The sequence below is a fragment of the Pinus tabuliformis genome, chromosome 9 (assembly GCF_031772625.1).
Source record: "Pinus tabuliformis cultivar Carrire ecotype Pingquan chromosome 9, CPIR1, whole genome shotgun sequence".
Classification (NCBI taxonomy): domain Eukaryota; kingdom Viridiplantae; phylum Streptophyta; class Pinopsida; order Pinales; family Pinaceae; genus Pinus; species Pinus tabuliformis.
In genome coordinates, this window is record NC_142307.1 from 81,824,118 (window position 1) to 81,896,206 (window position 72,089).

Sequence of the window (72,089 nt, forward strand, 5' to 3'; positions counted from 1 at the left end):
GGCCACCACTTCTACAACTGCCATTCCCATAGTAACAACTGCCTTCCCTCAACACTAGCAACATCTTTTCAACCAACAACTCCTCCTACCATAGCATTTCCAGTCACAATTGAGTCTACAACAGCAAGTGCTTCAACAGAAAAGACAACAGAGCTAGTGAAAGCCATGGAGGAAATGTCCATCTAGGTAACAGAACTTAAAAGACTTAAGGAGAAAGTGGAAAGCTTAGAAATTGACTGTAAGCTTGCCCAAATACAACAAAGAGAGGAAACACAGAAAGCCCTAAGGATGGGTGAGAAGATCAAGGTACTAGAGAAAGATTTAACTCTACAAAAGCCACTAGGACAGACCAAAGAGATGCTCTGGGCCAATATCATTGACTCTATCAATGATATTTGGCCATCAATTCAAGTAATATTTGAGCAAACAGAACTGGTGAAAGTGGCCACTGAGGCTATCAAGAAAGTAAGGGAAGATTTGGGAGATCAACCTGTGGATGCTAATCGACTCATCCACTTCTTGAACAACAAGAACAAGCATGAGCTTAATGATTTTTATGTAGAGGACAGAATTAAAGCCATCATAGAAGTAAAAAATTTTCTTTCCAAAAGAAAGCTAATGGTAAACCTAGAGGAAAAATGCCATAATATGCAGGTGGGCATTGACAGGTTCATGGCCAAGTTTCAAATTTTGAGGGATAAAGGCCTTCCCAGTCCAATGGTCATCCATGATAAACTTATGACCCAATTGGACTACACTGACAGATTAAGATAGTTGGCCAAAGAGCAAGCACGCATTTCAGGTATCAAGGCCTTGCCAATAGGGAAAGTATTGTATGATACTTTAGAGAATCTATTTTTTCTAGAGCATGAGGCGAAACATCTGTTTTTCACAAAGCCTAATTTTTCAAATACACAGAGGCAGACAAAATCTATAGAATAATGCTCAAAGTAAAGTTACCTAAGGATGAATGATGGGAAAAGATGACAGATTTACTATAAGTTATCGTAGTAAATCTGAAGGCAGCTAGATGAAACAAGTGAACAGGGTCAAAGAGTAACAAGTTAAAGAGTATCAATAAAAGATGAAAGATAAAGATGATTCCAGCGTACAAATATCATCCAGCTTAAAGGGCTCAAAATTCAACTACAACAACCAACACTACCACAACAAGAGGAACATCATGATGCAGTTTTCCATCTATCTCTATCTTCATGCTTGAAGATATTTTTATTTCCTTAATTAAATCTCAAACTATTATGAGATATTTTGTAATATTGTTTATATAAATACTTCACATTTCGAAGTATTTAGGGGTGGATTCAAAGACATTTCTGTAGCCTTTTCTTTCAAATCAAAGTCTTATTGTATCAAAAAGTTGGATTGGCTTGCTGGATCATGGAATAAAGCTCAGAAATTTTACAGGATTCTTGTGTAAAGCTAAAATCAAATAAGTATTCTCTCATGTGTATTATTTTTTTTCCTTATGTTTCCTAATAATAATGTGTTTATATGAAATCTGAATGTTAAACTAGGAATGATATCTCAGAATTAGCATTAATGCACTCTGTTTTGACTGTTTACATTCTTAATGTTTTCTGCTAAACTATCTTAGCTAGGGAATTCTTAGCTGCTCCATAGTTTCCGTAGTTTCCTTGTGGTCTATGTAGTAAAGGATTCTTAATTTCTGTTTGTTGATGATCACCTATTGTTCGTCATTCTGATCTTGGTCCAAGGATTCTTAAGTGCCCTTTTACCCTGGTTAGAATCATTCCATCCATCAGCCCTTTGAAGATTTTCTTTTTGCTTTGCTAGCCTACCCTGTAAACACTCCCTTTAATGATCTGATCCAGTTATGCTATCCTTTTATTGACTCCATAGCCCAATGGTTTGAAGAAACTAGATCTACCCATCTGTTCCTAGAATTCCACCACCCAACTTTCAATCAAAATCAAAATCCTCATGAACACTAAGAACTAACCTGAAATCTAATAAAAACAAAGTTAAATCATAAAGAGAGAAGCTCTCTTTGGACTTAGGTTGGCTAGAACCTGAGTCTAAAAGATTAGGTTTGTGGTTACCTCAGATTATTCCTTCTTTTGATAACTTCTAGGGAAGACTTCTAAGTGATAACATAGTGGCAACCATATTGGGGACCTCAAAGCCTGAGTCTTAATAAACCCTTGAGAAATTTCAAATATTTATTTCAAGCCTCTTGAAGGGTTTATTAGAAGCTATTTACAAAAATTTTACAAAAAGACAAAAATTAGAAAAGCTTGAAATCTGGCTTCAAGGAGAACTCACTACATTAGGGCCAATCCTGATCCAAATCCTCCCCTAGTAGTGGATAATGCCAACCTCATTTCAAGAAGATCTAGAAGACAAGAAAGTTCAGTAAGTCCAACACCTTCAATCAAAGCAGATTCATGCGCTGATGAGCGGTTGTTTTTAGAAGACCTCCCTTTTGATGATCCATTTGACCTTTCCTTATTTAGAACCAGGTCTGAAAGTGCACTTGGTGACATAGTTCTAAATCCAGAATTTGTTGCAGATCTTGGAATCTAAAAGGTAAACCTATCAATTGATAAGTATATTTTAAATTCCCCTCAGTCATCCCTTACTACTATTAAGATCCATGATTTTTGAAACAGTTACAACTCCCTTTAGTTCACCATTATTCCCTTCCACCTCTGAAGTCCATTCCTCACCTCCATTTATACCTTCACTTCCCCACAACCCTATCATTACATATCAGACACCCATTACTCCCAGTTCTTCATCATCTACTGTATTACCTCCTGGTACCCAAACCCCACTTCTTAGTCCTGCCCAACTTAGAGCCATGGAAAATATATGTGCTCCTCTTGTGTTACCTACTCCACTAGGTGCCATGCCACAAGACTATCAGAACAAAATTGTCCATTATGATGGCATAGGACCTTATACAACACAACAACTTGTAAACAAGATAAAAAATTACTTTGAATTACATGAAATTGATATTGGAGATGTTCAAATGAGACTGTTTGCTCAGACTCTAGCTGATGAGGTTAGGAAACAGTTTAGAGAATTGCCTGTTAATATCATAGATAGTTTAGAAGTATTTTGTCAGCAATTTTTAAATAGATGGGAAAAGAAAAAGAACCCTCTGTAGATTCTTTCAGAATATGATAACATCAGGAGAGGACCAAATGAAACAGTCTAGGATCACTGTACCAAATTTAACAATATATACAATGCAATACCAGTCAATCTTAGACCCCCACCTGATTTAGCTCTGATAAAGTTTCCTGATAGGTTTGATACTAATATGGCATTCCAACTTAGGGAGAGAAATCCTCCAACTTTAGAAGACATGCAGAGTGTAGCAGTTAGTGTAGAAGCTAACTTGCTATCAAAAAGAGATAGAGTTAGGAATGAAAGGAGAGGGCCTATGAAAGATGAAGCCTCACCCTTTGACCTTAAAATAGATGTCCTAACCAAAGGAATGGAAAAAATGATGGATAGGATAGAGAACATTGAAAGGAAGCCTCAATGGGATAATCAACAAGCACTTCCAGTGAGAAATCCAAACTTTAGAAAGAATCAAAATCAAAATACTGGAAAAAATGGACCTGATCAGAATATTAGGCCTCATTTTCAAGAAAACTATGTTGAAACATCTCATTCAGAAGACCCTAAACCAGACACACAAATAAAATTAATGGGATTAGATGAAGAGCAAATTGTCTTCTTGACTTAAGATGATCAGGAATTACATATGCCTCAGCAATTGCAGACCCAATCTGGGGAATCATTCAATTACAAGCAAGGTTATGATTCTGCTATCTTCGAAGTGCACAAACAATACAACTTGAGGAGTAAAAAGAACATTGATACTCCTAACCAAAACAAGAAAGCAGTACCAAATCAACCTAAGAAAATCAAAACAACTCCAATTACCAAAACTCCCCAAATCCTCTCTAGACCAAATCAGAACCCTCTTGGTCCCACCATTGTAGATGTAACTCATGACCAACCCCTTGATGATCAACCATCCACTTCGATCCCCTCCAAGGGGACAGTGGACAAATCTCCAAACACCATATTAGAAAATCCACTGAAAGATACTTCAAATGCAGAAAAAGAAGAACAATCTACTCAAACTCCTGCCATGAAAATTCCAAATCCTCAAACAGAGAAAGCCTCTTTGCCTTTCAATTTGGGAGCAAAGGTGGCTAAGCTAAAAATTTCAGTCCTCTTAACAAAGTTGATTAAAAATGAAACTTACAAGTCTCAAATAAGCAAATCCTTAAACTTCGTTGAGAATGACGACTCGATCAACATGTTTGATAATCAGCCTAAGCTTATATTCGGTCCTGATGTTAATTGAAAAACATTAGAAGGAGGGATACCACCCTTTTTTATTAGCCTTAACATTCATGATAAGATTTTACACAATGCAATGTTAGGTTCTGGGGCTTCACACAATTCAATGCCTAAATCTGTTATGGAAAAATTGAACTTAGACATCACTAGGTCTTACAAGGACTTGTTTTCATTTGATTCAAGTCAAGTAAAGTGCCTAGAGTTAATTAAAGACCTGTTTGTTTCCTTAGTACAATATCCAGTTAAAACAATTCTCATGGACATAGTTGTTGCTAATATATCACCTAAATATGGCATGTTGTTGTCTAGATCATGGGGAGCTAAACTCCAAGGATCTTTGCAACTTGACAGGTCATATGCCACAATTTCAGTCTTTGGACATCCTAAAAAATTGCACAGAGAGACCCTAATGAAATTTGTAGTGAGTAGCCAAGCTAGGCCTCAAAACTTTCCTATTTATTCGATGCATTTTGACATTGATTCTTTTATTCTGTACAATGTTGAAAAAACACCAGAAACTACTTTAAACAACATTGTTTGAAAACCAAAAGAAATTGCAGTTACAGTTCAAATAGAAATTGTCCAAAATCAAGAGATTTCATATAAAAGAAAAAGAACCCTCTGCAGATTGTTTCAGAATACGAGAGCATCAGGAGAGGACCAAATGAAACAATCTAGGATCACTGTACCAAATTTAACAATATATACAATGCAATACCAGTCAATCTTAGACCACCATCTGATTTAGCTCTGATAAAGTTTCTTGATGGGTTTGATACTAATATGGCATTCCAACTTAGGGAGAGAAATCATCCAACTTTAGAAGACATGCAGAGTGTAGCAGTTAGTGTAGAAGCTAACTTGCTATAAAAAAGAGCTAGAGTTAGGAATGAAAGGAGAGGACCTGTGAAAGATGAAGCCTCACCCTCTGACCTTAAAATAGATGTCCTAACCAAAGGAATGGAAAAAATGATGGATAGGATAGAGAACATTGAAAGAAAGCTGCAATGGGATAATCAACAAGCACCTCCAGTGAGAAATCCAAACTTTAGAAAGAATCAAAATCAAAATACTGGAAAAAATGGACCTGATCAGAATATTAGGCCTCCTTTTCAAGAAAAATATGTTGAAACATCTCATTTAGAAGACCCTAAACCAGACACACAAATAAACTTAATGGGATTAGATGAAGAGCAAATTGTCTTCTTGACGCAAGATGATCAGGAATTACATATGCTTCAGCAACTGTAGACCCAATTTGGGGAATCATTCGATTACAAGCAAGGTTATGATTATGCTATCTTTGAAGTGCACAAACAATACAACTTGAGGAGTAAAAAGAACACTGATACTCCTAACCAAAACAAGAAAGCAGTACCAAATCAACCTAAGAAAATCAAAACAACTATAGTTACCAAAACTCCCCAAATCCTCTCTAGACCAAATCAGAACCCTCCTCGTCCCACCATTGTAGATGTAACTCATGACCAACCCCTTGATGATCAACCATCCACTTCGATCCCCTCCAAGGAGACAGTGGACAAATCTCCAAACACCATATTAGAAAATCCACCGAAAGATACTTCAAATGCAGAGAAAGAAGAACAATCTACTCAAACTCCTACCATGAAAATTCCAAATCCTCAAACAGAGAAAGCCCCTTTGCCTTTCAATTTGGGAGCAGAGGTGGCTAAGCTAAAAATTTCAGTCCTCTTAACAGAGTTGATTAAAAATGAAACTTACAAGTCTCAAATAAGCAAATCCTTAAACTTCGTTGAGAATGAAGACCCTGTCAACATGTTTGATGATCAACCTAAGCTTATATTTGGTCCTGATGTTGATAGAAAAACATTAGAAGGAGGGATACCACCCTTTTATATTAGCCTTAACATTCATGATAAGATTTTACACAATGCAATGTTAGGTTCTGGGGCTTCACACAATTCAATGCCTAAATATGCTATGGAAAAATTGAACTTAGACATCACTAGTTCTTACAAGGACTTGTTTTCATTTGATTCAAGTCAAGTAAAGTGCCTAGAGTTAATCAAAGACCTGTGTGTTTTCTTAGTACAATATCCAGCTAAAACAATTCTCATGGACATAGTTGTTACTGATATACCACCTAAATATGGCATGTTGTTGTCTAGATCATGGGGAGCTAAACTCCAAGGATCCTTGCAACTTAACAGGTCATATGCCATAATTTCAGTCTTTGGACATCCTAAAAAATTGTACAGAGAGACCCTAATGAAATATGTAGTGAGTAGCCAAGCTAGGCCTCAAAACTTTCCTATTTATGCGATGCATTTTGACATTGATTCTTTTATTCTGTACAATGTTGAACAAACACTAGAAACTACTTTAAACAACATTATTTCAGAACCAAAAGAAATTGCAGTTACAGTTCAAACTGAAATTGTCCAAACTCAAGATATTTCATATAAAAAATATGATCAAGATACCTTAATCAATGAAACTTTTGTCCCCCAGACAGTAAGAATTATGAACATGAAATATTATGGCATCTTGAATTTGATGAATCGGTGAACAAGTTAGGAGCAGGAGCAGGAGTATGGATTTACAACTTAGAGAATGATTACTCAGAGGGCCATGCTTACAGACTGAATTTTAAATGCAGCAACAACATGGCTGAGTACGAAGCACTTCTTTTAGGTCTAAAATTGGTTAGAAAGTTAGGAGCTATAAGAGTGTCTATTATTGGAGATTCTGAGTTGGTTATAAAACAAATTAATGTTGTATATATGACCAAAGACCCTGGATTAAGTTTTTATAGAGGAACGATTGTAGAAATATTAAACACTTTTCTAGAAACTAAAATTGCAACCATCCCAAGGAAACATAATATGCAGGTTCATAGTTTAGCAATGCTTGCCAGAACTTGTAAGTTACTATTCCAACCTAACCATCAGTACAATGCTGAGGTTAGGCACAACCTACTATCCCAAATAACTTAAAAAACTGGCAAGTATTCACTAATGACCAACAAATAAACAAATTTTTGACTTTGGAAGATGAATTTGTAAATAGTAATATAGATACTGACATAACATTAGATCCCTGTTTTATAGATGAAATAGAAATTAACAAATTAGAAGATGAAGAGATAGATAGATTTCATCCCACAAAATTTACAAAATCAGATGTACAAAACCTAAATCAAGTTGAAATTGAAGAGATAATTAACGAAGATTCTGAAATCATCAATCTCAAAGACAACATTTTGCCCAAAGGATTAATCCCTTTGTAAGACTTGTTTGACTCAAATGATGACCCTAGAAAGCCAAAGATGGAACCCTTGAAATCTGATATAGAGGAGTGTAACATAGGTAATAAGGAAAATCCAAAATTGATAAAACTTTCTAAGTCCTTACCTCCTACTGAAAAAGTAAAATACATTGAATTACTAAAGGAATTCCAAGATGTCTTTGCTTGGAGTTATGAGGACCTCAAGTCCTATGACACTAGCATAATACAACACATCGTCCCCATAAAAGAAAACCAGAAACCTTTTAGACAGAAGCTTAGGAGGATTAACCCTATTCTATTGCCTTCTATTGAAAAGGAAATCAGAAGAATGCATGAAGCCAAGATAATAGCACCCATTAGGTTCTCTGATTGGGTTTCAAATTTGGTGCCCACAAGGAAAAAGACTGGTAAGATTGGACTGTGTGTTGATCTCAGGAATCTCAATAAAGTTTAACTCAAAGACAATTACCCTCTCCCTAAAATGGATCATATATTACAAAGGGTAGTAGGGTCAACCAGAATCTCATTATTGGATGGGTTTTCTAGTTACAATAAGATTTTAGTTCACCCAGATGACCAGGCAAAAACTGCATTCACTACTCCTTGGGGCACATTCATGTATGTGAAAATGCCTTTCAGATTAAAGAATGCAGGGGCCACCTTTCAAAGAGCTATGGACATAGCTTTTGCTAAGGAAATTCATGACTTCCTAGTGCAGATGACTATGGAGGACATCTTTACTGGAAAACCACTACTGACAAGATTCTTAGAGCCGGTTTCTATTGGCCCACTTTGTTTTCTAATGTAAAGAAATTTGTAATCTCATGTCATAAATGCCAAATTTTTGAAGGAAAGAAAAATCTTTTACCCCTCCCCCTAAAACCAATATCTGTTGAGGCACCTTTTCAACAATGGGGTCTTGACTTCATTGGTGAAATTCACCCACCTTCCTCTGCCCAACATAAATGGATTCTCACTTCTACAGGTTATTTTACGAAATGGATAGAAGCCATACCATCAAGACAAGCCACTGATACTGTTATAATAACCTTCCTTGAGTCCAATATCCTATCTAGATTTGGGTACCTAACCGAGATCATCATTGATAATGCAGCAGCCTTCAAATGTAATAGAATGATTGATTTCTATAATAAATACCATATAACTCTAGGCCATTCCACAACTTATTACCCCCAAGTAAATGGATTAGTAGAGTCCTCAAACAAAAGTCTGGTAAATATCAACAAAAAATTGTTAGAAGACAACAAGAAAACATGGAACAAAAAGCTAGTGTAATGCCTTATGGGCAGACAGGCTAACAACAGAGAAATCCATTGGTACTATTCCTTATTAATTAGTTTATGGAATGGAAATTGTTTTCCCATATTCCTTGGGAACACCAGCGATGAAGTTGTTCCAAGACTTGCAGGTTGAACCAAATGACATTCAAAGGAGAATCAACCAAACATCTCACTTATAGCAGACCAGGGAAGAAGTGTACATCAGATCTTAAGTTGTGTAGGAAAGGATCAAGAAGCTTTTTGATAAAAGGACTAAGGCATAATATTTTTACTTAGGGGACAAAGTTTTGCATTGGGATTCAAGAAGAGAGGATAAAGGTAAACATGGGAAATTTGATTTCCTATGGAATGGCCCATTTGTCTTCTATGCATTCAGAGGTAATAATGCTTTCTTCCTCAGAGAAATGGATGGCACAAAAGCAAAAGGAGGACCAGTTAATGGTTGAATGCTTAAACACTACATTGAACCTAGTTACTGATTTCACTAATCATTTGTACATATTCTGTTTTTCAAAATTCTAGAGTTGATTGGATAGCGATTCTTTGGAGTTGAAGCCTGAAGAGAAGGCCCTAAGCTTCAAAGGTTTTACTGTCATAAATAGCAATAAGGCAGAAAAGTGAAAGGGAAAAAGTTGTAGGAGAAAATCAAAGCAATTCAGAAGGCCATTTATCTACAAGTTCTTGACATTTCACTAGGAAATGCCATCCCCAAGTGGAGCCACTGTTAGGTTCCTATACCAATAGGAGTCATAATTTTTAAATGTTTGAGATTAAAATTGTAATATGTACATAACTTTGCTTTTTGCAAATGTTTTCCATATTCAAAAAATTAAAAAATGTAAAGAGGATATGTCCTAAAAGAAAAATCAAAGGACAAAAAGAATAAAAAGGTAAACAAATATGGAAAATATGAACCCCAAGAAAATAAAAGACCATGAAAGTGTGCAAATCAAAATGCCACTACTTTTTACTTTTTATGCAAAATAAATGATTGTGTGTAGTTCGTAATCTTTGCCACAATCCATGATAGTCAATATGTTTAAACTTGGCTATTTCATGTTTCAATTTCATGTTCATAGATAGAGGATAAAATCTAACCAAACTATTTAATCTTGACAGATAAGTAGATAGGTAGAGAAAATAAAGGAGCTCAACTATTTAATCTGAGCCCTTGGATGTAATAAAGTTAGATTTAGTTAGATTACCATTGTAAAGAAAATAAAAATGTTTATAAGGGTTTTCTAGCTTAAATGCACGCTAATAAAGAGAAGTAAAAATGGTAGGATGAGTATATGGGTAAGTAGAAGAAAGGTTGTAGAATTTTGATGATTGATTAGACAAAAGCATATTGATCACCCCCATCATGAAAGTTGTAAGTACGAATGAGAAATTGGACTAGCATAAAGTTCAGAAAGTCAAATTAATTAATTTCCCCTCACTCATTTCACTCTTTACTTAACTAATTTCCCACAATAAGCTTGAAATACCCAAAATCTTAAAGTCAAAGGGGCATAGCGAATTTCTTTTACTTCTGGAGGGACTGGACCCTCGGCCCAATGACTTATAGATCTTAAGTACTAAAATCCCCTCATAAACATTTACCCCCCTTCAACTCATACATTTTCCCTAATAAATCCCTTTTCCTAAGGTTAAAACTCCATTTTTCCTAAGGAAAAGCAATCACCCACATGAATACCCCTTTTTTATGAAAAACCCACAAAAATATACTTAGCTTAAGTTATAGTGTTTCAATGTAAAAAGCAAATGAATTACAAAATCACATTATGCTTAGTGCAATCCATTTTCCGCCTTTTTCATATTAACTTCTGATTTTAGTTACATTTACTAAATTCTCGAAAAAACCCCTTTTTCCCATATATTTGATTAAATCCCTTTAAATATTAATATCCCTACCCCAAAGTTTGAAACATAAACTTTACTTTATCCAACCTTGACTAATTGACATAATTAATCGATCCATGATTAATTAAAGTCAAACCATCCACCAATCATATCCCACCCGATACTTTAATCCCTACCTTAACCCCTTGTTAAGCTAAAACCGTCGCGCTTAATGGCCCGTCGGGCCACCCCATTACCTTCCATGCAACTCCCGAGCCTGACCATCACACGATCCCCCCCCCTCTCCATCTGATGGCCCATGTTGATTTCGAAAGGGCTCGAAATCCGAACGATACCCGCCCGAAATGGGTTGTTTTCCATTAGACTCCCGAAGCGATGTGGCGCTTGATGAATGGAATCTGGCAGCCTCTCCCCAATACCGCCAAGTGCCCAAAGGCTATGCAAAGTAAACCACTTACCGCTAGCCCGCTACCTGCCAAAACAGTCACTGTTCAGCCTTGCTACACGACAAACGGTCATTGTTCACTCATACCCGCCAAATTGACTTTTCGCGCATAAATCCAAAAAATCCCCAAATCATTGTTTTTATCATTTTTCTAACTATAAACTTCCATGCACACATCTGTGAATGTCCAAGTTGTCAACCCATGTACACTTGCATTTTGAAGACGCCAAAAGCTCTCAGATTGCCTCCCAACCTGATTGAAGACTTGTCAACCATTCAGAATTGCCATTAAATTGGTTCAAACCTAGTTTCTTCAAATTCTAGGTATTTAAGCCAGAATCCATTGAAAACCATGTCAATTTCTGAACCAGTCACTAAGTTTTCATAAGAGAAATTAAAGGGAAACTCTAGTAATTAAAAACCCACCTGGAAATTGAACCACCATTACCTTAAAGACTGGAAATTTACCTTCCCCATTCTTAAATCCACAAGAACTAATAATGGCAGCCCCAATTGCCATGGTTGTCAGACCAATTACCACTCCTCACCTGGACTTGGACCACCTTCCCCTTATTGATAAAGATTTCGAAATCAAGGACACCTATTTCCTTGAAACCCCTATCAAACTATGCGGCCAATACAGAGACCAATACCTAAACCATGCTAACAAAATAGGTCTTTAGGAGTCCAATTTACCTAAGTATCAATTTCCTGAGGTGCACATTTTTCCAGAGATTGTCCATTATTGCCATGCAAACTACATTCCTAGTCAAAGAGCAGTGATGTCCCCTGACCAAACCATACTTTTAACCATCACTTCCGAGTCAATCAATGAAATGCTGCAACTACAACCAGGGCAAAATTTAGCCCCTATTCAATTAGAGACCTACTAGACAGATTCCCCAAACTTACCACTTCCAAGCTTGCTGAAATGTTCCAAACCTTCATTAGGGAGGAAAAGCATATCCCAACAGATTCTCCTCCATTTGTGGCTACCATAGTTTCCCCATTTTGTCAGGACATAGTAGCATTGATTTCTTGTGTTTTAGGCTATACTACCAATGAGTACATAGATGAAATCATCTTAGCCTTCATTGCCATTTTCTCTCCAGGACAGACTCCTGCTATCATGTATGATTATGCCAAGTTCATAGCTGAAAAAATGCATGACCAATTCCTTAGAATGAGTACTGAGAGAGTATTTAACTATTCTTCAGTTTTGTACCACCTTTTCTTATATTACCAAGCTGACAAGTTCCCCTTCACTCTCCAAAAGCTTGATACCAAAGGTCATCCTAGGTCAGTGATTTTCTGGACTCCTTTGATCCACAAGTATGACTCACCATATCCATACACAAACTTCATAGATCTCTTTGTACATCCAGTAGTGACCATGTTGCTAGGAAGTCCTCCTCCAAGAATCAATTCAGATATCAGGAGGATCCTTCAGCTATCAAAACAACACAAAGTGGGAGATTGGTACTTGTACCAAAATCACATAGAAATTAGGATCTATGGCTGTGAGTTGGCCCCATATAAACTTCCCAGATACCTCCCAATGAGGTTATTTGATCTGGAGTACTACAGGTAGATAATCAACTCAGATGAGGTGCATTTTGTTAAAGCTGAAAAGAAGGCCCAACTCAGAATCAAATATCAACTAGGTCCCTTTGCGTGTAATAGAAGAGAAGCTGGAAAAGAAGCAGAACAAATCCTTCAGAGACTTAAACTAAAACAGAGCTTCATGTGGAGATACGATCCCTATGACTTCATCTACAACAGAAGAGAGAAAAATAAGATGGCTCCCTACATTCACCACCGAATCCCTCAGATAGAGAAATATGCAAATCAATTGAAAGGGGTGGAGAATAATTTAGTTGACAGGGATAGCACTGAAGTTGTAGTTGAAAATTCTCTAATTGATTTAGAGAAAATTCTTGATGAGGATTCTTTCCTACAGGTGCCAGGAGAATCTCATGCCCAAGGAGAATCTCAAGCCCAAGGAGAATCTCAAATCCAAGAAGAATCATAGGCATAGGGAGAATCACAAGTACAAAGTGAATCTTCTATAGAAGAAGAATCCCAGGTGCAAGAAGAGTCAGAACAACCAGGCCTATCAAAGGAATTAAATCAAACAGGAATACCAGAGCCCATCATGAGTACTCCCCCTACCTTACAAACTCTCTAAAAGAGGAGAAAAGTCTCAAAAGAAATAGGGAAGAGGCCACTACATCAGGCAGAGAAACCACACAGACATATGCAGAGACCAGCCTGGTCGAAAGGAAAAGGTTAAATCCTATCTCTGAACATGAATTCACAGAAGAGACAGTTGGGGCCACTAGCACAGAAAGGGAAGGAAGTAAGCATGCCACTCCCTCTGGGGGAACACTAGAACCTTCCACATCTCACACTCAGATGTTGGAAAGGCAGTAGAGTGTTGAAGTGTCCTCATTTACGATGCCAGTTGACAAGGACCAAGACATCAGAGAAAGGTACAAGGATATAAAGTCTAGGAATGAGAGGCTAAAAGCCCAGACTTATGCACAATACCTAAAGATGGCACCTACAAACTAGACAAGGCTTATGTCAAGCTATGATGTGAAAGAGGGTAAAATGCAAATGAAATTTATGAAGCCTACTACTTAGAAACCAAGAACATTAGTGGACTTAAAAAGGATAGATTTTGAAGTACTGGCAAAGGACATTCATCCTATTGACTAGATTGAGTTGCACAAGTAGATAGGGGAGATGATCTACTCCACCTTGACAGAGAAAGCCATTGCAGCTCATCAATTGAAAAATTCCCTAAATAACATATCAGCTCAGTTCCAACTGGAGAAGGCCTCTTCACAAGCAAAAGACACTAGAATCAAGTCCTTCGAGGACTTAATCATTGAGTTAGGAGATGATCCCAAAGATGTAAAGGCCACTGAAAGACTAATAAAGAAGAAAAATGATGACATAGCTGCTTTGAAGAAGCAACTCAAGGTTCCACCATTGCATCATCCACAAATAACAAAAGTCATAGAGACACAAAAAGGACAAGAAGAGCTTATGGACTTGGTCCTAAAGCTAAATGACTAGTTGAAAGAAATAGAGAAAGAATTGGACACATTGATTCAATCCAAACAAAGTGAACTGGCCACCACTTCTACAACTGCCATTCCCATAGTAACAACTGTAGTTCCCTCAAAACTGGTAGCATCTTTGGCACCAACAGCTCCTCCTGCCACAGCACTGCCAGTCACAACTGAGTCTACAACAGTAGGTGCTTCAACAAAAAAGACAATAGAGCTAGTGAAAGCCATGGAGGAAATATCCATCCAGGCAATAGAACTTAAAAGGATTAAGGAGAAAGTGGCAAGCTTAGAAACTGACTGTAAGATTGCCCAAATATAGTAGAGAGAGGAAACACAGAAAGCCCTAAGGATGGGTGAGAAGATCAAGGTACTAGAGAAAGATTTAACTCTACAAAAGCCACTAGCGCAGACCAAAGAGATGCTCTAGGCCAATATCATTGACTGTGTCAATGATATTTGGCCATCAATTCAAGTAAGATTTGAGCAAACAGAATTGGTGAAAGTAGCCATTGAGGCTATTAAGAAAGTAAGGGAAGATTTGGGAGATCAACTTAAGGATGCTAATCGACTCATCCACTTCTTGAACAACAAGAATAGACATGAGCTTAATGAGCTTGGTGTAGAGGACATAATTGAAGCCATCATAGAAGTAAAACAGGTTCTTTCCAAAAGAAACCTAATGGTAAACCTAGAGGAAAAATTCCATCATATGTATGTGGGCATTGACAGGTTCATGGCCAAGTTTCAAATTTTGAGGGATAAAGGCCTTTCCAGTCCAATGGTCATCTATGATAAACTTATGACCCGATTGGACTACACTAACAGATTAAGAAAGTTTTCCAAAGAGCAAGCAAGCACTTCAGGTATCAAGGCCTTGCCAACAGGGAAAGTATTGTATAATACTTTAGAGAATCTGTGTTTTCTGGAGCATGAGGTGAAACATCTGTTTGTCACCAAGCCTAATTTTTCCAAATACACAGAGGCAGATGAAATCTATAGAAGAATGCTCAAAGTAAAGTTACTTGAGGATGAATGGTGGGAAAAGATGACAGATTTACTATAAGTTACCACAATAAATATGAAGGTAGCTAGATGAAACAGGTGAACAGGGTCAAAGAGTAACAGGTTAAAGAGTATCTGTAAAAGATGAAAGATAAAGATGATTCCAGCGTACAAATATCAGCCAGCTTAAAGGGCTAAAAATTCAACTATAACAACCATCACTACCACAATAAGAGGGACATCATGATGCAGTTTTCCATCTGTCTCTATCTTCATGCTTGAAGATATTTTTATTTCCTTAATTAAATCTCAAACTGTTATGAGATATTTTGTAATATTTTTTGTATAAATACTTCACATTTTGAAGTATTTAGAGGTGGATTCAAAGACATTTCTGTAGACTTTTCTTTCAAATCAAAGTCTTATTGTATCAAAAAACTAGATTGGCTTGCTGGATCATGGAATAAAGCTCAAACATTTTATAGGATTCTTGTGTAAAGCGAAAATCAAATAAGTATTCTCTCATGTGTATTATTGTTTTTCCTTATGTTTCTTAATAATCATATGTCTTTCTATGAAATCTGAATGTTAAACTAGGAATGATATCTTAGAATTTGCATCAATGCACTCTGTCTTGACTATTTACATTCTTAATGTTTTTTGCTAAACTATCTTAGCTAGGGAATTCTTAGCTGCTTCTTAACTTCCGTAGTTTTCTTGTGGTCTATGTAGCAAAGGATTCTTAATTGCTCTTTGTTTATGATCACCTGTTGTTCCTCATTTTGATCCCGGTCCAAGGATTCTTAAGTGCCCTTTTACCCTGGTTAGAATCATTCCATCCATCAACCCTTTGAAGATTTGCCTTTTGCTTTGCTAGCCTGCCCTGCAAACACTCCCTTTAATGATCTAATCCAGTTATGATATCATTTTATTGACTCCATAACCCAATGGCTTAAGGAAACTAGATCTACCCATCTGTTCCTAGAATTCCACCACCCAAATTTCAATAAAAAAAAAGAAAATCTTCATGAACACCAAGAACTAGCCTGAAATCTAATAAAAACAAAGTTAAATCATAAAGAGAGAGCCCTCTTTGGACTTAGGTTGGCTAGAACCCGAGTCTAAAATATTAGGTTTGTGGTTACCTCAGATTATTCCTTCTTTTGATAACTTCTAGGGAAGACTTCTGAGTGATAACAAGAGGCATCATTCATCCATTGAGTTCAAAAGTAATAAGTAGAAGGTTTGTTTCCTAGAACTTAATGATCAACATGTTCAACAGATTTTAAATCAGCAAGGAAAACAAGAAATAGATAGTCAAATTCTTTATGCTTATTCTAAGGAACTAATGGATAAAAGGCAGATTTTAGATCCTTTTAATCATTCTTATTCGCAAGAATGTGAGAATATAGCCGAAGATAGTCAAATTGAAAGGGTATCTAATGTAGAGCTACATTTTACTATGCCTATTATGGAAGAATGTATTAACAATGATCTTGTTCAAATAGTTGTTGATTATACTACCACACAAACTTTCAATCCAATTTTACGTGAAGAAACACTCATGCATGAAATTTCATATTTGGAGGATGATAGACCAACCACTGTCATTCATTTGGAGAACAATCCTGAAAGAGAACAACCATTGATTACAAATGATGTTTACCTTTATCCTCTTACTGATCCACAAAAGGTAATGTTTCATGATTTTCAAGACCCCTTGGGTAGTCTTTTGCAAGCATCAGAAAAAGTGGAGTTTGTTTTGTTCACCAACACAGGTTTTGGACTCAGGTTTTTATTTTTAGTAACCATTTTCTAAATATTTCTTTATGCCTGGTGGAGATTAATACAAGCATGAGTCAAGTAGTCATTCACTTGATTGGTTACACTGGACCTTTGACTTCACTTGACTTCAGTGGCACTTGGTTCTCATCATTGCATTGTATATATTCATTGAATTTTCATTGCAAGTGTGGGTGGCAACCATTGGAATTTGAAGCCTGAAGAGGAGACCCTGAGCTTTCAATGATTTGCTACTATTTTCAAATTTCAATAAGGTTAGTAAGTTCAATAAGTGTAGTCTGATCAGTCAGCTCAGTCAGTCATATATCATATTTGCTATTTGTGACTCCATTGCCCAATAAACAAGGTGACCTGGTCTACAGTGTTCTTGACAGCTCAACACCTCTTAGGGAGCTGTCATCCCCATTTGAGCCAATGTTAGGGTCCTATGTTCCATAGTAATCAATATTTCTTAATATTCTAAGCTATTTAAAGTCAAAAGTCAAATTTTGGTCTATACTAGCAAAAATTTCCAAGTCACATGGCAAAAGGTCTTGAGTCAATATCTATATGTCATTGCTACTCCCTCCACTTCTTCACGGTCACAAATCATCCATCATGGCCACTGTCATAATTTCCTATCATGAGTCATCAAATGAGTTCATCCTATAAGTTTTATCATAAGTTTAAAACATTGTATGGACCATTCCATGTCATTCTAGTATCCTCAGCATGTCACATAATGGTTGGAGATAGTATAAACTTGGAATGTTGCTCTTTTGCACTGTGCTTTTACATATTCACCATGTTCACATCATATATCTTACAACCCACACCTGTTTTCCATGAAATTTTTACAAGATATGCATGGAGATGAAATGAAAACACCCACTTAATTTTAGCTCAAAATGATACAAGGTTTTCGAGAAATGAGCCATCATCATCTATAACCTTTTTAGGGTTTTCTTTACAGTTGTGACTCAGATTGGGCTACAATTTTCTGTAGAGGTGCCTTATGATGATATTAACTTTATATAAAAATTTCATCCCATTTGGGTTTACCTTTTGGGAGATATGCCCAAAATACAGTTTCTACAGGAGAGCCACTGCACTTTTGACTCTGTTTTTAGCATCATTTTCAAAAGTGATTTATGACCAAATGGAAATGAATGTTGGAAAGCCAAAAGAGGTTCTTGATAATAATGGAACCAATAAAAATAACCTCCTTCAGTGTTTTCACATCTATTATTGTTAAAGAGATATAATTTTGTCTTCCTTGTTGCCTTTTTCGCTGCGCTTCTCGGTACTCATGGTCAAAATCAGTTTTGCGAATAAAATTTGCTAGTAGTGAAAGGTATTAAGGTCCAGGGGTATCCTATATAGCTCAAATATCTCATTCATATCATCAAAAGTATTAAAGGCTTCATCAAAATCAATAAAAATCTCAACCTTTCCATTCGCTGTGCTTCTGGACAATTACTTTTGAAATCAATTTTGATGAGGTCAAACTATTGTTTTTGCATGGTTTAAAGGCTCAAAGGTGTAGTAGACATCTAAAGGATTCCTCACAAATCATCAGAATCATCTAAAACTTCATCGAAACCATCAAATTTTCAAGTTTTTCAGTCACTGCGATTCTGCGCGACATTTTTTCTAAAGAAGGCAAAAACGCAGCAAATCTTCTGCATTTAGTGACCAACATCAAAATTGGATTTTGAAAAATGGGAAATTATTTTTGAAAATAGGAGGATATTTTTGTTCATAACATACCCAAAAAAAACCTCACTAATTTTTTTAATATACTTTATGGTTTGGGATATATTCAATCATCTTAGAGGCCTATTTAAAAAAAAAAAAAAAAAAACGTTATGTTTTCCTTGTTTTAGCCATGTTTTCTTGGCGCATTTTCCTAACTGTTGGAAGTGAAGTTTTAAAAACAAAGAGAGGCTTTTATCAAGGACATATTCAAAAACAAAAACCTCTCTCATTTTGTACACATGAGTTACTATCTAGGAGTTACAGGTGGAACTTTGAGATCCGTTTTTTCATAATTTCGCCAGGTGAGAATTGCTGATAGGGTTCTAGAACATTTTGCAATTGGGCTTGGTGGACCTCCAACTTGGTACGGTTGACCAAAAATCTATTTGGATAATGAATTTTGAGGATTTTTATATCATATCCCATGATAAACGCTTCATTTATCATATTTTTAGTTAGTCATAAACCAAACCCTCGATACTAGAATATGAGCTAATTTTCCAAATATTTTATCCCTAAAGCATTCCAACTTCTTCCTATATTTGGAAAAGGAAGGATTTAGACCTCCTTAGGTTTAGATGATGTATTTTTTATATATTTGATGACTCGAAGGAAGGGTTAGAGTTGGATACTAGAGGTAGATACATTTTGGAACTGGTGTACTTGATTTTTGACAAAATTAATATATAGTTGCAGCTATTTTTCTGGGATTCATGTGCTGTGTGGTTAGTGACATCGACCATCGACATCTTACCATTATCTAAGTAGATAGATTCATGGGAAATTTAATGGGATGGGTGTAATTTATTGAACACAGTGGGTTGAATTGTTGGATAAACATGTAGTTATGGATTACATCCATCAACCTTATATGTGTGCAGGTATGAATGTGCCTTGGGATACTTAACTCCAATTTAGGTCAATGGGAGTTGAAGTGATAGGTACCTTGTACTATTTGTTTAGACTATTAATGATATTTTATATTTTTATTTGTTGTGTATGTCAAAGCGTACTTGTAGGTAGTTGAGACACATTTTTTGTACTCTTTTTATTAAAAAGACTATTTATGGATAATTGTTAGCCCAATCAACATATGGGCAGGTTTTGGACACAATTTAAAATATTTTAGCACTTAATATTATATATTTTTGTTCAAATATTGTGGTATATGTGTCATGTTTTGGTGGCTTAGTGGGACTAGTACTATGACAACTACTAGTCCTTGCACACCAATAGACATCTTTCCCCTAGTCATTGAAACATTAACATTGAATCATAAAGATCTTTACTTAAGTAACTCAATTTTGTGGACATAATTCATCCCTATGTTTATATAATTGATTTTATATTTTCATTTCTCTCACAAGATTTTAGTTTGCACAATGAAATTCTATGTTATATCAGAGAATAAATATTTTTGAAACATAAATTTATTTTATGTAAATTTATTTTCTACTTATTAAATATATAGAGATAACAGCATTGAATAGTTATTTCTTTTATAATATTTATGTTTATTTCCAAAAAAATTTAAACACAAATTTTCATATATTCAATTTTTATTATTATTTAACTTATATTTTTAAACATATAAATAGATTTAGTATTTTATTTTCTTTTTATATTTTAATTGTGTAAATGATATAATTTAAATCTGCAATTGCAACAAATCTCTATCAAATTTCTAATAAAATTGAATAAAGTTCCATAAAGTCATGTCTTGGTAGCTCTAGTGGTTAGAATCATAATTTTTTCTCCCATCTAGCCAAATTTCAATTCCAAGGGACAAATTTGACACCTTGTAAACTCAAGAAATAAATTCCCCACCAAATATAATCTAAACAAATACCAAAAAAAAAGAAACTAACAATTAATTGGACTAAGTTTTTTCTTACTCTTGGGAGGTCATGTGGAATGGTTAACTTCAAACTGTTCTGCGACATTGCTAGTCTAAAAATTCCAATAAATAGGTTCCCATCCAAAATTTATTTGGAACTTTTGATCATTCTGCGCATTATTTTGCAGATCCCTATTGTGACCCTAAGAAATGGGGGCCTGGGAGTCTTGGTATTAAGATTTTTGGTTGCTCACCTTATTTATATAATTAGTATTTGTATGTTATATGTACATGCTCTAGAAAATAATAAAACACCATGTCCCTCTCAAACTCTAAGTTCCACAAAATCGAGAGTTGGAGTGCCTTAGAAGAGATACTACGAAGAATTTATTTTAGTCAGAAAAAATGAAACAAACCCTGCTAGATTCTGCATGGAGGTATTTGGAAAGGAAATTGAATGACTACATTATAATGTGAAGTAAATCACATTCGTGAATGGAAATAGTGTGCCACCATGGTACAATGAACGTATTCAGCTAATTGTGGTTAAGTTATTGATATAGCATGTGTTTGTTCATATTGTTTTTTCACAACTAAATCATTATCATATATTTCATAATGTAGTAACCTATCTGTTCTACCTTTTGGAGTTTTTTTGCTTATATTTTTGGTAGAATTCGTCTGGAACATAGTAGGGACTTATTAGAATCACAAGTTAGAGCTATGAATTTTCCACAATCTAAGTGCTTTCAGATGTTTTTCATAATACTAATTCAATATATATAGTCAAAAAAACATTTTAAATAACAAAAGATCACGTCGTAACGAAAAATAGTTTAGGAAAATTCCAGTTGAAAAATCCAAAACTTAAGATAACAATTATTTAATTTCATGTTGCCTTTCTTTCCAAGAAATTGATGAGGTTGTAGGAGACATCACCATCACAATAAACCGATTCCAAAAAGTAGGGTTTACACCTAGGTTCAACATTACTTAGCCAAAAAAATCCCTACACTATTGAACCTAGGTTCAGCATTAATTAGCCAAACAAATCCCTACACTACTAAACCTTTCGGCATCAGCTCGCAGAGCGTGGACTGAAGTCTCACCTGAACCCATATGGGGGGATGCTGGAACCAAGTTTCTGCACCCTTGAGATGGAGGTGATGTTAGTTTATCCTAGATATACCTACCTTCACATAGGTTTCTTATCCCTTTTCTCTAAACTTTAGTACCTTCGCAAAATTTTACAATCAGTTTCATGCATCCCTAACCAGGGGCTGAAGTCCTTTCGCATTTCTAGGGCAACGAACTGCGATACTTCCCAAACTATGATAAGTATCTTACTTATCTTATTTAACAGATCTAGTTAGCTTTGTGTAAATAGATGTTCTTACTTGCGTGCACTTAACAAATACAGTTATACACATTCGCGCATCATATAAGCATTAGAAGTGAAATTCATATCCAATATAAGAGATACATAAACAAGAAATAAAGATGCAGAAATTATAGAATACTTCTCTTTATTGATAATTCCAGATGATTACAGACTCACCTCGCCCTGCGCACTCAACTGCAGGGGTTTGCGTACTCAGCTGCAAACTTCTAGGCCTCTACGCACTCAGCTGTAGAGCCTCTACCTACGTTACGACCCAAAAAGTAGACTTCTACTTCAGAACTATCTCTTATACATAATATCTTCATTCGTTATTAGTTCGTGTCTACTACTTAGAGCTTAGCTGTATTTATACAATCCATGGTCCATGGACCATGGGTAGATCTTCTACAGCCGACATTACATTATCAAAATAAGGGCGGACAACCATATGACTCTTTAACATCTACGCGCTCTGCGCCCACAAAATGCGGAGTCTTTACATTTGGATTACAAAATTAGACCAAAATATGGGCTCTTAGCCCCAAAACTGCCCTTAGGGGATCCCGCACCCAACAGGCCCCCAACACAAACATCATGACTCACCCTTGAGTCACTCTGCAGGTGCGGAGATCTTAACACAAAGACCTCCCAACTCTGTTTGGATCGCTGCAACTTCAACAGTGCACTGAGCCACTGCCTGCTGGACTTCCTCCACGCGTTGTTCACTGGCCATTGCTATTGAACTGCTGCCCTGAATCCTCTACTGAGTTGCTTGCAGTTGTGTGAGCTTTGCTTCAATGGAGGTTGTAATTGTATAAGCCTCATCGATCCATGGCTTTAGGTGCGCTTTTAAAACTGCTTCTTTGTGCCAAGCGACATCCACCTATTTCTTGAGCACCTTTGCATGCTGTATCCGTGTAAGCTGCTACGTAAGGGAAATCGTCTGCACGATCCCTTTGACCTCGTCATACCTCTGTTGTAGCTCACGCGCCTTTGTCTCTAGGCACTCTACATTCGGGTCCTCCTACAAGGTGGCTAGAACCTTGAATGACTATTCAAAGAGTTGCATACAGTCTGTCACTACACTGTCAACTGCCACTATTTCTATTGTGATCGCGGTGGTATGTTGTTCTCTGACCTCCACCGAAGTTGATTGTTGAGCCCTCAACTACAATTCTATGACCTGAAGGTTTAGCTCCAACTGAACCCTGGCCGTATCTGCTCTTACGTCGCACACCCCTGTGGCTAACTTACGGACACGTTCCTCCACTGGTTCTTCTGTCTGAATGTCCAACTCCGGGACCATCCAACAGGCTTCCTCCACAACCTGCATTATCTTTTTTTTTCTGATCCACTGCATCGTTGTGCTGTAGGCCCAAGTGCTCAATGTTGATGCGCTACTTGCTCATTACCTATAGAGCGTGACTCTCCCTAGCCCTGAGTTTGGAGGTGACTCCATCCTATAAGAAGTAGAGCATATCCAGAGGGAGTGTAGCCATGTTCAAACCTACCCCTTTCAAACTGCTCACCATGGGTCTGTCGACCTCCTTCTCTATAGTAAGTGCCCCATCTGGTAGCACTATCATGTTGGTCACCATTGTGCGCAAAATCTCCTTGGTAGCTAAACTGCCAATCATGAGGCTGGTGGATTGTGCTAGCCTATGGAGTGAAAATCTACAACTCTTGCAACTTTGTTTGAAGAGCCCCCATTACCAGCTGCTACTGTTCTTCAAATTGTTGGAGGGCCTCCGCAGTGACATCCCTCATCATCTCTCTGATATCATGCAAATCCCCCTCATTGAGGGTGATTGTGTTGAAAGATGTCTTCGATACCTTTGTTTTTTTTCGTGGCACTGTCTGCTCTTGTGGCCACGGATGCTTGAGTTGGGTGAACATTGTTTGCCAGTCCGTGCCACCTTGTTCTGTGTTTGTCTCTGGTTGGAGAATAGGTGACTTCTATCCTTCATGCTCTTCTCATGTTTTCTGTTGTTCCACCAACTTCGAAGTGTCACACGCTGCCTGGGCCTTAGCCATTGCTTCCGCTTTACTGCGCTTTTCTGCCAGTTGTGCCATTCGAAGCTTTGTCTCTTCCTTCCTGTGCGGTGCGGCAGAATTATCTGTTTCCACCACGAAGCTAGCTGGAGTGCGCCTCTCCAGCAGCCAAGACTCAAAGGACTGCAAATATCACATCATTAGTAGCTAGGTACGGTAAGTCATACCATGTCTTCATAGGTTCCTTTAATGCCCTAATAAAAACATGGTGGCAATCTGCTTTGAACTCTACAAAACTCTGTAGACTGGCATAGACTATGGGCGACAACCGCAACTTTTGATTGATCCCCATCTGGATATTCATCTCCATTAGGACCTAGAAGATCTTAATTTCTCTTATACATTGCGCGTCCTTGGTTGCCCCCAAAGAAGCATACTTCACTGCCTCTTGAAGGTCTGGCATGACTTAAGGTAATTGGCTATCATCGGGCAACTCACATGCCACCAGTACAATTGACAACAGGAGCCACGCATAGTGAAAATTTTTTCCTTGATCCTGTGCCTTGCAATAGTTCACAAGGAACTCACCACATAGATAGTTTTCCCAGCTAAACTAGACTCCTTCTGCGCATTGGGCCGCTAGTGCAACCACTAGCGCGAGAACCTCATCTGCGCAGCACTTCCGCATCACCTTCCCAACCAATATTTGTGTCACGACCTTGATTGCAAGGTTGTTAATGCTGGAGGTAGCATACCCTCGCTTTGTCTCTTCGAAGCTTTGTCTCTTCCTTCTTGCACTGTGCGGCAGAATTATCTGTTTCCACCACGGACCTAGCTGGAGCGTGCCACTCCGACGACCAAGACTCAAGGACTACAAATATCATCTCCAGCATTAACAACCCTGCAGTCAAGGTCGCGACACAAATATTGGCCAGGAAGGTGATGCGGAAGTGTTGCACAGATGAGGTGCCTGCGCTAGTGGTTGTACTAGTGGCCCAATGCGTAGAAGGAGTCTAGTTCAGCTGGGAAAACTATCTATGCGACGAGTTCCTTGCGAACTATCGCAAGCCGCAAGCTCAGGGAAAAATGTTTCACTATGCGTGGCTCCTGTTGTCAATCGTACTGGTGGCATGAGAGTTGCCCGAAGATAGCCAATTACCTTCGGTCATGGCGGACCTTCCAGAGATAGTGAAGTACACTTCTTTGGGGGTGACCAAGGACGCACAATGTATAAGAGAAAGTAAGATCTTCTAGGTCCTAATGGAGATGAATATCTGGATGGGGATCAATCACAAGCTGCGGTTATTGCCCACAGTCTATGCCAGTCTACAGAGCTTTATAGAGTTCAAAGTGGATTGCCACCATGTTTTTATCAGGGCATGGAAGGAACCTATGAAGACATGGCACAACTTACCATACCTAGCTACTGACAATGTGATATTTGCAGTCCTTGAGTCTTGGCCACCGAAGTGGCACGCTCCAGCTAGCTCCATGGTGCAAATGGATAATTTTGCTGCACAGCGCAAGAGGGAAGAGACAAAGCTTCGAATGGCACAACTGGTGGAAAAGCGCAGGAAAGAGGAAGCAACAGCTAAGGCCCAGGTAGCGCGTGACACTCCGAAGTTGGTGGAATAGAAAAAAACATGAGAAGAGCATGAAGGATAGAAGTCACCTTTGCCCGAACCAGAGACAAACACATAACAAGCTGGCACGGACGAGCAAATGATGTCCACCCAGCTCAAGCATCCATGGCCACAAGAGTAGACAGTGCCACGAAAGAAAAAAAAGGGATCGAAGACATGTTTCAACACAATCACCCTTAATGAGGGGGATTTACATGATATCGGAGAAATGATGAGGGATGTCACTATGGAGGCCCTCCAACAATTTGAAGAATAGCAGCAGCTGGTAATGGGGTCTCTTTAAATAGAGTTGCAGGAGTTCCAGATCTGCACTCCAGAGGCTGGCATAGTCCACCGGCCTCGCGATTGACACTTCAGCTGCCGAGGAGATTTTGCGCACAAGGGTGACCAACATGATAGTGCTACCAGATGGGGCACTTACTACAGAGAAGGAGGTCGACAGACCCATGGTGAGAAGTTTGAAAGGGGTAGGCTTGAACATTGCTGGACTCCCTCTGGATATGCTCTACTTCTTATAGGATGGAGTCACCTCCAAACTCAGGGCTAGGGAGAGTCGCTCTCTATATGTAATGAGCGAGCAGTGCATCAACATTGAGCACTTGGGTCTACATCGCAACAATGCAGTGGACCAGAACAAACAGATAATGCAGGTTGTGGAGGAAGCTTGCTGGATGGTCCCGGAGTTGGACATTCAGGCAGAAGAACTAGTGGAGGCACGTGTCCATAAGTTAGCCACAGGGGTGTGCGACGCAAGAGTAGAGATGGCCAGGGTTCAACTGGAGCTAAACCTTCAGGTCATAGAATTGTAGTTGAGGGCTCAGCCATCAACTTCAATGGAGGTCAGAGAACAGCATACCACCGCGATCACAACAGAAATAGTAGCGGTTGACAGTGTAGTGGAACACTGTATGCAGCTCTTTGAACAGTCATTCAAGGTTCTAGCCACCTTGTAGGAAGACCCAAATGTAGAGCACCTAGAGATAGAGGCACGTGAGCTACAATAGAGGTATGATGAGGTAAAAGGGATGCGCAGATGATTTCCCTTACACATCGGCTTACATGGATGTAGCATGCAAAGGCACTCAAGGAACAGGTGGATGTCACTCGGCACAAAGAAGCGGTCTTAAAAGTGCGGTTAAGGCCATTGATCGATGAGGCTTATACAATTACAACCTCCATTGAAGCAAAGCTCATACAATTGCAAGCAACTCAGCAAAGGATTTAGGGTAGCAATTCAGTAGCAACGACCATCGAACAACACGTGGAGGAAGTCCAGCAGGCAGCGGCTCAGTGCACTGCCGAAGTTGCAGCGATCCAAACAGAGCTGGGAGGTCTTTGCGCTAAGATCTCCGCACCTGTAGAGTGACTCGATGGCGAGTCACAATGTTTGTGTTGGGGGCCTGTTGGGTGCGGGATCCCCCAAGGACAGTTTTGGGGCTAAGAGCCCATATTTTGGTCCAATTTTGTAATCCAAATGTAAAGACTCTACATTTTGTGGGCGCAGAGCGCGTAGATGTTAAAGAGTCATAGGGTTGTCCTTCCTCATTTTGATAATGTAATGTCAACTATAGAAGATCTACCCATGGTCCGCAGACCATGGATTGTATAAATAGAGCTAAGCTCTAAGTAGTAGACACGAACTAATAACGAATGAAGATATTATGTATAAGAGATAGTTCTGAAGTAGAAGTCTACGTTTTGGGTCGTAACTTAGGTAGAGGCTCCGCAACTGAGTGCGTAGAGGACTAGAAGACTGCAGCTGAGTACGTGGACCCCTATAGTTGATTGCGCAGGGCGAGGCGAGTCTGTAATCATCTGGAATTATCAATAAAGAGAAGTATTCTATAATTTCTGCATCTTTATTTCTTGTTTATGTATCTCTTATATTGGGTATGAATTTCACTTCTAATGCTTATATGATGCACGAATGTGTATAATTGTATTTGTTAAGTGCACGCAAGTAAGAATATCTATTTACACGAAGCTAACTAGATCTGTTAAATAAGATAAGTAAGATACTTATCGTAGTTTGGGAGATATCGCAGTTCATTGCCCTAGCAGCACGAAAGGACTTCAACCCCTGATTAGGGATGCATGAAACCGATTGTAACATTTCACGAAGGTACTAAAGGATAGAGCATAGGGATAAGAAACATGCACAAAGGCAGGTATATCTGGGATAAACCGACATCACATCCATCTCAAGGGTGAAGAAACTTGGTTTCAGCATCCCCCCATATGGGTTCGGGTGAGACTTCAGTCCACACTCTGCGAGCTGATGCTGAAAGGTTCAGTAGTGTAGGGATTTGTTTGGCTAAGTAACGCTAAACCTAGGTTTAGTAGTGTAGGGATTTGTTTGGCTAAGTAACGTTGAACCTAGGTGTAAACCCTACTTTTTGGAATCAGTTTATTGTGATGGTGATGTCTCCTACAACCGCATCAATTTCCTGGAAAGAAAGGAAACATGAAATTAAATAGTTGTTATCTTAAGTTTTGGATTTTTCATCTGGAATTTTCCTAAACTATTTTTTGTTACAACGTGATATTTTGTTATTTAAAATGTTTTTTGACTATATATATTGAATTAGTATTATTAAAAACATCTGAAAGCACTTAGATTGTGGAAAATTCATAGCTCTAACTTGTGATTCTAATAAGTCCCTACTACGTTACAGACTAATTCTACCAAAAATATAAGCAAAAAAACTCCAAAAGGTAGAACAGATAGGCTACTACATTATGAAATATATGATAATGATTTAGTTGTGAAAAAACAATCTGAACAAACACATGCTATATCGATAACTTAACCACAATTAGCTGAATACGTTCATTGTACCATGGTGGCACACTATTTCCATTCACAAATGTGATTTACTTCACATTATAATGTAGTCATTCAATTTCCTTTCCAAATACCTCCACGCAGAATCTAGCAGGGTTTGTTTCATTTTTTCTGACTAAAATAAATTCTTTGTAGTATCTCTTCCAAGGCACTCCAACTCTCGATTTTCTGGAAATTAGATTTTGAGAGGAAGATTGTGTTTTATTATTTTCTAGAGTGTGTACATATAACATACAAGTGCTAATTATATAAATAAGGTGAGCAACCAAAAATCTTAATACCAAGACTCCCAGACCCCCATTTCTTAGGGTCACAATAGGGATCTGCAAAATAACGCGCAAAATGATCAAAAGTTTCAAATAAATTTTGGATGGGAACTTATTTATTGGAATTTTTAGACTAGCAATGTTGTAGAGCAGTTTGAAGTTAACCATTCCACATGACCTCCCAAGAGTAAGAAAAAACTTAGTCCAATTAATTGTTAGTTTTTTTTTTGGTATTTTTTAAGATTATATTTGGTGGGGAATTTATTTCTTGAGTTTACAAGGTGTCAAATTTGTCCCTTGGAATTGAAATTTTGCCAGATGGGAGAACAAATTGTGATTCTAACCACTAGAGCTACCAAGACATGACTTTATGGAATTTTATTCAATTTTATTAGAAATTTGATAGAGATTTGTTGCAATTGCAGATTTGAATTATATCATTTACACAATTAAAATATCAAAAAAAAAATCAAATACTAAATCTATTTATATGTTTAAAAATATAAGTTAAATAATAATAAAAATTGAATATATGAAAATTTGTGTTTAATTTTTTTTGGAAATAAACATAAATATTATAAAAGTGATAACTATTCAACGTTGTTATCTCTATATATTTAATAAGTAGAAAATAAATTTACATAAAATAAATTTATGTTTCAAAATATTTATTCTCTGATATAACATAGAATTTCATTATGAAAACTAAAATCTTGTGAGAGAAATGAAAATATAAAATCAATTATATAAACATAGGGATGAATTATGTCCACAAAATTGAGTTACTTAAGTAAAAATCTTTATGATTCAATGTTAATGTTTCAATGACTAGGGGAAAGATGTCTATTGTTGTGCAAGGACTAGTAGTTGTCATAGTACTAGTCCCACTAAGCCATCAAAACATGACACATATACCACAATATTTGAACAAAAACATATAATTTAAGTGCTGAAATATTTTAAATTGTGTCCAAAACCTGCCCATATGTTGATTGGGCTAACAATTATCCATAAATAGTCTTTTTAATGAAAAGAGTACAAAAAATTTGTCTCAACTACCTACAGGTACGCTTTGACATACACAACAAATAAAAATATAAAATAGCATTAATAGTCTAAACAACTAGTACAAGGTACCTATCACTTCAACTCCCGTTGAACTAAATTGGAGTTAAGTATCCCAAGGCACATTCATACCTGCACATATATGAGGTTGATGGATGTAATCCATAATTGCATGGTTATCCAACAATTCAACCCACTGTTATCCATATATGAGGTTGATGGATGTCTCTAGGTGCTCTACATTCGGGTCCTCCTATAGGGTGGCTAGAACCTCAAATGACTGTTCAAAGGGTTGCATACATTTTGCCACTACACTGTCAACCGCCGCTATTTCTATTGTGATCGTGGTGGTACGCTGTTCTCTGACCTCCACCGAAGTTGATGGCTGAGCCCTCAACTGTAATACTATGACCTTAAGGTTTAGCTCCAGCTGAACCCTGGCCATCTCTGCTCTTGCGTCGTGCACCCCTGTGGCTAACTTACGGACACGTGCCTCCACTGGTTCTTCTGCCTGAATGTCCAACTTCGGGACCATCCAGCAGGCTTCCTCCACAACCTGCATTATCTATTTGTTTTGGTCCACTGCATCATTGCACTGTAGGCCCAAGTGCTCAATATTGATGCACTGCTCGCTCATTACCTATAGAGCGTGACTCTCCCTAGCCCTGAGTTTGGAGGTGACTCCATCCTATAAGAAGTCGAGCATATCCAGAGGGAGTGCGGCCATGTTCAAGCCTACCCATTTCAAACTACTCTCCATGGGTCTGTCGACCTAGTTCTCTGTAGTAAGTGCCCCATCTGGTAGCACTATCATGTTGGTCACCCTTGTGCGCAAAATCTCCTCGGTAGCTGAAGTGCCAATCACAAGACTGGTGGACTGTGCTAGCTTGTGGAGTGCGAATCCGCAACTCTTGCAACTTTGTTTGAAGACCCCCCATTACCAGCTGTTGTTGTTCTTCAAATTGTTGGAGGGCCTCCGCAGTGACATCCCTCATCATTTCTCCGATATCATGTAAATCCCCCTCATTGAGGGTGATTGTGTTGAAAGATGTCTTCGATACCTTTGCTTTATTTCGTGGCACTGTCTGCTCTTGTGGCCGTGGACACTTGAGCTTGGTGGACATCGTTTGCTGGTCTGTTCCACCTTGTTTTGTGTTTGTCTCTAGTTCGGGCAAAGGTGACTTCTATCCTTTGTGCTCTTCTCATGTTCTCTGTTGTTCCACCAACTTTGGAGTGTCACGATCTGCCTGGGCCTTAGCCGTTGCTTCCTCTTTCCTACGCTTTTCTGCCAGTTGTGCCATTGGAAGCTTTGTCTCTTCCTTCTTGCGTTGTGCGGCAGAATTATCCATTTCCACCATGGAGATAGCTGGAGCACGCCACTCCGGCGGCCAAGACTCAAGGACTGCAAATATCACATCATTAGTAGCTAGGTACAGTAAGTTGTGCCATGTCTTCATAGGTTCCTTCCGTGCCCTGATAAAAACATGGTGGAAATCTGCTTTGAACTCTACAAAGCTCTGTAGACTGGCATAGATTGTGGGCGACAACCGCAGCTTGTGATTGATACCCATCCAGATATTCATCTCCATTAGGACCTAGAAGATCGTACTTTCTCTTATACATTACGCATCCTTGGTTGCCCCCAAAGAAGCGTACTTCACTGCCTCTGGAAGTTCCAGCACGACCGAAGGTAATTTGCTATCTTCGGGCAACTCTCATGCCACCAGTACGATTGACAACAGGAGCCACGCGTAGTGAAACATTTTTCCCTGATCCTGTGCCTTGCGATAGTTCGCAAGGAACTCACCAAATAGATAGTTTGCATAACTAAACTGGACTCCTTCTGCGCATTGGGCTGCTAGTGCAACCACTGGTGCGGGCACCTCATCTGCGCAGCACTTCCGCATCACCTTCCTAGCTAATATCTGTGTCACGACCCTAACTATAGGGTTGTTAATGCTGGAGATGGCATACCCTCGCTTCTTCTTCTCCAGCTTGAACTTCTTCTTCATCGCTTCCGTGAGGGCCAACTTGCCACCTTTTCCCTCTAAAATGTTGGCTAGATCCTCTCCTGAGTAGGGCAGCCATGTAATCCAGTGAATCAAATGGTCTGTGATGGGGATGGGCTCCTCCAGCCATAAACACCCATCATGCACCAAGCAGATCAGCTACCTGATGACAAAAACAATCACTGGGGCACAATGGTAATGCGACACCCAGAGCAGATTAAGTAATCCAACTTCTCTACACCTCTGAGCTATGTCTGTGGCTCTAATTGAATTTTTCCAGCAGTCACGTCGATCCTCTGCTGCATCAGCATCTCAGTTGCCAAATATGGGAACTTCTCGTGGTCTACGAGCTCCCAATATTCAAACTTCAACATAGGAACCCGCCCCAAGTGTGGTCCCTCAAAAACAATATCATCAGGGAGCAACAGAGTTTGGAGAGAGCTCTTGCTTTCATCTATGTCCTTTGGCACTTTAGATTTGCCCTTTCATGAAGGAACATATTTAGGTAACTGGTTAATAGGGTCCACCACTTGGGTTTCAACTTCCATCTCTACATCCTCCTCATCCACCAGGATTTCTTCAAATTCTTCCTCCACAGCCTCTAGATAAATGGCCTTCCCCTTTTCCTGCAAGGTGAGTTTAGTCCTCTGTGGGTTTTTGGGAGAGACGCGCAACGGGATCATAGCCTGCCTGTCCTTCTTATTCCTTGGTGTTCTAGGTGATTTAGGGACCTCAACTATCGCTCCGGCGCTCTCTGGGGCTTCTACTTCCACAATTTCCAGTGTGGCTTCCTTTGCTGTCACTATTCCTGTGTCCATGACTTCTGCCAGTTCTGACATAGTGCTATTCCACAACTCTTTCAGTGTTTTTGTTAGTTTCTCAAACAATGAACTCACTTTCAAAGTCTCGAATAAGTCTCGGTTCATGTATACTTGAGCACACAACAACTCAGTTCTCAAATTGCCAAGTGTTTTTCATTGGACAACTACTTGTAATTTATAGGGCCTTTTGAATTTGAATTCGACCATTTCCTCCACATTCAGCCCATTAATGCTAGATTGGCGACATGTTTTCAAGAATATAACCCATAAAATTTGCCTTAAATTCTTGTCGCTTGCTCCATTTTGCCTCAACCCAACCATCAAATCGTGAATAGTGACTTTAACGGTCACTTTCTGGCAGACCTATGCACCAGTGCCACTGTCTTCACGCTATCGTAGACCCTGTGACACTTCATTGCTTTGCGCAGTCTTGACATCGCGCAACTCGCAGGAAGTGTACTTTATAGTCCTGTGCCTCCTTTTAGCTGCCAGGAGCACTAAGACAATGCTACTTGCATATAGTCAAATCGCTGGATCGCTGGTGTATGGCTTCAAGCAAATGCCATTCACTTTTCCTAGGAAGGGATCTCCATTTAACTTAACCAACTGGACCACGCCACTGTTGGTAATCTCCTTAATAACATATGGCCCTAACCAGTGCATCCTGAGTTTCCCAGGAAATTTATCAAACTTACCGTCATACAACAGCACCAAGTCATTCACCTTAAAGGTGCACAGCTTAATATGTTGGTCATGCCATGCATTTTCACGCTGTTTTTGGACCTGCTGGTGAAATCTAGCCAAAAATCTCTCTTCTTCCAGCTCATCCAACTGTGCCAGCCTCTCCTCTAGGGTTCCGCGATTTGTCATACCTATGAGCGACGTTATGCGCAGACTAGGCACGATGTATTCCATAGGAATTATGGCTTCCACTCCATAGACAAGCCTAAAAGGTGTCTGTCCCGTCATCTTCTTGCATGTCATCCGATAAGCCCATAAAACTGCAGGTATGTGTAGGTCCCAATCACTTCATTGAGCATTGCATACCTTGGTCAGAGTGTTTTCAAGCACTTTGTTGAATGCCTCCACTATCTCGTTAGCCTGTGGATGATAAGATGTGCTCTTTTGGTGATATACCTGAAATTCTTTTGTTAGTGCACTGATCGTCTCATTCAGGAAGTGCATACCACGATCACTCATCAAGATCTTTGGACAGTCGAATCATGTCAGTACATGTTCAAATAGAAACTTCACAGTAGTTGTGCTCGTGCAATCCTTCACCAGTTGCGCTTTTGCCCAACGAATCAAGTACTTCGTCGCAGTGATAATGTACCTCACGCCTTTCTTTCCTTGGGGATGAATAGGTCCTACAAAATCTATTGCCCACTTTTTGAAGGGTTGCAACGTTATTTGTGGATTCAAAGGAATTTCATCCCTCCACAATGGCTTACCTGTCCACTGACATACATTGCACGCCTTACAATATGCTTTTGAATCCTAATGAAGGGTTGGCCACCATAACCTAGTGCATAAAATATTATGTGTGGTTGCTCATCCTCCATAACGTTCTCCCGCGGCACCCCCATGAGCATCTGCAAGGATGCTGCTTTGTTCAAACTCAGGGACACACCTTCGCAGTATTTCATCATTCCCCATCTTGTATAGATGCCCAACAATGACAGAGAAATATGTCGCATGCACCATTAATTGCTTCTTCTGCTGGACAGAGTATCCTTTCGACGCAGTTCTAGTTGTTAGAAAGTGTATTATATCCTCAAAATGTCCATCCACAATGCGCACAACAAAGAGCTGCGCGTCAAGTAATCCTGCCTACAAACTAGTAGGTTCCTCCCCTGTCTCGATGCACCACAAGTGGTCAAGTCTCGCGTTCAATCGTCCAGGATTTAAAACAACTTCAAAATCATACTCTTGGAACAATAAAATCCATTTGCAAATTCGCCCCCCCAACACAAGCTTATTGACCAGGTACTTTAGTGCGGAGTACATGTGCATTTGCTTAGGTAGGGGCTTTTCTCCATAGCATGTGTCTACTTGGCCAGATGCACGTGCGGATCATCCTGCCCATCGTACTTGTTTGTCATTCACATCTTAGGCTTCCCAAATCGTGCTCACATCATTCTCCTACATTCACGCCAATCATCAAAGCTTCCTTTGTGCGTACCCCACCATCTTGCGAGCGTCGTGCACAGTACCGAGTCCAAGGATTGGAAACGTTGCTTTTCTGGCACCTCCTTTTCAAATGCATCCAAGAAGCTATCTACCTCATTTAGACCATCATAAGTAGGTAGATTCCTTTCTTCTGATGACACACAGCGCAGCGACCAGGTTATCATATTGCAATTCAACGTAGTTACTTCGTGTAACCAAATATGCCAGTGTTCTATTTCTTCGTCAGAATCCGAAGTGCAGGAACTCTTGCGCTCCTATTTAATTTGACCATTCGTGGTGGGATTCACCCAGTCTTGGTCTATTGCTGTTATCTTATAGATGCAGTCCAGATCATCATCATCTCATAGTCGCAGACTGGTTCCGTATATCGCAATCGTTCAGCATGATCCAAGGGTATTATTATGTGTAGTGACTTCTTCTCAAAGATCATCTTTTGCTTCTTCAGATTAATTACCCCATTCATATCAGTAGCTCAGTCAATTCCCAAGAGCACAAGGTAGGGATTGTTGGCATCAACAATCTCTATTACTTAAAAATCTACCAGCACACTCACTCCCTCAATATCCACGGTTACTCCCTACAATCACCCCATGGGTATGATTTTCTGATGATTTTCCATTCTTAGCTGGATCGGAGACCATTGTAGTGCATGTATCCCCATTCGCTCCCATGTATCTTTCAGTAAAACATTCGCATCTGATCCCAAATCCAAAGTGACTTGATCCATCTCATATTTTTTGATCTACGTGGTGAGTCTCATTTCATGCCCCGTCCTTGTTTTATGCTTTCTGATATTTCGGACTACACGCAGTTGTCCTGGCACGGTCCCAGCACATCTGTTGATGAGTTCCTATATCCCTTTCACAGCCTTACTATAGCGCAGTAACTTCATACAGGTTTCTAGGAATGTTGTGAGCATAGAGGGGTCCATCTCTGGCTTAGGCTTATCTTTGCTTCCTAAATTGGAGGCCTCAGCGAATATCTTCTTAGATTCCATGAAGGTTTCCTGAGCATACTCCAAATCAAACTTAGCCTCTTTCACCGAGGCTTTGTGAACCCAGGTGTTGTCTTCTAGCTATTTCCCCTTGTCATATCCCGTCGAGATTCCACTTCAGAGCACTATATTTATGTTCAGATCTTCCTCGCGTGGCTCAGATCTCATCATTTGCAGGTTCTAATTTGGGGGAGGCGGTAGCACTCCTTTCTCTCGTATCCTGGCTATCATCGTAGGAAAGTATTTTGTTTCATGATAAAATAGTGTGCAATACTTGCATGACGGGTGCGGTAGATTAGTGCAATCACGGGCATAGTATTCTGTCCCTCTGCAATTATAGCAAATCGACTGTCCGCGACCTCTACCAAGTCCTCCTCCACCTCGGCCTCATCCACACCCATAAAATCCTGTCCACGCCATCCCTATATTTTGGTCAAGGGGCCACGTTTCAGCCTAAACTCTGTAGGCCAGCATTCTATCCATCATCAATTCATAGCTCCTGCAAGTATGCTCATCATGTCCCACTGTTGGGTAGCGAAGGCCCTGCATAACGGTTTTGGGACACAAAGTCCACAATTTTGGGAAAAAGTATGGCGGAGCGTGAATTGCAATGAGTCAAGTCAAAGGGTTGTCCACCTAAGAATAATGTAAAATAATAGGAAGAGAGTCGGCTTGGCCATGGTCCGCGGACCATGGGAATGTATACATATAGCAAGGCTTTATGGCTAGAAGTCAGTTTTTTGAGAAGTTTTTGTCTTAGATCTTGGTGTTATGTGTTTGTGAAGACAATATTATTTGCGTCTGTAAATCTGAGTCAAGGGTGTTGGTAGATAGATAGAGGCTCTATAGCTATGTATGCAGAGACCTGGTAGAGTTTGGTGAGCACCAATATTGTAGCAATAATGCTGCAACTCCTGGGGCTTCCTACTTTACTTTTATCAACCCAGTAGTTCGTAACAAACTTGGAAGCGATGGTGTTGTATGCACAAGTACTAGCTCTTACTGTAGGGTGTCACTTAGTCAGCTGGCGCAAGATCACTAGGAACTTAAGACAACTTCTATGAATTCTTAGAAGAATCTTTTAGTTTTGATGAAAGAGAGCTAACTCTAAAGAGGCTATTCTACTTGCAGAAATAGAAAGAAGACTGAAGTGTAACGCAAACCCTAGCAAACCCTAATTCTTCCAGCTAACCCTACTTTTGCAGAAACAGAGATGGAAACTAATGAAATGAATGTCATTGACTACTAAGAAGGTAAATCACATCTATTTAAGTTATTCTTAGAAGGAAATGAGAAAAGAACATCTTTCTGTTTTTATGTGTTTTATGTGAAATTGTTACGCATGAGATTTTGTCTCTTTGTGACTGTGGCAGAGGTTTGGTGGTGAAGGAAGGTGAATTTGGTTCTTGCAGAGGTGTAAGAAGGTGTGGAGGGGTCCTAAGAAGCCTCTGGTAACCTTCTGAATACTTCCCTTGCAATCGAACTGTTAGCTACCTATACCAATAGGTTTCATATTTCATGATTGGCAAATAAAAGTTCCAAATATGCTCTGCTTTGGTGATTCAAAGATCCCATATTTCCATGAGAAGACGAGGTGTGTACATAAGCTTGATGTTGACTCAATTTTGGATGGATGGTCCAACAGCCTAATCTGGATCATGCCATGTTTCAATTTTCTGTTGTAGAATAGAGAAAGAAGTCTGTCCAAACTGTTTAATCTTGTCAGACCAGTAGTTAGCTAGAGAATTAAGGTTCCCAACTGCTTAATCTGGGACCTTGGAAGCAATAAGGGTAGCCTTAGATAGAAAGTCAAAAGAAAAATCCAAAAGAAAAGAAAAGGCACATAAGGGTCTGCAAGTCTAAGTGCACCCTCCATGAAGAAACAAAAAATGCTAGACAAGTAGATGGGTAGGTAGATGGGGTTGCAGAAATGTCATTCATTTCAACTGAATTTTGCTGGTCTAGCATAAAGGAATATCAGTGGATAGAGAAGCTCCTCTTCTCCATCATGTTGCAGCAAAGCAAAGGAGCATGAATAACTCCCTTTTCTCCCCTTTCACATTCATTACTAACATCCCTTCATCAGTTGTGTTCATGAAAGAATTTAAGGTTTTATGTTGGTTCTTATTCCTTTAAAAGCCACATTTCTTGTCTAAAATTCTTCTCATTCTGATCTACTCCCTAAGCTAAGTTGTTTTCATATAAACTTAGTGATATCACTCCTCATTCACCTCTTCCATTCATATTAACCCCTAATTCTTATTATCTAAATCCCCTATGTTACCCTTTCCCTATTATTATAAACACTATGGTGTATAAACCCCAAGTATTCTATAAATATCCCTTCCCCCCTGGCATTATAGCCATATGTTCACAGTCAGGGATTAAATTGACATCTGGTCAATTTAAGAACCCAAACCCTACCCCTCTTCCCCCTTCAGAAGTTATCTAAACCATTAACCCCTTCATTTGCTAAAGAACCTTGTAAAAAACCCCATTTTTCACCCCTAACCCGCTTCATTTGCAAAATATACATAAAAACCCACTTTTCCCATTTTACCCAAAGTATTGGCACAATGCGCGTTTTGATAAAATACATTCAAAAGCCATACAAATTCGCCAAAGTCCACAATCCCGCTGGGCGCGCTTTTCAAACAAATATATTATTTTAATCCCCGCCCACGTCCATATTTACCTGGCACCTTAATTATCCATCGACCGTCGGATCTGGCCCCTTTCATCCGACGGCTCTCATACATTTCAGACCGGGCCCGACGTCCGTAAGTTACCTTCCGAAATCTGTCAGAGGGTGACGTCAGGCCTCTGCCACGCGTCACTCCCAAATCGTATCGGAGCGCCCTCTGACAATTCCGCTTACGTATAGAGAGTGGTGTGATATTATACCGCTTACCGTCTCCGGTTTCTGTGAACCCGCCTTGCCGCGTCACTGCTACATCATCACCGCGTCAACGCCCTTGTCCGCCACTGCTCTGACCTGCCCGCCACCTCACCATCCCCGTGGACCACTCTCAAGCCGCCACGTCACTCGATGACGTCATGCTGATGTCATCTGACCTTGACCCCACCTGATGATGTCATGCTGACGTCATCCAAAAAAAGCGCCAAATAACCCAAAAATCCATATTTTGGCCGAAAAATCGTGTTTTTCATTAATTTTGCAAAAACGACTGTTGCACCTCTGCATGTATTTTACGACCAAACAAGCGTCAACCTGCTGAATTCGACCCGAGGACCGTTGGTGCGCCAATTCCACCTGCATTTGTGACTATTGCCAACAGTTTACCAGGTATTTATCCCAGTCATTCCCTCTGCGCCTAGTTTTATCCTGCATTCTCCAACAATAGCTTAAAGAGTAAGAAAACACTGTGTTTACCGCTAAATCCCCTGTGGCCAGCCTCTATTTTCAGTTGTAAAGTCGAAATTCGCCTGCAGAGCCTTGTTTACCCGAGTTTTCACAAAACATACAGTTAGTTCGCGCATTCGTGAACTAAGAACCCAAGCTGCACCAATTCACCGTAAAGAGAGTTTTTAAGGCCAAGCATTTGCCCTATCAGTGCTTTGTGCAGTATTTCAATTGCTGCCATTGCCATTTTATCCTCTGTTCCTCAGTAAATCACCTCTCTTTCCAAGAAATACTCCTTTGTGTTGCTCTGCACAGTAACACCAGTTCATACCAACATAATTCTAAAGTAACCATGGATGCACCAGTAGCTCCTGTAGCCTTGAATATTGCTCCATTAAATGCCCCTCAGAGAGAATTGGAATGGCAACCATTAGCAGACCTGGATTATCAAATATCAGAAGAAATGCTAATGCACAGCAAACACCACATCCACTTGTTAAACGAATTGAAGATTAAACACGAGACTGGAACAGATGTATTGGGCATTTGGGATTCTTTCCTCCCTATCTTCAAGCTCCCTCAGGTCAACCAGTTTCCTGACCTAATCCACCTATGTGCTGACTGCTACGACGCCACTCAGAGGGCTGTGATTGACCCTTCAGGCTCAGTTGTTTTCTATGTCACCCCTAAAGCCATCAGAGAGATGCTACATTTCAAAACTGAGAAGAAATTAGTTCCTTTATCACTGACTGATCTGATAAAGCAAGGAGCTAAATTGACAGATGCTCAGGTCACCAAACTAAATCAATTGTACATTGACTCTGACACTGTGAAGTACCCTCCCATTTCTCATGTTTACCTCAACCTATTGGGCAGGGACCTTGTGGACATGATCAGTCCCATTCTGGGCTATAATTCAATTGAGTTTGTTGATGAAACTGTGCTGGTGATGATGCTCATGTTTTCCCCTGGCAAGTCTCCAATATGCTATGACTATGCCACCTACATATCTGACAAAATACATGAGCAATTGATGAACTTGGCAAGAGAAAGGGTGTTCAGATACACCTCCTACATCTACCACTTAATTTCGTATTATCAACATGAGAAATTTCACTTTGCTGTGAAGAGAGTGGATGCACAAGGAAATCCAAGGTCAGTGGTTTATTGGTCCTCTGCCTTCCACTACAGATCTTGTTCTCCATACACTTATTGTGAGTTTATAGACCTCTTCATCCACCCAGCCATGTCTTTGCTTATGAGCTCACCTCCTCCAAGACTAACTGATGAGATGCAGAGAGTCCTTCAGTTATCTAAAGCATACAGCATTGGGGATTGGTACTATTACCAAAACCACACAGTCATCAGAATATATGGGTGTGAGTTGCCCCCATACAGATTGCCCAAATATGTGCCCATGAGATTGTTTGCCCTTGAATACTTCAGGCAGTTTGGGAATGCTGATGTGCTACATTTTTCAGGCAAAGGCAAGAAAGCACAGCTCAAAGTGAGAAACCAATTAGGCCACTTCATTTACAACAAAAGGGAGGAAGGTTGGCAAGAAGCAGACAGAATGCTAGAATCCATTGGCCTACAGACCAGTTTCCTTTGGAAACCTTATGACCCCAATCACTTCATAACTTTAAGAAGGGTCAAGTATAGGCTGGCCAGTTATGACCACGTAAGGTTGCCTCATATAGAAAAATATGCAAATCAAATAAAGTGGAGGAGAGGCACCTTAGAGGAAGCTGTCACACAAGAAGAATTAAATGAAAGAGCAGTTAAAAATCTCCAAAAGATGGCTGACTTAGAGCTTTGTGCACAGGTATTTGCTCTTCCAGGCACTCAAGTGGGAGCAGCTGCCTCATCCTCCATAGCACATCAGCAAGCAGCCAAAGCTACTGATAAAACCTCTAGCAAAGGCAAAGAGAAAGAGATGGAGCCAGAGCAGCCACCTCATGAATAGGTACAACAGCAACAAGGGGGGCAGCAAGAAAAGGAATAGCCAGTGCAACAAGAGCAAACATCACAGGCCCCAAAATCCACCGAGCAGCAAGCTCAGGACACTCTGCCTCCTAGGCAGGAGACAAAAGTAGGGGCCTCAGTCCTCCAAACCCCACAAAAAGAAGACATAAGTAGAAAGAGGGACAAAGAAACTCCCCTCACAACATCAACAACTCACGGGGAGAAAAGACACAGAATGAATCCCCTTTCTGAGGAAGAAATGCCAATAGGGCAATCTTTGGGCATGGGCCCACCTAGTATGGAAGCATCAGCAAGTTCCTTCCAGCAGGAACAAGAGAGGACAGTGGGAGGAGAAGTCAGCTCCTCAAGCCAGCAAGGAGGAGGTGAACTGGGCATCAAGCAACAATTCATTGATATAAAGAAGAGGAATGAGCCCATAAGAATACAGCTATATAATCATTTGTTGAAAATGGCTCCCACTAACCAGCAAAGACTAATGTCTGCATATGATGTCCAGCAGGGCAAAATGATCATGAGCCATTTTACGCCAGCAGTGTTGCAGCCGCAGTCAGCTGCAGATTACATAAGGACCAACCTTGAGGTCCTTGCCAAGGACATCCACCCAATGGATAAAATCGAATTACATAAGCAAACGGGTGAGATGGTGTATGCCTCCTTGGTGGATAAGACATTGGAGAACTACAGGCTAGAAAATAGCCTAAATAATACAGCTGCCCAACTTGAGTTGGAGAGAGCATCCTCTCAAGAAAAGGACAATAGAATCAAAGCCTTAGAGGAGATAATCATAGAACTTGGGCATGATTCCAAGGACATCAAGGCTGTACAAGCATTATTGAAGTTGAGAGATGCAGATATGGCAGCACTAAGGAAAATGGTAAAAGTCCCAGCAACCATTCACCCACAAACTGGAGAAGTTGCCCAGCTGAGACATGACCAAGATGCAGCAGCTATGCTGGTGTCATTATACAAACAGCTGATCCAGACACAGGAGAAATTGGGAGAATCAGAGGCTGCACAGGCTGCACTGCAGGTAACATTACAACAAAAAGAAGGAGGACAAACATCTCAGCCTCCTCCAAAGATAATTAACCTTGAGGAACCTCCTCAAACTACCGCTCCTCCCCCTGAAAAGACAGAACAAACAACACCATCTACATCAGCACCAGTGCCAACAACAGAGCAGGCTCCAAGCCTGGACATGAAGAAGCTAAGGAGTGAAATCCAAGCCCTGGAAGTCCAAATGGCAGAATCAAATGAGGCTAGGGAAAATTTGGTCAAGTTGAATGAAAGATATGATAAATCAAAACAAAGTGTTGCTGAGAAAGGAAGAGAGATAAAGGCTCTCAAAGAAAAGATAAAGGAGCTGGAGAAGGAGCTCACACTTGATAAAGTAGTGGCTGAACTCAAGACAGTCCTATGGGCCAACATTGGCCAATCCATAACTGATCAATGGCAATACATTGAGACCATTCATGAGCAAATAGAGCTCATAGGGAAAGCACATAGAGAAATCCAAAGAGCAAGGGCATCTCTAGGCAATATGCCTGAGGTTGCCAACAGAATGATTAATGTGCTTAATAACAGAACAAGTGCTCAGCTGGCAACAATGGGAATTTCCAATAGGACTGAGACCATTTTGCTAATAAAAAGAGTCCTAACACTAAGAAGCCTGGTGCAAACACTAGAAAGAAGAAGCCAGGATATGCAGACATAGGTTAATAAGTTCATGGACAAATTTGTGGCATTACAGAACAGAGGTCTTCCTAGCTTACTGAACAATGCAGGAAGACTACTTTCCCATGAAAATTATGCCAAAAGGGTCAACACATTTGCTACAAATCAGATTACAGAAAGGCCCAGTACTTCAGAAGAATCAGGGCCAGCATCAGGGCAGAGTCTCTACAAAAGGGTTGAGAACCTATTTTTCATCATGGATGAGATCAAACATTTGTTTGAAGTGCCTCCAAATTTATACAAATACACAAAGGCAGATGAGACTCTAGAGGCAATCCTGAGACATCAATTGCCCACACAGGAGGTCTGGACCAAAATGATACAGTTAATACTGTAAACCAGAGCCTGTATTCAAGTTTTTTCATTTAAATATATAAGTTATCATGCACAGGAAAATTTTGATAAAATCAGCATGCATGGAGAAGAATGGGCTGAGCCAACTCAGCAAAACTATTCGGCCACTAAAGCAGCGCTGACAGTCACAGGTGACAGGGCCGAAAAGATACAGAAGGACAGAGCCACAAAGACACGTCATCCAGCATTTATAACAGAACATTCAACCGACTCAGTGGCCTCCAAAGGTCAAAAAGTCTTCTGACAGAATTGAAGAGCATTTATGTTGTATTCAAAGCTGTAATAACTTCTTATCTGTTGTTCTGTACAAGTTGGTGAACATATTTATTTCTCAGATGACTCAACGCTTCAGATATTTTGTATCACCGTTTGTATATATTCCCCCTCGCATAAGTTTGCAGGGGTTGTTGTTGATTTCTCTTCTAGAGTTCTTATGCTGTAAATTTTCAGAGTATTAATACAAAAGCTGATGGAATTTCCAAATCTCTGTGTTATCTGAGGCATTCTGGTGTTTTGCTGAAAGTTACAGGATTCCTGCGTACTTCATGGCACAATAAGTTCTCCTTAAAAACTCTTCGTTATGTGTTTTGTTATCCTTTCATAGCTCATTCATGTTTCTGTGTTTCATAGTTAATGGCAAAGAAAAAGAATAGTTCCAGGATTTATTCACCGAATACCCTGAACTCAATCTATGATGTTATAAATGTTTCCCTTCAGTTATAGTCATAAGGTGTAATTCTTAGTTGCTGCACCTCCAAACTATATCTTTCACAGTGATTGTTGTTTCAGGAATTCAAGTTTGCTCCTGTGCAATATATCTCTTTCTTACACCCCCAGCTTAGTGGAAAATTCTTAATTGCTTTTCACTGGTTAAACACACCTCATAATCACAAATTTCAATTTTGTTTCATGATGTATTTAAATGGCCTTGCAGTTTCAGCAACTCAACTCAATCCCTCAGACAACCTGTAGCCACAGACTCCATTGCCCAATGGACTAGAACTATTTGAAGATTTCCACCTTAGCTACAGAAGACATCCCTCAACCAAAACATACAACAAACCCTGAATTCATAACTAGCCTAAAATCTTCACAAAACAGAGACAAACCTTAAAGAGAGAGCCCTCTCTGATTACAGTTTGGCTAGAAGCTGTAATCCAAAGATTGGTTAGTGGTTACCCCGGCCGTATTCCCTTGGGATTCAAAGGGAACAACCTGGGTGTTAACACGAACTTCGAAAAATCACTCACAGGAAATTCTACAGGAGGCTTCAGGGGATCTACAGGAGGATCTACAGGAGGATTCCAAGAGATATTTTTAGAGGTTTTAAGAGTGGAACAATGGTGGGAAACGGTAGCTGAAGACTAGAGGGATGTGTTGAGGTGTCTGGGGCTTAACAAGGAGGATCAGGAGGGAAAATGATGGTTGGATTTGTTCAAATGGCAAGAGGGAAGCTTATGGAAAAAGTGCAGAAATTAGGGCAGACTTTGTGAAATGTTGTGAATGACTTGTGAAATCTATGAGTAGTGAGATGATGTTGGCTGCTTCATGGATGTATGGGGAGCTGAGGTGTCCTGCAAGAGGTCTGCACATTTACTTACCGAAACTGAGCAAAGAAAGGAATAGCTATACCATGAAAACAGAAATATCTCTAAGTGACCTAACTTCTGACCTAGAAATAGAAAATGCTAAACAATAACCTTTAAACAGAAAAGCATGCAAAGAGATCTATTGTAAAATCAGGAAATTATCTTGGCAAAATGAATCTGAAGCAACACTTTAACTTTTCAAATCAAATCATCACACTTTTCATGGAAGAAGCAAAACTGTGTTTTTGGTGGCAGCAATGGTACCTTGACCTCAAATCATGGTCCTAGGAAGGGAGAAAGGAGATCAGGGCCTGTTGTTGGCCTTTTTGAATCTTAGCCTATCACTGTATTAACCTACTTCAGAAATTGAAACAAAAAGCAACTTTGCAAACCATCAAAAGCAACCTATTCTAAACAAGGTAAAATGAATCTATCTAATAGAAATTAATTCATGAACTAAAGAAAAACATATAAGTACAAAGAAAGAGGTGTTGGGCAACTTGGGTTGGGCCCTAACCCAAGAGCTTCAGCCCTCTGAAAGAGATCAGTGCTGGCTCAGAAAATATGTCATCTCCATTATCAAAATAAAAGTCACATTACATAAACTATTCACAAAAAAAAGCTTGAAAATGCGTTGAACAAGAGCTGCACAAAAGTGCAAAAATTCTACTAATAACGGGCTAAAAAAACTGAGGCTCTAAGCCCCCCTATTTATACAAATTGATTTCTCCAAAAGCCATCCTAAAATCAAGGGGCTCGGCTTCCCAAAACTAGAGAGATACACTCTTGACTTGCTCGGCTGCCCCTTGGACACCCTCCTACAAATCCTCTCCCTTGTTTTCATCGAATATTGGCTGCCAAATGCTCATTAATCCTTTGACTTTGTCTAAAATTGACCAAAAATCTGCATAAATTACACATTAGACTTCATGGCATAATGACTAACCCAATTCACTCTATTAGCATAAATATAATAAAAAACATGCAATCAACTAGTGAGAATGGTGGATTAAGCTGAATTAGGAGGCCAAATGATCCCATATAATTACCCATTTCTGGGTCTCATCATCACCCCCCCGCTGAATGGGTTGCTCATCCTCTGAGAAACTAGTCTATCTCTTCATCCTTGATGGCTCTGATGGATTCCCTAACATTGCATGCTTTTGATGTGATATCCTCCTCTTTATCATGGAATCCTGCCTTTCTATCCACCTCTTCCCACTATTTCTATTCTTCTTCTTCTTTTACACCTTCCAGTAGTCCTAGCAGTAGTGGAGGACTGAATTTGAGGCCAATCCAATTGGCCTTTAAACTTTGCATAGAGTGCTTATACAGTGGCACTCTCCTCAAGGCTTCTCTCATCCTATTTGGGGAGTGATACTCCCTGATCTGTAGGCTGTGTGGAAATGTGTTCCACCTTCTCATGCAGACATGAATGCAGTCATCTCCAAACAATATCTCCATGTCCTCAAAATGTGCAATCACCTAGGCCTGCTCATTGATATACTTGGGAACACTTTGAGGATTATCTGCAAGGTGTTGGTGGGCACTGATGAGAGCCATGGGGTCTGCTGGTTCAGCTTGGATCATTAAAGGTTCATTTAGCTTTTTTTCCATTAAACTCTTGATTTATGTTGCCCTTTTCTCCTCGTGGTTCATCCAAGATGCCATGGCCATCAGCTGCAAGTATCCTAACACAGCATTGAGGTCCCATAGGTTCATATAAGCAAGGGCCATGTTGTGTAAATAAAACTCTGCCAGATTTGGTTTGTCCTCAGCTAAACTGTGGTCACATAGATCCATGAATTGGCCATAATCCTGAAAAGGTATGGTACCTCTCTGGGCTAGAGTCTTGATTTGGAACTGGAGCCACTGATCTTTGAGGTATACTGCATATGATTTGGCTGGCTACCTGCACTATAGTGCCTCCATAGCCCAGCTAGCCATGCAGGCTAATTGGTCTTCTCTTCCCTGTAGTTGTCTTCTTAATATTAATACCTCAGTTCCTGCCTGGGTTTCTTTTTCTTGCAGTTGGTTTCTTAACACTTCAGTTCCTATCGGGATTTCCCTTTCTTGTAACTGGTTTCTTAACATGTCAGTTTCTACCGGGGTTCCCCTTTCTTGCAGTTGTTTTCTTAACCTTTAATTCTCTGCTTCCAAGTGGGATCTTTTGATTGCTTCTGCATGTTTTATAGTGGCCAGCTCTCTGCCCATCTCTCTAAGCTTGCCCTCCATGTGGCCAATGTCTTCCACCCCTTTGGACTTTGCAATTTACATCCATCTGTGGCTCCTTACTCTTTATTTTTCCAACTCAACGAAAAGAGGGACTGAAAAATTCTATGGGATGATTTTTCCTCCTTCTAGAAGGTTGTAATAAGAACCTAAACTAGGCTGAGGTTCAGGCTCTGGTATCTCTTTTACCTTATCATTTTCCTTGGTCTGTTCTTCTACCTTTTTCTTAAGATTTTCAGTCCCTTGAAGCTTTGTCAATGTCTCCTGTAGAGCGGTCTGCGCCTCCTGTAGGAATGTTTTAGAGTCCAGAAGTTTGATCCTTTCTCTCCAAGTAGAAGCTCTAGGGATTCCCCTTTCATAAGTAATGGGGGTTTTGGATGGAGATTCCTCCTTTTCGGCAACAGGGGAATCTTCAATGATGATAGGCTCTTTTGAGGGTGGCTGAGGCTTTCCCATCTTTATCCTGGTGCTTTTTCGAGCCTTGAAGTACATGGATGGTGATGAGCCCCAAATTTGGTAACTTGTTGGGCTCATTTGGCCTAATTATCCTTGTTCAATCCTTCATTTTTCATAGCTTATGCATTATTTTTCAGTATGTTTATGTCATTTGTACGAATAAGGGTAGTCACTCTTCCTAGGTGGTTAACACGTGCTCTTTTTAGGTTTTTTTGACACATGTTGGATCAAAACCGAGCAATCATGGGCTAGAAGACAGCCAAGCTTGGGGTGAGGATTCGTAGGGGGGTTGTCTATGGCATTAAATAGCCTTCCTCGGGATCTTCACCCCCAACTCCGAGCTCCAAAGGCCACCAAAACCAGATCTAGAAGGCAGCCAAGCAGATTTTGGAAGGAGCTGTCTACTCACAGTTTGGGTAGCCAAGTCCCATAGATTTAGGAGGAAAGCTAGGGCCCTCGTGGTGTATAAATGTTAAGGCCTCAGCCTTCGTGAGGGACTTTTTGGAAACCATTGCATATTTTGCACTACAGTGCTATTAGCTCTACTTTGTTCTCTTGTAGCCATTTTGGGCATAACTCTTGAATTATGACTATTTTTTGATAATGAGAAGCAGTCTGATTTGATATCAACTCTGAGTTTTCTATAGGAGCCATAGCTCTCAGGTTTGGGCCCAACCTGAGAGCCTAGGGCTTCCTTTTTGTACTGTTACCTTTCCTTTATGCATCGTTGTTCTCCTTTTATGCATTTGAAACGTATTTCTGTTGGGCAGATTTAGTTGTGTTGGTTAAATAGGTCACTGTTTATGAATAGAATTGCTTCAGATGTTTAACATGGATTGGTAGGATAATAACAGGAAGAAGCTCCAAAAAAGGGTCAACAACACTCTCTGTTTCGCCTCATCCTTATTGGATCAGGGGCTGGAACTGAAGAAACAGTGCTGCCCCAACAAAAACACTAGTTTGCTTGACCATGCAATCCTTAGTGTACTGTTTTCATTTGCAGAAGTTAGTTATGGGTTCAGATCTCTGAAATGTTTCTTTGCATGATTGATGTACATGGTTTTCTTTCCAAATAAAGCTGTTGTTCATTCGTTTTATTGACAGTTAGATTAGATTAGCTAGGACTTTGATTATTTGTAAGATGTTGTTGATTCGGTTAAAGGTACATTGTGCAGGGCATCTCTACCACTCTCTCATCTGCCTAAGCTTCATCAGAGCTAGCTTCTCCATCTCTTAGCTAGGTTCCTCGTCTCACATCTGTCCTCTTGCCCACGTAACCCTACCTTTTTGTGCAATCATTGTTTCATCCTTCTTCGAGCCAATTTAGCCATATACACCTTCTAACCACTCCATCCACCAGTCCTTGGGCCACTTCAAACCCCTATCCTACCACCATATCCATTCATGCATCTTCCCTCACTCACCCATCCTCCAAGATCCAATTTTTAAAGATCCTGTAGAAATTTCTGAACATCCTGCAGAAATTCCTGAACATCCTGTAGAACCCCTGTAGACTTCCTGTAGAAGCTTACAAATGAGGTTTCTTGATAGCCAAACTTTGTGAAACTCTCTAGAAGGTTGTTAGGGACTCCTTATACCCTCTCTGAACCTTCCCGACCTCTTCCAAGCATTTCTCCTCCTTGATCCACCCCTGCACAGTCAAAGAACAGTGAAAGCATATGCATGATGAAACTGACGACTTAAGCAAAAATACAAAAAGATGTTTTCTTCAGATAGAGGTAGTCTAGACACATGTATTTTACCTTCATAGAAGTAATGGCATCTCTTTCAGTAGTTTGCATTCTTTCCTTTGCATTAGTAGGACTAGCTGGTAGAATTAGGGTTTGCTAGGGTTTGCATCTCCCTTCAGTTTTTCAATCTCTTTTCACAAATAGATTAGCTTCCTTCAAGTTAGCTTTCATCCATAAATTAAAAAGCTTCTTCTAAGAGCTCATAGAAGTTGGCTTAAGCCCCTAGCGGACTTGTGCCAGCTGACCAAGTGACAGCTGTGGCAAGAGCTAGTACTTGTGCATACAGCACCGTTGCTTCCAAGTTTGTTACGAACTACCGGGTCGATAAAAGTAAATAAGGGAGTCTCAGGAGTTACAGCATTATTGCTGCAATACTGGAGCCCACCATATTTTTGGCGTCGTTGCCGGGGAAGCGTCAAAGTATTTGTGATTGCTGCTTTTCTTCTATTTTCCTGCTCTCGCCTTCTGCTAAATAGTTTATTTCATTTCCATTCTGCAATTTCATTTTTGCAAAAGTAAAGTAGACACTTCTTGCTTTAATAGATTAGACTTTCAATTCTGCAAGCGTAACATAGAATTTCAATTCTGCAAGCGTAAAATAGAATTTCAATTTTGCAAGCGTAGTCTAGTATCTCTTTCTCGCAATTTGATTTCAGAAGAGTAGATTAGTACTTTCCTGCTTTCATTTCAATTCCGCATTTTCATTCCCGCAAGATAGATTCTAGTTAGTTGCAATCCCATCTGTTTCAGTTTTGCAAGTAGAAGCAGAGAAAAAGCAAAAACAACCAAAAATCCTTTCATGCCTCGTAGGAACAGAGATAATACTGGAAAATTCCTACCCAACACCCCCACCACTTCACTGAGTCATCCTTCTCTCTTCTTTGGTGGCAGTGATCCAGAAGAACCTATAGGTGAGCCTCCTGAGATATACGAAGATCCTATAACAGAAGAAGAGCAAGAAAACATTCCTCTTGAAACCATGGCTGACAACAGAAATGGTGGAAACGATGACGAGAGAATAGAAAGTACCTTCCCCATCCGAGAGACTAATGGGGACATGAAAATGAAGAACATAAGTCCCTCGACCTTACCTCATTTCCATGGATTGACCACTGAAGACCCTGATACCTTCCTATTTGAGTTTGCTATCCTTTGTCGAACCTATGATTATACAAAAGATGAGAAAAAATTGAAACTCTTTCCCTCTACCCTCAAGGATGTAGCATTACGCTGGTTCATGGGGTTACGTGGAAACAGTATCACCACTTAGGCTCAGATGAAGCAAGCTTTCAATACCAAATACTGGGACTACTGTAGGTCCAAGGAAACCAAGGGAGAAATCTTTCAGATGACCATGGGAAGCGATGAGTCTTTAGAAGATTACGAGGAAAGGTTCCAACTTAGCTATAAACGGGCTAGGTGCACACTTGACCCTGAATCCCTAAAGTTGGTTCTGCTCCGAGGAGTCCCTGAAGACCTTCTAGATACCCTTCACATGCTAGCTGGGGGAGACATCTACCAACTGCCTTATGAGGACATAAAGATTGTGTTTAGAAACCACTCTAGGGCAGCCCAGAAAAGAGGTAGGGGTAACCCACTTTCAGCTAGTACCACCTTCTCCAAGCATGAGTTTGCTAACCAGATGGAAGACCTCAAGAGTGATATGAGACAGACTATTGCCATGCAACTTGATACCTTCCGAATTCAGCAAAAGAAAGAGGAAGCTGAGAGGGCTTTGGCCATCTTCTGTCCCAGGTGTACGAGGAAGCACCCGAAGAACGAGTGTCCATTGCAATCAGTAGAGGCATGTTTCGTTTGTGAGGAGGACCACCCCACAAACCAATGCCCAACCTTACCAGGATTTAAAGCCATATACCAAGGGACTGAGGCACCCACTGAACCTCTCTACTTCCTCAACCAAAGGAGGCCGCATGGACTTAGACCTTACCAGCAGGGGATGCAAGGGACATCCCAAGCTTATTATAACCCCAACTAGTCTTCTCACATGCCTTCATGGGGTCCCCCTGCTCATCCTGCCTGGTTTGCACCTCCTCTGTGGTCTTATCCCCCTCAACACCATGCTCAACCCACTGCTCATTCGTTTCACTCACATGTCATGCCACAGCCTCAGTGGAATGCACCTCAACCGGGGTGGAGGCCCCAGTACAACACTCCTCCCGCCATTTTGCCTCCACCACCGGCTCAACCGCAACCATTACCTCCTACTCCTCCAAGACAACCCCAAATGCCTGCTCAACCGAACCCGAACCCCAACAACCGACAGGCCCAGCAGGTATATACTAGGGAGACAACATGTCGTACCTATGCTGTGGAGATCCAGGAGATCAACCTGCAATCTGGGAAGACTCTTCTAGATCGCCAACCTCCTCCCCCAGAGGATGAGGAAGACAAATAGGAAAGTGAACCCAAAGCCATTCCACCCTTTCCTGAGAGACTAACAGTAACCACACAACCAAACCTTGAGGAGACTTAACTTCTAGGGGAATTGAAACAGTTGTGTGTGAAAATACCACTTCTCCAGGCCATCAAAGATGTATCGATATACAACAAATTGGTTAAGGAAAAGTGTTTCAAGCACCCAGGCAGGCAAAAGAGAGATGCCTCAACCATCAATGTCATAGGAAAATTGTCCGATCTTATGTTGGGGCAAGTAATTTGTCCAAAGTATTTGGATCCTTGGAGTCCTGTAGTTGATGTCCACATCAATGGCACCATTATCCCCCATACCTTGATTGATCTAGGGGCTGCCATTAATGTGATGACCAGGGACACCATGCTTAAACTCAACCTTCAGAGTTCCTTAAGGAAGACCTCAACAGTCCTGCAGTTGGCAGATCGCTCCACCGTGACTCCCGAAGGGATTGTGGAGGATGTCTTGGTCTCTGTTGACTCTTGGGAGTATCCTACGGACTTCTTGGTCCTTCAGCCCAAGGCAAAGCTTACTGGATACCCCCTCATTTTGGGAAGGCCTTGGTTAGCCACTGTGGATACTTACATAAGCTATCGAGTGGGAAACATGACCATAAAAAATGGTCCTATGTCCAAGCAGCTAGTCCTACACCCTCCTGCCCAACCTCTGTTAGAGCATGACTTACCACTTTGGTTGGAAGAAGGAGACGAGGATGAGGTCTACTCTGCACCCTTGTGCACGATAGAAACCACTAGGGGAGGTCCTCAAACCGAGGATGATTGATTGAGACGTTGATTCAAAATCCACCTCCCAGTGCTCTCTCCTTAAAAGAATTGGTGGAAGATACCCAAGCCAACACCTTAGTGGACCTCTGTGTGACTGATCCAACCTCTCCCAGAGTTAAGAATTTGGAGTTTGGTCTCGAAAGAACTCTAAAGATCAGCTCCTCCCTATCTCCTTCTGTGGAGAAGGAGCTGTGTAGCTTACTAAACAATCACTTAGATGCTTTCGCTTGGAGCTATAAGGAGATGAAAGGAGTCCATCCTTCGGTTTGTACCCATCACATCTACATCAAAGATGATTGTAAACCAGTCAGGCAGCCCCAGAGGAGAATGAATCCAGCCCTTAAAGACATTGTCAAAGAAGAGTTGCAAGAATTATTGGATGCAGGATTCATCTACCCTATCTCCGATAGTGAGTGGGTTTCACCTCTATTGCTTGTGCCCAAGAAGAACGGGTAGTGGAGAATCTGTGTAGATTACCGAGAACTTAACAAAGCCACCAAGAAAGACCATTTCCCTTTTCCTTTTATAGATCAAGTGTTGGATGGACTGGCAGGAAAGAAGTTTTTCTCCTTCCTAGATGGGTTCAGCGGGTATAATCAGATCCAAATCAGCCCGGAGGACTAGGATAAGACCACCTTCACTTGTTCAGGGGGTACCTTTGCCTACCGAGTCCTTCCCTTTGGGCTATGCAATGCCCTTGCCACTTTCCAGAGAGCTGTTTTGAGCATCTTTGCCGAGTTGGTTCATGATTCGGTGGAAATCTATATGGACGACTTTACTCCTTATGGGTCCAACTTCCAAGAAGCATTGACTAATCTGGGAAAAGTTTTAAGCAAATGCATCGAGATGAACCTATCCCTCAGCCCTGAAAAATGTGAATTCCTGATGACTGAAGGGATTGTGTTAGGTCATACCATTTCTCGCCAAGGATTACAGGTGGATCCTAACAAAATTGCTCTCATAAAAAAGGTTCCACCTCCTCAGAAGGTAAGAGATGTTCGGAGTTTCTTAGGCTTAGCGGGATATTATAGAAGATTCATTAAAGACTTCAGTAAGCTAGCCTCGCCATTGTTTGGCCTCTTAGCAAAAGTTGTTGAGTTTAAATGGACTGACGACTGTCAGAGGGCTCTGAATGAATTAAAGGATAAGTTGGTCTCTGCCCCGATCTTAAGAAGTCCAAATTAGGCCCTACCTTTCCACATCCACATTGATGCCTCAAACAAAGCTATAGGGGCAGCCTTAGGACAAGTCGAGGAAAAACTTCCATATGCCATATACTTTGTTAGCAAAAACTTATCCAAGGCAGAATTGAATTATACTGTAACTGAGAAGGAGTTCCTAGCCGTGGTCCATTCCCTGAACAAGTTCCGACACTACATCACTGGCTATCAAACATTTGTACATACTGATCATGCTACAATTAGATATTTAATGAATAAACCTGATGTGAATGCTCGAATTATTAGATGGTTACTTTTGTTGCAACAGTTTGATTTGACTATCGTTGACAAACCAGGTAAAGAAAATGTTGTTGCTGACTTCTTGTCTAGATTGGATTTACCTGCAGGTGAAGAAGGAACAGTGGATGACCAGATTCCGGATGAACATCTGTTTGCTATCTCAGTACTCTCTCCCTGGTTTGCTGATATAACAAACTACCTGGTCTCAGCACAATTCCCTCCGCATCTATCCTCAAAGGAGAAGATCAGAATCGTGAGGAAGAGTGCCTCATTCACTTGGATCAGGGGCAACCTGTTCAAACTTGGCCTCGATCAGATCTTAAGGCATTGTGTAAGGGAGGAGGAAGTCTTTGACATCCTCCTAACCTGTCACGATGGGTTGTGTGGAGGACATTTTGCAGCCAAGAGGACTGCCTTCAAAATTCTACAAGTAGGCTACTATTGGCCCACTCTTCATCAAGATGTCAGAAGATATATCAACCAATGTGACCGATGCCAAAGGATGGGGAAACCGACTCCAAGGGACGAAATGCCTCTCCAACCTCAAGTGACTCTTGAGCCATTTGAGAAGGTGGGTATGGATTTTGTGGTTCCTATTAACCCTCCTTCAAGGCAAAGGTCTTACATCATTGTGTCCACAGACTATCTGACAAAGTGGGCAGAAACCAAGGCAATCAAAGCAACAACAGAAGAAAAGGTGGCGGAATTTTTAAGAGAAAACATCTTCTACAAATTTGGCTACCCAAGAGAGTTAGTCACCGATCAAGGAAGCCAGTTCACCTCCAACGTAATTGAAGACTTGCTCGCTCATCACAAGATCAAGCATCGGACTTCCACCCCATATCATCCTCAAGAAAATGGGCAGGTGGAAGTCACCAATAGAGCATTAGAAGGGATTTTGACTGAGGTGGTGAGCAGTAGCAGAAAGGATTGGGCAGATCGCCTGGTTGAGGCCACTTGGGCCTACAACACCACTTGGAAGACCACAACCAGTTTCACACCTTATGAGCTGGTCTATGGGAAGAGAGCTTTGCTGTCAATCGAGTTTGAGTACAAAACATTGAGGATGGCAGCTCAGCTGGACCTAGATCTTAGCCATGCTCAACAAGAAAGGTTATTGCAGCTGAATGGGTTAGATGAACACCGAATGTAGGTCCTCCTCCACTCAGAAGTGGTTCAGCTTCAAAGGAAGATATGGCATGACCGACACCTCAATGAAAAACAATTCCAGCTCGGAGATTGGGCACTGCTGTATGATTCCAGACATAAGGATTTCAAGGGGAAGCTGAGGACAAGATGGTTAGGACCATATGTAGTGGAGAAGTGTAATGACAATGGTTCTGTCATCATCTGGACCATTGATGAAGAAGCCCTCCCCATGCTCGTCAATGGGCATCGACTAAAGATCTACACGAAACCTCTTTCAAGGCAAGAGTTCATCAAAACTGTGGAAAAATCAGTGCTGGTCATAGAGAAGGGTTCTGCCTCTGTTTTGGGCACACCCTGAGCATCATTATACATAAAAAAAAGGAAAATAAAAATGCAATAAAAAAGATCCTTGGGTGAAAACCTTTTTGAGGCGCCCAAGGCAGATGGTAGGGGTGAAAACCTCATTGAGGCGCCCCTGCTGTCTCTCTGAAAAAGAATTGGAATAAAAAGATCCTTGGGTGAAAACCTCTCTGAGGTGCCCAAGGCAGATCGTAGGGGTGAAAACCTCATTGAGGCGCCCCTATTGTCTCTTTAAAAAAAAAAAAACAAAACAAAACAAAAAAAAAGGAAAAGAAAAAGAAGAAACAAGAAACAGAAAAAAAAAAAACAAGTTCAATCTCTGGAAATTGTTGCAGGTTGCAGGAACACAATGCAAAAAGGAGGCCTCTCAACTCAAGGACAAGGGTCCCTACCAAGCTACCAGGCAACCTCACATACACTCCCTCCATGAACACTCATTTTTTCCAAGGTTTGGACACAATCTGGTCATGGTTTAGCCTTCTACAGGAAGCTACAGGACTTTCTACAGGAAGTTCTGTATTTCTACAGGAAACATCCTGTAGAGCCTTTGGGCGGGCCAGGACCGATTATGAAGAAGAATTTGAAGCTTGAAACCAGTTGAGGAGGCATGCAACCACTCTTTTCTTCCATCCTCCACTTGTTTCACCTCCTTTCACCACCTTTGCTGCCATATGGTCGAATATACCTGCACAGTCATACCAGAACTTTGTTTTCTCAGATAAAAAAATTTTGTTTTTAAGGAGGAAATAAAGCATGCAGAGGCTCGCACGCTTTACCTGTCAAGGCAATCTCAGGACCCTGCACCTGTGAACGCGACTCAATGATCTCGGCATGCACCCCAGGAGGAGAAACAGCTACAGGATGTCCTACAGGAATCCTGTAGCAGCTGATCCGGCTGGAGCACATACCATGGAGACACCAGCAGCTCATGAAGCCGGTGCATGCAACATACACCACCAGGAAATCGGGTCTCAAGGTCTCGTAGCTAGCAGCAACCAATGAAGAGGAGCTCCAGCACCCGTACATGAAGCAACAACAAGCAGATCCAGCATTCCTCGTCCTGAAGCCTGAAAAAAGCCATGTCCATGGCCGCACAGGTAAGTGCCTATCCTTATCTCGTCAAATTACATAAGCTATACTCTAAATGTGCATGACTGTGAGAATGAACGGATTGAGCAAGTCAGGTAGCCATTCAACTGGCCACCACAACCAGTCCGACGGCCTCGTCGGATCCGAATGGCCTTGGCTATGTCGAAAAGATGGGCAATTGACACGTGGGAAGCGTCTAGTCGGAGAGAAGCAACAGTGTAACAGGAATGGCGGCGGTGAATGTAGAGGGAAGAATTCGGCGGTCAGGGACATGACACGGAATGATGGCTGTGACGTCGGCCAACGGATCGACTGGGACAGCTCACCCCTGCACCATGAATTCCACAGCATTTCAAAATCGGTCGGTTGAATCACTTATGATGCACTGCAGTCATTTACTTACAACCATTTTGCAGCCGAGTACGTGTCCTCAATCCTCTGCAAGTTGGTAGCCCGAGTTCTCGGCCTGTTCCAACATCCTGTTGTTGCTCAGAAAGTCCAGAACCACTGTAACGTTCTCCAGAAGCCGTGCACGATTTCTACAGGAAGCTGCGCTATAGGGAGCCCGACATTACGGAGAAGCTTGGACTGTTCACGTCGAGGGTGGCAATTCTCAGTGAGGTAGGCCTGAACATAACTTTCCCATGAAAATAATTCAAAAGGTGGTGAATTCGACGTGTTGAGAGGGTAGGGAAAACGTGAAGAAAGTTTGTCTATGAACGCAAAAGTTGTTTTCTTATCGCTGCATGAAATTGTCTTCGTAGTCTGCATGCGAGATTTTCTCCAGGGTTTTGAATTAAAATCCCTCCTGTAGAAAAATTTGAGACCCTGTCAAAGCTCACCGGTGGAAAATTGTGAATTTTATATGAACTGTGTGCATAACAGAGACGTAGCTCTGCGCTCTGTGTAGAAAAATCCCGAAGCTCTCCTTCTGTACACGAGCAGGCAAGTTCAGAACAACAAAAACAGGTTTTTTACCATGCCGGGAGGGTTCATTAGAAAAGAGCCTTCAGACTCCAAGAAATTATGGGAAACCCCTGAGGTGGTGGACTTGTTTTCCCGTGCACACTGGATGTCATTCTGTGACAAGCTTCAAGGTCACGATGACGAAATTACAGAAGAATTCCTAAGGTCCTTGAAGCTGAAGTCAAAGACATTGGCCATTCTCAACTTCAAAGGATTGACCCTCAGACTCACCCCACAGCTCATTAGTAGAGTAATTGATCTACCGATGGGGGTACCCTGGGATAAGGAGGAGAGAAAATTGGGTCAGAAAGCTAAAAAAGAGTTCTTCTTGCCAGAGGAACAATTTTCAGAGGACAAGAATGGAGTTCAAAGAACTAGCCTACAACTGTTCTGGAGTGAAGTCAGCCTACAAATTATGAAGTATATTACGTGTGAGGGGCGATTTAGCATCATGTATGGCTATCATTTCCGGTTGCTCACAGAACTCAGGCACCAAATGGAACTACCCTCCGAACAAAAATTGAGCATTCCTTACTTCCTTCTGCAATCCATGATTGAGTGTGCCACCAAACTGAGAGAGGGGACACCAGACCAGCTAGCCCATCATGGGCTTATCAAGTTCCTCGTGGAAGATGCACTACACACTTACACTGTCCCTCTCTCCTGGGAAATTTTTCGGAATATGTCTAAAGATGATGACATCCGAATTTTGGCCGAGGAGCTCACTTCCTCCAGCAGCGAGGAGAAGGAGCACACTTAGGCAGGGAAGAAAACTAAAAGACAAGAAACCCCGGGCAAAACACCAAAGAAAGAACAGAGAGGAATGCAAGAAAAAGCCCAAACTGCCAAGACAGGGGGTGGTAAAATTACACCAACACCCAGGGAGAAGAGACTACAGAGCAGGTAGAAAGGACTGAGAAAGTCTAAGCCAGTGAGGGCATCCCTAAGGCAGCCTCAGCCAAGATAAAGGGAAAAGCACCCTCAGCCAAGCAGGCTAAAATGGTGCCATCCCATTCTACAGGAAACCAGAAAGCTATTTTTACAGGAAGTTTAAAAACGGCTTCTACAGGAAGCCAGAAACCAGCCACTACAGGACTTTCTACAGGAAGTCCGGAAAAAGGACAGCAGAAGGAGAAATCAGCTGAAATATTAGCTAGGGAGGCAGCAGCTGTGCCGGCCACCCTAAGTACCAACCCCAAGCCAAAGGAAAAAAGAAAGAGGGAGATTCCTCTGCATTTTAAAGCAAGAAGGAGTGTGAGAATTAAGACTGGCAGACCCCAGCCTCCATCAAAAGAGCCGATCACAATTGTGGATACCCCTACCACACCAAGGGATAGGTCCCCCTCCAAGACATCCATTACTTATGAGCGGGGGAGCCCAAAAAAATCCTCATGGAGGGAAAGGATGGAGAAATTGAACCCAGAAGCCTCTCTACAAGATGCCGAGGCAGTTCTACAGGAAACTTTGGCTAGGCTGAAGGAAACTGAGCAGATGGAGGAAAGAGCCGCTAAGTCACCACAAGAGGAGGAGAAGACCGAGGTCATCGTGGAACCAAACCCCCAGCCTAGCCTGGGCTCTTATTATAACTTCTTGAAGGCTGGCAAAATTATTCCTCAAAAATTCACAGTGCCACTGTTTCTAGCACTAGAGGAAGAAAGAGTAAGAACCCACACTTGGATGAGGATCACTAAATCCAAGGGGGTAGCAGATATAGGGCCTCTAGAGGAAAGGCTCAAGGAAACACAAAAGGAGCTGGCAAGAGTACGGCATGTGGAAAGCTTCCAACAGGCCAAGTTAAGAGAAGAGAATGAGCTTCTTAGACAACAGCTACAACTACAGGGACAGAGGAGAGAAGAGGACACAACAGCCAAGGACACCACAGCAGAACCTCAAGAAAAAGAAGGAATGCAAGATGATCTTGAGGAACTAAACCGACAACTACAGGAAAGGGAATTGCAGGCAGGCATAGAGATACAATCTCTAAAACAGCAAATACAAGAAAAGGAGGCACAACTGGCCTGCATGGCTAGTTGGGCAATGGACGCTCTGCAATGTAGGCAGCCGGCCAAATCCTATGGCCTATACCTCAGGGATCAGTGGCTGCAATTCCAAATTAACACATTGGCACAGAGGGGTATCTCCCAAATCCAAAACCCCCAGCAGTTCATGGATTTATGTAACAACAATTCACTAGAAGACAAGGCCAAGCTATCAGAGTTCTACCTTCATAATTTGGCCCTTCCAAATGTAACTTCATGGGACCCCAACATAGCAGTAGGGGACATGCAACTGATGGCAATGACCTCATGGTTAAACCACGAAGAAAAGAGAGCAGCAGAGGTCAGAAATGTCATGAACCGAGAACTACATGAACCACTGCTGATTAGAGCAGAGCCAGGGACCCCACAGCATTGATATCAGCCCACCAGCACCTAGCAACCAACTCTCAGGATTTAGTAGAGTACATGGATCGGCAGGCTCAGGCCATAGCACACTTCAAGGATATGGAGCGATTATTAGGGAACAATTGTGTTCATGCTTGCACCCGTAGGTGGAACACATTGTCCCACAGCCTAAAAATCAGGGAATATCACACTCCAACTAGAATGAGGGAGGCCTTGGCACAAGTGCCTCTCTACAAGAAGTCTATGCAGAACCTCCAGACCAGCTGGATCGGCCTCAAGCTAAGTCCACCTTTGCTTTTGGGATTGTTAGAAGGAAGCACAGAAGAAGAAGAGCATAAGCAATGGGAAGAGGTGGAAAGGAAGGCCGAATTCCATGACAGTGAGGAGGATACTACTTCAGAAGCCTGGGATGTGAGGGTGGCGATTAAAGCAATGAAAGATGAGGAGCTGGAGTAGTTTCTCAGAGGATGAGCAACCCTTTTAGCAGGGGGGTGATGATGAGCCCCAAATTTGGTAACTTGTTGGGCTCATTTGGCCTAATTATCCTTGTTCAATCCTTCATTTTTGATAGCTTATGCATTATTTTTCAGTATGTTTATGTCATTTGTACGAATAAGGGTAGTCACTCTTCCTAGGTGGCTAACACGTGCTCTTTTCAGGTTTTTTTGACACATGTTGGAGCAAAACCGAGCAATCATGGGCTAGAAGACAACCAAGCTTGGGATGAGGATTCGTAGGGGGGTCTTCTATGGCATTAAATAGCCTTCCTCTGGATCTTCACCCCCAACTTCGAGCTCCAAAGGCCACCAAAACTGGATCTAGAAGGCAGCCAAGCAGATTTTGGAAGGAGTTGTCTACTCACAGTTTGGGCAGCCAAGTCCCATAGATTTAGGAGGCCAGCTAGGGCCCTCGTGGTGTATAAATGTTAAGGCCTCAACCTTCGTGAGGGACTTTTTGGAAACCATTGCATATTTTGCACTACAGTGTTGTTAGCTCTACTTTGTTCTCTTGTAGCCATTTTGGGCATAACTCTTGACTTATGACTATTTTTTGATAATGAGAAGCAGTCTGATTTGATATCAACTCCGAGTTTTCTATAGGAGCCATAGCTCTCAGGGTTGGGCCCAACCTGAGAGCCTAGGGCTTCCTTTTTGTACTGTTACCTTTCCTTTATGCATCGTTGTTCTCCTTTTATGCATTTGAAACGTATTTCTGTTGGGTAGATTTAGTTGTGTTGGTTAAATAGGTCAATGTTTATGAATAGAATTGCTTCAGATGTTTAACATGGATTGGTAGGATAATAACAGGAAGAAGCTCCAAAAAAGGGTCAACAACACTCTCTGTTTCACCTCATCCTTATTGGATCAGGGGTTGGAACTGAAGAAACAGTGCTGCCCCAACAAAAGCACTAGTTTGCTTGACCATGCAATCCTTAGTGTACTGTTTTCATTTGCAGAAGTTAGTTATGGGTTCAGATCTCTGAAATGTTTCTTTGCATGATTGATGTACATGGTTTTCTTTCCAAATAAAGTTGTTGTTCATTCGTTTTATTGACAGTTAGATTAGATTAGCTAGGACTTCGATTATTTGTAAGACGTTGTTGATTTGATTAAAGGTACATTGTGCAGGGCATCTCTACGACTCCCTCATCCGCCTAACCTTCATCAGAGCCAACTACTCCATCTCCTAGCTAGGTTCCTCGTCTCACATCTGTCCTCTTGCCCACGTAACCCTACCTTTTTGTGCAATCATTGTTTCAGCCTTCTTCAAGCCAATTTAGCCATCTACACCTTCTAACCACTCCATCGACCAGTCCCTGGGCCACTTCAGACCCCTATCCTACCTCCATATCCATTCATGGATCTTCCCTCACTCACCCATCCTCCAAGATCCAATTTTTAAACATCCTGTAGAATTTTCTGAACATCCTGTAGAAATTCTTGAACATCCTGTAGAACCCCTGCAAACTTCCTGTAGAAGCTTACAAATGAGGTTTCTTGATAGCCAAACTTTGTGAAACTCTCTGGAAGGGTGTTAGGGACTCGTTAGACCCTCTCTGAACCTTCCCAACCTCTTCCAAGCATTTCTCCTCCTTGATCCACCCCTGCACAGTCAAAGAACAGTGAAAGCATATGCATGATGAAACTGACGACTTAAGCAAAAATACAAAAAGATTTTTTCTTCAGACAGAGGTAGTCTAGACACATGTATTTTACCTTCATAGAAGTAATGGCATCTCTTTCAGTAGTTTTCATTCTCTCCTTTGCATCAGTAGGACTAGCTAGTAGAATTAGGGTTTGCTAAGGTTTGCGTTTTCCTTCAGTTTTTCAATCTCTTTTCGCAAATAGATTAGCTTCCTTCGAGTTAGCTTTCATCCATCAATTAAAAAGCTTCTTCTTAGAGCTCATAGAAGTTGGCTTAAGCCCCTAGCAGACTTGTGCCAGCTGACCAAGTGACAGCTGCGGCAAGAGCTAATACTTGTGCATACAACACCGCCGCTTCCAAGTTTGTTACGAACTACCGGGTTGATAACAGTAAAGAAGGGAGTCCCAGGAGTTGCAGCATTATTGCTACAATATTGGAGCCCACCAGATGGTTGCCGTTTCCTTTTTCCCTTGGGCTTGACTGGAGTGCTGAGTTCTGCAAGAACAGTTGCTGCCTCCCTTTCCAGTGTTTTAGGAGACACTTCTACCTTTGGTGCTTTTGTTTCTTCTTATTTTTCCTTTTCTGCCTCTGCAGGTTTTGTTTCTTCTCTCCCTATTTTAATTTCCTCCTCTTCTTGTTTAGTTTCTACCCCTTCTGTTGTAGTCTCTGTCTTCACTGATTTAGTCTTTTTCCTTTTTGTTTTAGTCCTCTTTCCTTTTGTCTTAGGTTCCTTCTTCTTCTCTATTGTGGTCTTATCCTTCTTTGTTTCATGCTTTTCTTCCTCTATTTGTATTTTCTCTTCCTCTTCTCCTTTTTGTTCCTCTCCCTCACTTTTAGATGGATTGAGGTCATATGTGAGGGCTTTCACATCATCTTCCCTTGTCATATTTCTAAAAATCTCCTAGGCTATGGGAATTGTGAAAGTGTGGAGGGCATCTTCCACCAGCAATTTAATTAGCCCATGGTGAGCCAATTGGTCTGGAACTCCTGCCTTCAATTTGGTGCTAGATTCTATTAAGGATTGGAGGAGAAAATAGGGAATATTGAGTTTTCGGGATGCAGGAAGGTCCATGCCATATCTTAACTCATGCAACAGTCTAAAATGGTACACGTAAACTATGTTGTATCTTCCTTCACAGGAGATGTATTTCATAATTTGATAACTGATCTCATCCTAAGGGTAATGTATACTTGTTCTCCTGATGCCATTCTTGTCCTCCACAGGATGTTCATTAGGCTGGAAAAAGGTTTTCTTGGCATCTTGACCCAGAGGTTTTTCTTCCTTGCTCTAGGGTAATCCAAGTGGGAGACTGGTATTCCTACTGATGAATTCTAGGGTGATTTCTATAGGGAGACCCCTCAAACTGACAGTGGCATGAGTTTTTGAGTGGGGTGTCAAAGACAAGGTAAATTCCTCTATTACTTCTTCATCATACCCATGAAGCTTTTCAAAGAAGGGCATCCAATTTGCTCTAGTAAAAAGGGCTACCACCTCTGGGTGTTCTTGTAGCCTGGTTGAGTTTAGAGGTTCCTTCCTCATAAATCCCCCTGTCATGATGTTTAGAGTCTTCTGGAATATCTCAAGTGAAGAGGGAGACAACAAATTTCAAACCCGAAAATAGAGAAAAAATTGAGATTTTCTTTCAAGAAACAACGAGAGTTTTTAATGCAATTTTCCTTCCTTCCAGGCTCAATTTTTTCTAAACTTGCATTACTTCTTTGTATATGTGAGTATGAAGGTGGTGAAGGAGACAATATCTTAGAAACAGAGAGCAGAAAAAATTGTGTTTTTTCTTAAGAAATAGACAGACTTTTCAATGCAATTTCCTTCTTTACAGGCTTAATTTTTCTAAAATTGCATCACTCCTTCGTATATGAGAATACCATGGTGGAGAAAGAGACAACACTTCAGCGCAGAGAGCAGCTAAAAAGACTGTGTTTTTTTTTTTAAAGAAATAGGCAGACTTTTATTTTCAATTCTCCTTGCTTTTCACTCAATCCTTTGCTTGAAATCACATCACCCCCTGTATATACAAATATGCAGAGTGGGTTTACCACAGCCTACCTCTTCGAGCTCGAATTTTCGATAAAACTCCGATTTTTCGCTTTGAGACTGCTCACTGGCCCTCCTGTAGAAAAGGCTCCTGTAGGATCTATTTCTATTCTTGTAGATCCCGATAATGTTCCTATAGAGTCCGATAGGCAGAAGGGTTCTGAAAATGACAGAGAGCGACTATTTTGAGGCTCTGTAGGTGGTAGGTAGCTTGTTGCAATTGAGAGCATGAATGTACAGATGAAAACAAAGGTGGTGAGTGCAGTCAAGAGAGCGTACTTAAGCTTACGGGAGAGGTTTGCGGTGATGAGATGAGGTGGCAAGAAGGGTACGTTACCCTCATCCGGACCGTTGGTCCCCACTACAGTGTCACCATGAAACTTTATGCCACCTGCCCGCAATCATTCCCATCATTCGCATTGGAGTTCAAAATATCTGCCACTCCCTGTTTTAATATTTTTATGATTTGACTAGACACACATGCAGGGTGAACTCTGGTTGAGTGTTGTTGAACTGGACGAGGGTGGCTAGTTAGATGGCCATCGATCTAGTTTAATCTCAACCATCCCATTTGTTCATGCAGTTTTGGATCATATAGATGCAATAGAGGAACGAGTTTAGACACTTACCTGTAAGTCGAAATGTGGGCGTTAAAGTGCTAAGAGGGTATGCTGCTGCTGCATGTTTGGACTTTGGTGCTATATCCATGTATATATACTGCTATATTCTTGTGGCTTCTGGATGGGTAGCTCAGTTGCCTAGTATAGGTGGTCTTCAAGAAGGATCTGGCTTCTTGCATGTTTTACATACCTGTGGCTGCATTGCTTCTGCTTCTGGAGCTTTATTTTTAAGGGGATCAACTACTACATGAATCCTACAGGAGTTCCTGTAGCTGCTTCTCCCTTTAGAACTTTTAGCTGGGGCTTATGCAAGGACTTGGGAGGAGTCTATTGAAGATTCTGATGGTCATGGAGAAGCAGTTGGTAGGCTGCAGGTAAGTGGTAGGGGTTTTGTTTCTTTTATTTCCATTTTTTTCAAAAAACAGGATTTCTATGTTTTATTTGCAGGGAGGAAAGAAACAATTAGGAATGTGGTGGTGCAGGTATGGAATGGAGGGTTATGATGACAGATGGTTGTAGGATGGCCCACAGGCCTTCTATGAAAGTATCCAGCTTTTCAATCCCTTTGATCTGGACTTAAACAGGAACGCAACTAATTACAGAGATAACCATAAACACATATATGCAGTGGAAATAATACTTCATTTCATTAATGTAAAATACTGAAATATGCTTACAACAGTAATGGAAATAAACTAGCTAGGGCAATGGTAGCTATCTCTAAGAAGAGATGTGGTGGCTACATGCCTTTGAACTGTGTTACAATGAGGCTCGAAGGCCTATTTATTGTTGAGAAACAATGGAAAACCCTTAACATTCCAAAACCTAACCCTAGAAGATGAAACGCCAAACTGTGGGCCCCGTTTGGGTAAATTGGTACACCAACTTCCCGAGGTCGTAACTTTGGCATACGATCTCCGTTTGACGCGTACAATAGCTCGTTAGAAAGATCTATTTTAGAACTACCACTTTGGGAGGCAACATTGGTCTATAGACACATGTTGCCCCAGATTTCCCAAAAAACGTCGTTTAGGGCCTCAAAACGGCTCCGGAAGTTCAGGACCCGAAAAACTGCTAAAAATAGTAAGTTGTGCTACAATTAAGGAAACTGAAAATGTTGAGAGAAACAATGGTGGGGGTCTAGGTGGACTTGGCAGGTGGCCACCAATATCCACCTAGATCATTCCTCCCCCCTTAGGAAGCAATGGTCCCCCTTGCATTTAGTTCCTCCATGAGATGAGGAAACTTTTGCTGAACTTGTTCCCTGGTGAGCCACTTGCCCTGCTGAAGGAGTTGGCCTGCTTTGACAACTCGATACAGTTGGATATTCTGTTGGCGAGTGTTCTTGATCTGTGTGTCCATGATCCGATCAGTTGCAGCTTGTTCCATGCAATCTGGATTTAATTCTGTGGGTGTGAGCTGTTCTGCAATGTCAGATGTGTCTAGCAATGGTGGAAAGTATGGCCGAAGGCGATCCACATTGAACACTGGGTGTAGGCCAAGCAATGGGGGAATGCTAAGCTCAAATGCATTGTCTCCCATAGCCTTAGTAATGGTGTAAGGACCATATTGGAGTGGTCTCAGTTTCCGATAGGCTCCAGTAAGGCGTTCCTTTTGCAAATGCAACCAGACTTTGTCGCCCACCTAAAACTTATGTGGAACCCGATGTTGATCATGTCGCTGCTTGTACTTGGCATTTGATTTCTCCAGAATGTCATGGACCTGCTGGCGAATATGTTGGATGTGCTCAATGAAGCTAGTGGCCTTATCTGTTTCGGACTGGACATGAGCCGAATGCAGGTGAGTAGCGGCAAGTGGCATGGCCACATCAATGGGGCATAGTGGTTGGAATCCCAAACCCACCTGAAAAGGACTATGGCCAGTGGAGCTGTGAAGAGCTCGGTTGTAGCTGTGCTGAACATAGGGGAGGCTCTCATCCCATGTGCGCGGATGCTTTGAGTTATACATGCGCAGAATGTGCACAATCATCCTATTGACAACCTCTGTCTGGCCATCAGTTTGAGGATGGAAGGCTCTAGACTTCGTGAGTTTGGTGTCCAGCATTGACCAGAGACTGGACCAAAATGTGCTGAGGACCCGACTATCCCGATCTGAGATGATAGACTGTGGGATCCCAAAGTGCACCCACACTCGTTCAAAGAAGAGTTTAGCAATGGCTTCTGCTGTGATATTCTTCTTGCAGGCCGCCATAATGGCCATCTTCGAGAACCTGTCGACGACCACAAAAACACAGTCATTTCCATGCTTAGTGGAAGGAAGGCCTGACATGTAATCCATGGAGATGGATTCCCAAGGTTGACTAGGGGTAGGCAACGGGGTATAGAGGCCGTGCTTCTTGATGGTCGGTTTGGCAATGGCACAGGCAGTACACGATCTGATGTACTTCCCAACATCCTGTCGAAGATTCGGCCAATAGAAATAATTTTGCAGTACTGCCACTATTTTCTCGACCCCGAAATTCCCAGCAGCCCAACTGTAGTGTGCTTCCCAAATCATCTTGGCATGCTCACTTGAAGGAACACAAAGGTGACCCAGGTGGCATAACAGGGCATCCTAGAGGTGAAAATCTGGAACATGCCGACCCTCCAAGAGTGTCTGGTATGTGTGGCCGAATTCTGGGTCGCTTTTGTAGAGAAGTGGCCAATCAGAAGTCTCGTGCCCACAAGAGTTGAGCACGGTGGTTAACGCCATGATCGGTGGTCGACTGAGGCAATCTGCAACATTATTGGTGCTGCCCTTCTTATACTTGATATTCAAGTGGAACTGTTGCAGGTATGTAGACCACTTCTGATGGCGATCATTCTGCAATTTCCCTTGGGTCTGTATGAACTACAGGGGTCGGTGGTCTGTGTGGATGACTGTTTCCTTCCCCAAAATGTAATGCTTCCATTGTCGGCAGGTCTGCATAATGGAATACATCTCTTTATCATAAGTGGGGTACTTTCAGACTGTGTCTGAAAGTGTTTCACTGTGATATGCCACTGGATGTCCATGTTGAGTAAGGACTGCCCCAATAGCATAATCAGAGGCATCTGTCTCGACCTCAAATGGTTGTTGTAAATCTGGTAACGCGAGCACTGGTGCCGTGCAGAGGCGATCCTTCAACTCTATGAATGCCTTCTGTTGAGATTCAGACCAAAAGAATTTTGCTTTCGCCCCTCCCTTGGTGACTTGACTCAAGGGCCAAGTAATATGAGAAAACCCCAACACGAACCTGCGGTAGAAGTTGGCAAGACCTAGAAAGCTGCGGAGCTCTATTAGAGTGGTTGGAGATGGCCAATCCCGAATGACTTGGATCTTGGCTGGATCCACATGCACCCCCTGTTCATCAATGATGTATCCCAGATACGGAACCTAGGTCATGCCAAAAGTGCATTTCTCCAAATTGGCACATAGCTTGTGTTGCCGCAGTGTTTGGAGAACCTGTCGGATGTGGTGGAGGTGCTCTTCCCAACTCTGGCTGAAGATCAGAATGTCATCCAAGTATACTACTACAAATGAGTTGGTGAATGGCCGCAAGATGTCATCCATTAGCCTAATGAAGGTTGCAGGAGCATTCGTCAATCCGAAAGGCATAATCAACCATTTGAAAAGGCCCTCCTTGGATTTGAAGGCAGTCTTCCACACATCAGAGGGTTCGATTGGTACCTGGTGATATCTCGACTTCAGATCGATCTTGCTGAAATATTTTTCCCCCTTTAGTTGGTCTAGGAGGTCATTAATTCGTAGGATTGGGTACCTATTACGGACAGTGATCTTGTTCAGCGCCCGATAGTCAATATAGAGTCTCCACGTCCCATCCTTCTTCTATACCAACACGATCGGGCTCCCACAAGGTGATGAACTCGGACGGATGTGACCTTTCTGTAGGAGCTCCTAAATCTGCCTCTTGATTTCATCGTTCTCCAGAACAGAGCGTCGATAAATTGGTACATTGGGTAGCGGCGCACTTGGGGTCAGATCGATGGAGTGCTTGACCTGACAGTGCAGAGGAACCCCTGCGAGGGAGGTGAATATGTCCTCGTACTCCTCCATGACCTTGTCCATCTGTAGTTGTCGTGTGGAGGGGCCCTGTCTGGAGGCCGCGGCCACCGTCTTCTTCTTTCATTGAGGGCGTATCATCAGGAAAGATAAATTTCCTAGTTTTGGAAATGAGCTTACTGCATTGTTTTGCAGTAATCAAAGAGATGGAGGTAGGTGGTGCTACCTCTGGTATCCTGTACAACTTATTTCCCAATGTAATAATAACAGCACGGGGCCTTGATTCATACACAACATGTCGCTTCCACAAGTATGGCTGTCCTAATAATACATCACAAACTTCAAGGGGAGCAATGTCACACAATACCTCATCCGTGAAGGGCTTGATGTTGTATGGAAGGCGACACTACTGGCTCACGCGAAGATCTCGTCCTTGGTGAAGCCACCCGATGGTGTACGGTTGTGGATGTGCTGTGGTCGGTAAGCCCAACCGCTTCATGACCTCTGCCGAAATGAGGTTCTTTTGGCTCCCACTATCAACAATGAACTGTATCGGGGAGCCCTTTACCCACATCTGGGGGTGGAAGAGACACTCCTCCTCCTCTGGATCTTCGGGTTCATTTTTCTGGATCTTGGCGGTAGCAACAGTGGCATTAGGATCCGCATCAATGATCTACTTCCCTTTGTCAATCCCCTTGTCGGGTTCTGACTCAGAGTCGGAACATGCATCTGATTCTGAAACCTTTAGCTCAGCCACCAATGACTGCTTGGCCCGACAGTCACTTGTGTTGTGAGTGGAGCTCTTATGGAACTCACACCATTTTCCCGTGTCCCTTTTCGGCTTCGCGGCACTGTCCTTTGCTTGCAGCTTCTGCGGGTTGTCTTGGGTTGCCCTGCCTTGGCTTTGTCCTTTGTTCTGTGGTTTAGGGGCACCTTTCCCCTGCTTTGGATTCGCAGATCCAAAGTCTCGCTTCTTTTTTTTAAACTTCTGCTCGACCTTGACGGCATATCAGTATGCTGTGCCGAGCGAGGAGATGTTCAGGAACTGTATTTCTTCCTGGATGTACTTGTGCAGGCAGCCGTAGTATTTGAGTATCAAATGCTGCTCCGAATCCTTGATACCCAACTTTGTGCGAAGGGTATGGAAAATATTGGTGAACTCCGGCACGTCTTGGTCCCTTCCCTGCCGCAGCATGGTCCACTTTATGTATTCATCCTCATAGCTTCCGACAGGGTAGTACTGCTCCCTGATGGCATCCCGGAATGAATTCCAGGTGGGTGCGGCTGAAAATAGTGAGCCAGTACTTTCATCCTTCTGCTCGCAGTAGGTTTCCCACCAGTCCTTCACGTGGGGGGCTGCTTTGAGAAGAGCGAAAACAATCTTTTCCCGACTCGAAAATTCATGAATAGAAAAATAACCCTCTAGCAGATTTAACCATTTATCTACGGCATCTGCGTCTATCTGACCCTCGAATATGGGGATTTCAAAATTAACTTGTACCTTAAAGGGCGTGGCGTTTCCAGAGTAGCTGCTGGAAGCCGATGCATTGCTTCTAGGTAGCCGCTGAAGGATCTGGGCAAAGCTGTCCATCATCGCGTTCCATTGTCGCTTGAGGGCTTCTTCAAGCAAGATTTTGATAGGATCTCCTGCCCCCTCGTCTTTCTTCTCATCCGCCATGGGAGGCTGTCGGGATTTGCGAGGCTGGTCTTGCAAAGGTTCGACCAGTTCAAGTCCTAACTCCTTATATCCCGACCTTGTTGGGGACATGCAAAGAAAACAGAGAAAAAGCAGACCGCTCTGATACCACTGATCCGGACTTAAACAGGAACGCAAAAAATTACAGAGATAACCATAAACATAGATATGCAGTGGAAATAATACTTCATTTCATTAATGTAAAACGCTGAAATATGCTTACAACAGTAATGGAAATAAACTAGCTAGGGCGATGGTAGCTATCTCTGAGAAGAGATGTGGTGGCTACATGCCTCTGAACTGTGTTACAATGAGGCTCGAAGGCCTATTTATTGTTGAGAAACAATGGAAAACCCTTAACATTCCAAAACCTAACCCTAGAAGATGAAATGCCAAACTGTGGGCCCCGTTTGGGTAAATTGGTACACCAACTTCCCGAGGTCATAACTTTGGCATACGATCTCCGTTTGACGCGTACAATAGCTCGTTAGAAAGATCTATCCGAGAACTAGCACTTTGGGAGGCAACATGGGTCCATGGACCCATGTTACCCCAGATTTCCCAAAAAACGTCGTTTAGGGCCTAAAAACAGCTCCGAAAGTTCAGGACCCGAAAAACTGCTAAAAATAGTAAGTTGTGCTACAATTAAGGAAACTGAAAATGCTCAGAGAAACAATGGTGGGGGTCCAGGTGGACTTGGTAGGTGGCCACCAATATCCACCTGGATCACCCTTCTTTGACTTGACTTCGAGCTCTCTGTGATTTCTACACGAGCTTCCTGTAGAACACACAGTGCCTCCTGTAGGATGCATAGATTTCAGAAAAAGAAATACCAGGGGATGGAAAAGGATAGAAACAATGGAAGAGGGTCTTAGAAGAGATGTAATAGGCTTGTGTGATGTCCCCCTTTCCTTCTTTGGTCCTCCTGCAACCTACAATGCACTCAAGAAGAAGTTAATTTTTCTTCTTTTGTTTTTTTTTAAGAGATAGTTAGGGTGCCTCCAGTTGGTTTTCACCCCGCCTGCCTGCCCTGGGCACCTCCAAGGGGATGTTTTCACCCAGGGATCTTTATTCTCCTCATATTTTTGTTTTTTTTTTGTTTTTTCTATTTTTTTTTCTTTTTTTAGTGAGTGGGTGGAGTGGAGGCAGAGACTTGCTCCACTACCAACACTGTTTTACTCATATTTTCAATGAATTCTTGCTTGGAGAGGGGCTTCTTGTAGATTTTCAACCTATTCCCATTGACAAGCATGGGGATGGCTTCTTCATCGATGGTCCTGATCAGAGATGAACCATTGTCATTGCACTTTTCTACTGTGTACGATCCTAGCCATCTTTTCCTTAATTTGCCCTTGAAATATTTATACCTTGAGTCATACAACAACGCCCAATCTCCTTCTTGGAATTGCTTCTCTTTGAGGTGTTTTTCATGCCATATTTTCCTTTGAAGCTGGACTACCTCTGTGTGGAGAAGGGCCTGCAATATTTTTTCATCCAATCCATTTAGCTAGAGAAACCTTTCCTTTTGTGCATGGTTGAGATCTAGGTCT